We start from the raw sequence: 59,058 nt of genomic DNA, 5'->3' as shown, positions 1-59,058 counted from the left end.
CTCCCACCCCCCCATCCCACCCCTTTAGGTGGTCACAAAGCACCAACCTGATCTCCCTGAGCTATGTGGCTGCTTCACACTAGCTATCTATTTTACGTTTGATAGTGTATATATGTCCATGCCACTCTCAATTCATCCCAACTTACCCTTCCCCCTCCCTGTGTCCTCAAGTCCATTCTCTACATCTGCATCTTTATTCCTGTCCTGCACTTAGGTTCTTCAGAACCTTTTTTTTTTTTTCTTTTTAGATTCCATATATATGTGTTAGCATATGGTATTTGTTTTCTCTTTCTGACTTACTTCACTCTGTATGACAGACTCTAGGTCCATCCACCTCGCTACAAATAACTCAGTTTCGTTTCTTTTAATGACTGAGTAATATTCCATTGTATATGTGTGCCACATCTTCTTTATCCATTCATCTGTCGATGGACACTTAGGTTGCTTCCATGTTCTGGCTATTGTAAATAGAGGTGCAATGAACATTGTGGTACATGACTCTTTTTGAATTATGGTTTTCTCAGGGTTTATGTCCAGTAGTGGGATTGCTGGGTCATATGGTAGATCTGTTTTTAGTTTTCTAAGGAACCTCCATACTGTTCTCCATAGTGGCTGTATCAATATACATTCCAACCGACAGTGCAAGAGGGTTCCCTTTTCTCCACACCCTCACCAGCAATTATTGTTTGTAGATTTTTTGATGATGGCCATTCTGATTGGTGTGAGGTGATACCTCATTGTGGTTTTGATTTGCATTTCTCTAATGTTTAGTGATGTTGGGCATCCTTTCATGTGTTTGCTGGCAATCTGTATATCTTCTCTGGAGAAATCTCTATGTAGAGTTTTAGATTGGGTTGTTTGTTTTTTTTATATTGAGCTGCATGAACTGCTTGTAAATTTTGGAGATTAATCTTTTGTCAATTGCTTCATTTCCAAATATTTTCTCCCATTCTGAGGGTTGTCTTTTCGTCTTGTTTATGGTTTCCTTTGCTTTGCAAAAGCTTTTAAGTTTCAGTAGGTCCCATTTGTTTATTTTTGTTTTTATTTCCATTTCTCTAGGAGGTGGGTCAAAAAGGATCTTGCTGTGATTTATGTCATAGAGTGTTCTGCCTATGTTTTCCTCTAAGAGTTTTATGGTGTCTGGCCTTACATTTAAGTCTTTAATCCATTTTGACTTTATTTTTGTGTATGGTGTTAGGGAGTGTTCTAATTTCATTCTTTTACATGCAGCCATCCAGTTTTCCCAGCACCACTTATTGAAGAGGCTGTCTTTTCTCCATTGTATATTCTTGCCTCCTTTATCAAAAATAAGGTGACCATATGAGCGTGAGTTTATCTCTGGGCTTTCTATCCTGTTCCATTGATCTATATTTCTGGTTTTGTGCCAGTACCATACTGTCTTGATTACTGTAGCTTTGTAGTATAGTCTGAAGTCAGGGAGCCTGATTCCTCCAGCTCCATTTTTCTTTCTCAAGATTGCTTTGGCTATTCAGGGTCTTTTGTGTTTCCATACAAATTGTGAAATTTTTTGTTCTAGTTCTGTGAAAAATGCCATTGGTAGTTTGATAGGGATTGCATTAAATCTGTAGATTGCTTTGGGTAGTATAGTCATTTTCACAATGTTGATTCTTCCATTCCAAGAACATGATATATCTCTCCATCTGTTTGTTTCATCTTTAATTTCTTTCATCAGTGTCTTATAGTTTTCTGCATACAGGTCTTTTGTCTCCTTAGGTAGGTTTATACCTAGGTATTTTATTCTTTTTGTTGCAGTGGTAAATAGGAGTGTTTCCCTAATTTCTCTTTCCGTTTTTTCATCATTAGTGTATAGGAATGCAAGAGATTTCTGTGCATTAATTTTGTATCCTGCTACTTTACCAAATTCATTGATTAGCTCTAGTAGTTTTCTGGTGGCATCTTTAGGATTCTCTACATATAGTATCATGTCATCTGCAAACAGTGACAGCTTTACTTCTTCTTTTCTGATTTGGATTCCTTTATTTCTTTTTCTTGTCTGATTGTCATGGCTAGGACTTCCAAAACTATGTTGAATAATAGTGGTGAGAGTGGACAACCTTGTCTTGTTCCGGGTCTTAGTGAAAATGGTTTCAATTTTTCACTGTTGAGAATGATGTTGGCTGTGGGTTTGTCATATATGACCTTTATTATGTTGAGGTAAGTTCCCTTTATGCCTACTGTCTGGTGGGTTTTATCATAAATGGGTGTTGAATTTTGTCAAAAGCTTTTTCTGCAGCTATTGGGATGATTATATGGGTTTTTTTCTTCAATTTGTTAATATGGTTTACACATTGATTGATTTGCATATATTGAAGAATCCTTGCAACCCTGGGATAAATCCCACTTCATCAAGGTGTATGATCCTTTTAATATGTTGTTGGATTCTGTTTGCTAGTATTTTGTGAGGATTTTTGCATCTGTGTTCATCAGTGATATTGACCTGTAGTTTTCTTTCTCTGTGACATATTTCTCTGGTTTTGGTATCAGAGTGATGGTGGCCTCGTAGAATGAGTTTGGGAGTGTTCCTCCCTCTGCTATATTTTGGAAGAGTTTGAGAAAGATAGGTGTTACCTCTTCTCTAAATATTTGATAGAATTCACCTGTGAAGCTATCTGATCCTGGGCTTTTGTTTGTTGAAAGATTTTTTTTTAATTATTTATTTATTGGCTGCGTTAAGTCTTCGTTGCTGCTTGTGGGCTTTCTCTAGTTGCGGCGAGCGGGGGCTGCTCTTCGTTGCGGTGTGCGGGCTTCTCATTGTGGTGGCTTCTCCTGTTGCAGAGCACAGGCTCTAGGCATGCGGGCTTCAGTAGTTGTGGCACACATGCTCAGTAGTTGTAGCTTGTGGGCTCTAGAGTGCAGGATCAGTAGCTGTGCCACATGGGCTTAGCTGCTCCATGGCATGTGGGATCTTCCGGGACCAGGGCTCGAATCCATGTCCCCTGCATTGGTAGGCGGATTCTTAACCACTGCACCACCAGGGAAGTCCCTGTTGGAAGACTTTTAATCAGAGTTTCAATTTCAGTGCTTGTGATTGGTCTGTTTATATTTTCTGTTTCTTCCTGGTTCAATCTTGGAAGGTTGTGCTTTTCTAAGAATTTGTCCATTTCTTCCAGGTTTTCCATTTTATTGGCATATAGTTGCTTGTAGTAATATCTCATGATCCGTCATATTTCTGCAGTGTCAGTTGTTACTTCTCCTTTTTCATTTCTAATTCTATTGATTTGAGTCTTCTCCCTTTTTTTCATAAGTCTGGATAATGGTTTGTAAATTTTGTTTATCTTCTCAAAAAGCAAGCTTTTAGTTTTATTGATCTTTGCTATTGTTTCTTTCATTTCTTTTTCATCTATTTCTGATCTGATATTTATGATTTCTTTCCTTCTGCTAACTTTGGGGTTTTTTTGTTCTTCTTTCTCTAATTGCTTTAGGTGTAACGTTAGGTTGTTTATTTGAGATGTTTCTTGTTTCTTGAGGTAGGATTGTACTGCTATAAACTTCACCCTTAGAACTGCTTTTGCTGCATCCCACAGGTTTTGGGTTGTCGTGTTTTCATGATCATTTGTTTCTAGGTATGTTTTGATTTCCTCTTTGATTTCCTTAGGGACCTCTTGGTTATTGAATAGTGTATTGTTTAGCCTCCATGTGTTTGTATTTTTTACAGATTTTATCCTGTAATTGATATCTAGTCTCATAGACACTTTATACGATTTCAATTTTCCTAAACTTAACAAGGCTTGATTTGTGACCCAAGATATGATCTATCCAGGAGAATGTTCCATGAGCATTTGAGAAGAAAGTGTATTCTGTTGTTTCTGGATGGAATGCCCTATAAATATCAATTAAGTCCATCTTGTTTAATGTGTTATTTAAAGCTTGTGTTTCCTTATTTATTTTCACTTTGGATGATCTGTCCATTGGTGAAAGTGGGATGTTAAAGTCCCCTACTATGAATGTGTTACTGTCGATTTCCCCTTTCATGGCTGTTAGCAATTGCCTTATGTATTGAGGTGCTCCTATATTGGGTGCATAAATATTTACAATTGTAATATCTTCTTCCTGGATTGATCCCTTGATCATTAGGCAGTGTTATTCTTTGTCTCTTATAATAGTCTTTATTTTAAAGGCTATTTTGTCTGATATGAGAATTGCTACTCCAGCTTTCTTTTGATTTTCATTTGCATGGAATATCTTTTTCCATCTACTCACTTTCAGTCTGTATGTGTCCCTAGGTCTGAAGTGGGTCTCTTGTAGACAGCATATTTACAGGTCTTGTTTTTGTATCCATTCAGCTAGCTATGTCTTTTGTTTGGAGCATTTAATCCATTTACATTTAAGGTAATTATCGATATGTATGTTCCTATTACCATTTTCTTAGTTGTTTTGGGTTTGTTATTGCAGGCCTTTTCCTTTTCCTGTGTTTCTTTCCTAGAGAAGTTCCTTTAGCATTTGTTGTTAAGCTGGTTTGGTGGTGTTGAGTTTTCTTAGCTTTTGCTTGTCTGTAAAGGTTTTAATTTCTCCATTGAATCTGAACGAGATTCTTGCTGGGTAGAGTTATCTTGGTTGTAGGTTTTTCCCTTTCATCACTTTAAATATGTCTTGCCACACCCTTCTGGCTTGCAGAATTTCTGCTGATAGATCAACTGTTAACGTTATGGGGATTCCCTTGTATGTTATTTGTTGCTTTTCCCTTGCTGCTTTTAATATTTTTTCTTTGTATTTAATTTTTGATAGTTTGATTAATTTGTGTCTTGGTGTGTTTCTCCTTGGATTTATCCTGTATGGGACCCTCTGCACTTCCTGGACTTGATTAACTATTTCCTTTCCTATATTAGGGAAGTTTTCAACTATAATCTCTTCAAATAGTTTCTCAGTCTCTTTCTTTTACTCTTCTTCTTCTGGGACACCTATAATTCAAATGTTGGTGCGTTTAATGTTGTCCCAGAGGCCTCTGAGACTGTCCTCAATTCTTTTCATTCTTTTTACTTTATTCTGCTCTGTGGTAGTTGTTTCCACTATTTTGTCTTCCAGGTCACTTATCCATTCTTTTCCTCAGTTATTCTGCTACTGATTCCTTCTAGAGAATTTTAAATTTCATTTATTGTGTTGTTCATCATTGTTTGTTTGCTCTTTGGTTCTTCTAGGTCCTTGTTAAACATTTCTTGTATTTTCTCCATTGTATTTCCAAGATTTTGGATCATCTTTACTATCATTACGCTGAATTCCTTTTCAGGTAGACTGCCTGTTTCCTCTTCATTTGTTTGCTCTGGTGGGTTTTTACCTTGATCCTTCATCTGCTGTGTGTTTCTCTGTCTTCTCATTTTGCTTAACTTACTGTGTTTGGGGTCTCCTTTTTGCAGGCTGCAGGTTTGTAGTTCCCATTGCTTTTGGTGTCAGCCCCCAGTGGGTAATGTTGGTTCAGTGGGTTGTGTAGGCTTCCTGGTGGAGGGGACTGGTGCCTGTGTTCTGGTGGATGAGACTGGATCTTGTCTTCCTGGTGGGCAGGACTGCGTCTGGTGGTGTTTTTTGGGGTGTCTGTGACCTTATTATGATTTTAGGCAGCCTCTCTGCTAATGAGTGGGGTTATGTTCCTGTCTTGCTAGTTGTTTGGCATAGGGTGTCCAGCACTGTAGCTTGCTGGTCGTTGAGTGAAGCTGGGTCTTAGCATTCAGATGGAGATCTCTGGGAGAGCTTTCACCATTTGATATTATGTGGAGCCAGGAGGTCTCTGGTGGACCAATGTCCTGAACTCGGCTCTCCCACCTCAGAGGCACAGGCCTGACACCCGGCCGGAGCACCAAGACCCTGTCAGCCACACAGCTCAGAAGAAAAGGAAGGAAAAAAAGAAAAACAACAATAAAATAAAATAAAGTTATTAAAATAAAAAATAATTATTAAAAATAAAAAAATTAAAAAGCAATTAAAAAAAGAAGAAAAGAAAGAAAGAAAGACGAGAGCAACCAAACTAAAAAACAAATCCACCAATTATAACAAGCTCTAAAAACTGTACCAAAAAAAAAAAAAAGCAGACAGACAGAACCCTAGGACAAATGGTAAAAGCAAAGCTTTACAGACTAAAATCATACTCACAAAAAGAGAAATAGGAAAAATAAATATATATCGTTGCTCCCAAAGTCCACTGCCTTAATTTTGGGATGATTCGTTGTCTGTTCAGGTATTCCACAGATGCAAGTTGGTTGTGGAGCTTTAATCCAGTGCTCCTGAGGCTGCTGAGAGAGATTTCCCTTTCTCTTCTCTGTTCGCACAGCTCCTGGGGTTCAGCTTTGGATTTGGCCCCGCCTCTGCATGTAAGTCGCCTGAGGGCGTCTGTTCTTTGCTCAGAGAGGACGGGGCTAAAGGAGCCGCTGATTAGGGGGCTCTGGCTCACTCAGGCTGGGGGGAGGGAGGAGTATGGAGTGTGGGGCGAGCCTGTGGCGGCAGAGGCCAGCATGACCTTGCACCAGCCTGAGGTGCGCCGTGTGTTCTCCCGGGGAAGTTGTCCCTGGATCACGGGACCCTGGCAGTAGCAGGCTGCACAAGCTCCTGGGAGGGGAGGTGTGGATAGTGACCTGTGCTTGCACACAGGCTTCTTGATGGCTGCAGCAGCAGCCTTAGCGTTTCATGCCTATCTCTGCTGTCGGCACTGATAGCCGCAGCTCACACCCGTCTCTGGAGCTCGTTTAGGTGGTGCTCTGAATCCCCTCTCCTCTCACACCCCAAAATAATGGTCTCTTGACTCTTAGGCAGGTCCAGACTTTTTCCAGGACTCCCTCCCGGCTAGCTGTGGTGCAGTAGCCCCCTTCAGGCTGTGTTCACGCAGCCAACCCCAGTCCTCTCCCTGGGATCTGACCTCCGAAGCCAGAGCCTCAGCCCCCAGGCCCCACCCAACCTGGCGGGTGAGCAGACAAGCCTCTCAGGCTGGTGAGTGCTGGTCGGCACCTATCCTCTGTGTGGGAATCTCTCCGCTTTGCCCTCTGCACCCCTATTGCTGCGCTCTCCTCCGAGGCCCCGAAGCTTCCCCCGAGCCACCCCCCATCTCTGCCAGTGAAGGGGCTTACTAGTGTGTGGAAACTTTTCCTTCTTCACAGCTCCCTCCAGTGGTGCAGGTCCCATCCCTATTCTTTTTTTTTTTTTTTTTTTTTAGCTGTACGCAGGCCTCTCACTGTTGTGGCCTCTCCCGTTGCGGAGCACAGGCTCCGGACGTGCAGGCTCAGCAGCCATGGCTCACGGGCCCAGTCGCTCCGCGGCATGTGGGATCTTCCTGGACCGGGGCACGATCCCGTGTCCCCTGCATCGGCAGTCAGACTCTCAACCACTGCGCCACCAGGCAAGCCCCATCCCTATTCTTTTGTCTGTTTTTTCTTTTTTCTTTTGCCCTACCCAGGTACGTGGGGAGTTTCTTGCCTTTTGGGAAGTCTGAGGTCTTCTGCCAGCGTTCAGTAGGTGTTCTGTAGGAGTTGTTCCACATGTAAATGTGTTTCTGATGTATTTGTGGGGAGGAAGGTGATCTCCACGTCTTACTCTTCCACCATCTTGAAGGTCTCTCTCCTCGTCCCACCCTTTTAATAGTTTTTACTGTGGGTCTGATGGTGACAAATTCTCTCAGCTTTTATTTGTTGGAAAACAACTTTATTTCATTTTCCTTTTTGAAGCATATTTACACTGGGTATAGATGCTAGATTGGCAGGTGTTCCATTGTCTTATGGCATCCATTGTTTTGTTGAAGAGTCTGCTATCATTCTTAATGTTGCTTCTATGAAGGTAATGTGTTTTTCCCTCTCTAGCCATTTTAAAGGTATTTTCTGCCTTTGGTTTTCATCAGTTTGACTCTAATATGCCTGAGCATGGCTTTATTTGTATTTATCTTATTTAGAATCCTCAGAGCCTCTTGAATTTGTGGTTTTATGCCTGTCCCATTTGCTTCTGTCTCACTCTTCTCCTTCTGGAAACCTTACTATACATGTATTAGACTTTTCCATTGTATCTCATATTATCTCTTATGGGTTCTTTAAGATCCTTTGTGTCTCTCTTTTAAAATCTTTTTAAGAATCTCTCAGTGTTTCAATTTATGTATTGTTTTCTAGACTGTCTTCCAGTTTATAAATCATCTGTGTGTCTAGTCACCTGTTAAACCCACCTATTGAATTTCTGGGATTTAATTTAACCATTTTTTATAGATTCCAAGTTTCTGGTGAAATACACTCTGTATGTTGTTGACTATATTAATAAATTATTTTTGGGTCCCTGTCTAGTAACTCCAATATCTGAATCATGTATGGGTCTATTTTTCTCTTGATTTGTAAGCATTTGGTTCTGTTTCAGTCATGCTTCATAATTTTTATTGAATGCCAGTCATTGTGTATGAAAAATTGTTGAGGCTTTGATGATGTTGTCTTTCTACAATGAGGATTAAATTTTCTTCTAGAGGGTAGAGTATTGGCCAAATACCTCAATCCTGTCAAGGGTTGGATTTACCCCTGGAGCAGAGGCCTGTTCCCAGGTCAAGAAACTTACTCTTAATGTGTGGACCTTACCCCCAGGAATGGCTTTTCTGGAGTCACAACTAAAAGCCTAAGGCTTTTACTAAGACCCTTTCACCCTGGCAGGACTTGAACTCCAACTTCTGTCTTCTCAACATAATGCATTTGCTGAAATCCCTGCTCAACTTTTTACTCTATCAGCTATTCTTTTCTTCTAAGTTTCTTGGAGCCTTACTGTGTGCATGTCCATCTTAGGAGTTGGCCAAGATCTAAAGAGATATTAGGTGCAGAAAAATCCAACACAAGCTACTCTCCACTGTCTTTTATTACAGTTAGATGTTTATCTTTGTTAAATTATGAAATATATAATACATTAAAAAGAGTATGTATAACATATATGTAAATTTTCTAAAATAACAAAACATAAACCAATAGTGAGGTTAAGAAATAAAATAACAACAGAACCTTTGAAGTTTTTTATATGACCCTCTTCAAATGCAAAGGCATCCTCCTCCCTGAACCCAAAGGTAACCACCATCCCAAATTGGTCTTCATCATTTCGTTGCTTTTCTTTATAGTTTTATCACATATATATGTGCTATATATTGTTTAGTTTGGCTTGTAATTCTAATACAATATAAGTGAAAGCATATTGTTTTGATTCTTTTGTAATTTGCTTTCTATTCTAAACATTAATCTTTGAGATTCATTCTTGCTAATGTATGTTTCTAGCTCATTTTCATTGCTATATTATGTTGTATTAAGTAGTATTACATTGTATGGATGTATTGAAGTTTGCTTATTCACCAGTTGATGGATATTTGAGTTTCCAGTTTCGTGCAGTTATGAAAAGCTGCTATAAACATTTGTATACAGGTTTTAGTGAAAACATAAGCTTTCATTTCTCTTGGGTAAATACCTAGGAGTGTGATTACTGGCTCACATGTTGAGTGTATGTTTAACTTTATAAGGAACTTTCAAACTGTTTCCCAAAGTGGCTGTATCATTTTTGCATTCCCACCAGCAATGTGTGAGAGTTCCAGTTGCTCCATATCTTCTTCAGTGCATGGTTTTGTCAGTTTCTGTTTGTTTCTTTGTATGCTTAGCCATTCTAATAGACGTGTAGCAGTGTCATGTTGTAATTTTAATTTGCACTTCCCTAATATCAAATGATGTTGAGAATCTTTTCATGTGCTTTTTTCCTATCCATATATCTTTTGAGGTAAAGTGTCCATTAAAAATGTTTGCCTATTTTTAAATTGAGATATTTTCTTATTACTGAGTTTTGGGAATTTAAAAAACTTTATTCTGGATACATATTCTTTGACAGATATGTGTTTTGCAAATATTTTCTCACAGTCTGTGACTTATCTTTTCATTTTTCAACAGTGTCTTTCACAGAGCAGAAAATTTTAATTTTAATGAAGTCTAATTTATATTTTTTGTAATGGATCAAGGTTTTGGTGTCATATATAAAAAATCTTTGCCTCCCCCAAAGACACAGTGATTTTCCTTTATGTTTTCTTCAAGAAATTTTATCACTTTGGGTTTTACCTTTAGCCTATAATCCATTTTGAGTTAATTTTTGTATAAAGTGAAAAATATAGGTCAAGGTTCAGTTTTTATGTTGTTTTCTTAAAAAATTTATTTCATTGCACTGGGTCTTAGTTGCAGCAGGCAGGCTCCTTATTTGTGGCTTGCCAGCTCCTTAGTTGTGGCTCGCTGGCTCCTTACTTGTGGCATGTGAACTCTTAGTTGTGGCATGCATGTGGGATCTAGTTCCCTGACCAGGGATCGAACTCAGGCCCCCTGCATTGGGAGCACAGAGTCTTAACCACTGTGCCACCAAGGAAGTCCCCAAGGTTCAGTTTATGCACATGAACGTTCAGTAGTTCCAGCACTGAGCCAGGAAACAGGACCTCGGAGCCATAGCCACAAGAAACTGGATTCTGCCAACAACCTGAATGAATTTAGAAGGAGGTTCTTCCCAAGAGCCTCCAGTTTGCCAACCAGAGATCAAACCTGCGCCCTCGGGACTGAAAGCTCAGAGTCTTAACTGCTGTACCATCAGGGAATTCCCCAGAATCCCCCATTTCTTACCATCTCTGCCACCCTCATCCAAGCCACCATCATCTCAGGTTTATCCGCTGAGAGGGACTGGGGATGGCAACATCCCAAAGCAAGGAGCCCACTTAGCAACCGGATCTCAGATTCTGAGTGCTAAGGAATCTGGCAGAGACCATCTTCATCAAATGAATCAAGTAAACAAAGTTAACATCACAAGGAATGCAACAAATTGAAATTGTGCACCCCCCGATAGGATGCAGTAGGAAGAACACAGCATCACTTGAGTGATATTCCTGCCAAAGTGCATCACTTGAGACCTGTGACTTGCGCGAGTGGCAGCTCCGCTGGAATACTGTGGGACATAATTCATGTTCCATATGGATAGGAATTATCAAAGCAAAAACTGCACGGGACAGAGTTGTAGAGCCGTGTGGCAGACGGGGTATTTGGGCTCTGGCCGGGTGTCAGGGCTGACCCTCTGAGGTAGGAGAGCCGAGGTCAGGACATTGGTCCACCAGAGAACTCCCGGCCCCACATAATATCAATGGACCAGAGCTCCAGCAGAGATCTCCATCTCAATGCTAAGACCTAGCTCCACTCAACAACCAGCAAGCTCCAGTGCTGGACACCTCATGCCAAACAACTAGCAAGACAGGATCACAACCTTACCCATTAGCAGACAGGCTGCCTAAAATCATAAGTTCACAGACACCCCAAAACACACCACCGGATGCGGTCCTGCCCACCAGAAAGACAAGATCCAGCCTCATCCACCAGAACACAGGCACCAGTCCCCTCCACCAGGAAGCCTACACAACCCACTGAACCAACATTACCCACTGGGGGCTGACACCAAAAGCAATGGGAACTACAAACCTGCAGCCTGCAAAAAGGAGACCCCAAACACAGTAAGTTAAGCAAAATGAGAAGACAGAGAAACACACAGCAGATGAAGGATCAAGGTAAAAACCCACCAGAGCAAACAAATGAAGAGGAAACAGGCAGTCTACCTGAAAAGGAATTCAGCGTAATGATAGTAAAGATGATCCAAAATCTTGGAAATACAATGGAGAAAATACAAGAAATGTTTAACAAGGACCTAGAAGAACCAAAGAGCAAACAAACAATGATGAACAACACAATAAATGAAATTTAAGTATCTCTAAAAGGAGTCAATAGCAGATTAACTGAGGGAGAAGAATGGATAAGTGACCTGGAAGATAAAATAGTGGAAACAACTACCACAGAGCAGAATAAAGAAAAAAAGAATGAAAAGAATTGAGGACAGTCTCAGAGATCTCTGGGACAACATTAAACACACCAACATTCGAATTATAGGTGTCCCAGAAGAAGAAGAGTAAAAGAAAGAGACTGAGAAACTATTTGAAGAGATTATAGTTGAAAACTTCCCTAATATAGGAAAGGAAATAGTTAATCAAGTCCAGGAAGTGCAGAGGGTCCCATACAGGATAAATCCAAGGAGAAACACACCAAGACACAAATTAATCAAACTATCAAAAATTAAATACAAAGAAAAAATATTAAAAGCAGCAAGGGAAAAGCAACAAATAACATACAAGGGAATCCCCATAACGTTAACAGTTGATCTATCAGCAGAAATTCTGCAAGCCAGAAGGGTGTGGCAAGACATATTTAAAGTGATGAAAGGGAAAAACCTACAACCAAGATAACTCTACCCAGCAAGAATCTCGTTCAGATTCAATGGAGAAATTAAAACCTTTACAGACAAGCAAAAGCTAAGAAAACTCAACACCACCAAACCAGCTTAACAACAAATGCTAAAGGAACTTCTCTAGGAAAGAAACACAGGAAAAGGAAAAGGCCTGCAATAACAAACCCAAAACAACTAAGAAAATGGTAATAGGAATATACATATCGATAATTACCTTAAATGTAAATGGATTAAATGCTCCAAACAAAAGGCATAGCTGGCTGAATGGATACAAAAACAAGACCTGTAAATATGCTGTCTACAAGAGACCCACTTCAGACCTAGGGACACATACAGACTGAAAGTGAGTAGATGGAAAAAGATACTCCATGCAAATGGAAATCAAAAGAAAGCTGGAGTAGCAATTCTCATATCAGACAAAATAGCCTTTAAAATAAAGACTATTACAAGAGACAAAGAAGAACACTACATAATGATCAAGGGATCAATCCAAGAAGAAGAAATTACAATTGTAAATATTTATGCACCCAATATAGGAGCACCTCAATACATAAGGCAATTGCTAACAGCCATGAAAGGGGAAATCGACAGTAACACATTCATAGTAGGGGACTTTAACATCCCACTTTCACCAATGGACAGATCATCCAAAGTGAAAATAAATAAGGAAACACAAGCTTTAAATAACACATTAAACAAGATGGACTTAATTGATATTTATAGGGCATTCCACCCACAAACAACAGAATACACTTTCTTCTCAAGTGCTCGTGGAACATTCTCCTGGATAGATCATATCTTGGGTCACAAATCAAGCCTTGGTTAATTTAAGAAAATTGAAATCGTATAAAGTATCTTTTCCGACCACAATGCTATAAGACTAGATATCAATTACAGAAAAAATCTGGAAAAACTACAAACACATGGAGGCTAAACTACTGAACAACCAAGAGATCACTGAAGAAATGAAAGAGGAAATCCAAAAATACCTAGAACAAATGACAATGAAAACATGATGACCCAAAACTTATGGGATGCAACAAAAGCAGTTCTAAGAGGGAAGTTTATAGCAATACAATCCTACCTCAAGAATCAAGAAACATCTGAAATAAACAACCTAACCTTACACCTAAAGCAATTAGAGAAAGAGGAACAAAAAAATTCCAAAGTTAGCAGGAGGAAAGAAATAATAAAGATCATATCAAAAATAAATGAAAAAGAAATGAAGGAAACAATAGCAAAGATCAATAAAACTAAAAGCTGGCTCTTTGAGAAGATAAACAAAATTGATAAACCATTATCCAGACTCATCAAGAAAAAAAGGGAGAAGATAGAAATAGAAATGAAAAAGAAGTAACAACCGACACTGCAGAAATACGACAGATCCTGGGATGTTACTACAAGCAACTCTATGCCAATAAAATGGACAACCTGGAAGAAATGGACAAATTCTTTGAAAGATATAACCTTCCAAGACTGAACCAGGAAAAAATAGAAAATATTAACAGACCAATCACAAGCATTGAAATTGAAACTGTGTCTAAAAATCTTCAAACAAACAAAAGCCCAGGACCAGATGGCTTCACAGGTGAATTCTATCAAACATTTAGAGAAGAGCTAACACCTATCCTTCTCAAACTCTTCCAAAATGTAGCAGAGGGAAGAACACTCCCAAACTCATTCTATGAGACCACCATCACCCTGGTACCAAAACCAGACAAAGATGTCACAGAAAAAGAATACTACAGGCCCATATCACTGATGAACATACATGCAAAAATCCTCACAAAATACTAGCAAACAGAATCCAATAACACATTAAAAGAATCATACACCATCATGAAGTGGGGCTTATCCCAGGGATGCAAGAATTCTTCAATATATGCAAATCAATCAATGTGCAAACCATATTAACAAATTGAAGGATAAAAACCATATGATCATCTCATAGATGCAGAAAAAGCTTTTGACAAAATTCAACACCCATTTATGATAAAAACCCTCCAGAAAGTAGGCATAAAGGGAAATTACCTCAACACAATAAAGGCCATATATGAGAAACCCACAGCCAGCATCATTCTCAATGAAAAACTGTAACCATTTTCCACTAAGATCAGGAACAAGACACGGTTGCCCACTCTCGCCACTATTATTCAAAATAGTTTTGGAAGTTGAGACATGGCAATCAGAGGAGAAAAATAAAGGGAATACAGCTTGGAAAAGAGGAAGTAAAACTGTCACTGTTTGCAGATGACCTGATACTATACATAGAAAATCCTAAAGATGCTACCAGAAAACTACTAGAGCTAATCAATGAATTTGGTAAAGTAGCAGGATACAACGTTAATGAACAGAAATCTCTTGCATTCCTATATACTAATGAAGAAAAATCTGAAAGAGAAATTAAGGAAACACTCCTATTTAGCATTGCATCAAAAAGAATACAATACCTAGGAATAAACCTACCTAAGGAGACAAAAGACCTGTATGCAGAACACTGTAAGACAGTGATGAAAGAAATTAAAGATGATACAAACAGATGGAGAGATATACCATGATTGGAAGAATCAACATTGTGAAATGACTATACTACCCAAAGCAATCTACAGATTTAATGCAATCCCTATCAAACTACCAATGGTATTTTTCACAGACCTAGAACAAAAAATTTCACAATTTGTATGAAACACAAAAGACCCCGAATAGCAAAAGCAATCTTGGGAAAGAAAAACGGAGCTGGAGGAATCAAGCTCCCTGACTTAAGACTATACTAGAAAGCTACATTAATCAAGACAGTATGGTACTGGCACAAAACCAGAAATATAGATCAATGGAACAGGATAGAAAGCCCAGAGATAAACCCACACACATATGGTCATCTTATCTTTGATAAAGGAGGCAAGAATATACAATGGAGAAAAGACAGCCTCTTCAATAAGTGGTGCTGGGAGAACTGGGCAGCTACGTGTAAAAGAATGAAATGAGAACACTCCCTAACACCATACACAAAATTAAACTCAAAATGGATTAAAGACTTAAATGTAAGGCCAGACACTATAAACTCTTCGAGCAAAACATAGGCAGAACACTCTATGACATAAATCACAGCAAGATCCTTTTTGACCCACCTCCTAGAGAAACGGAAATAAAACAAAAATAAACAAACGGGACCTAATGAAACTTAAAACTTTTTGCACAGCAAAGGAAGCCATAAACAAGACGAAAATACAACCCTCAGAATGGGACAAAATATTTGCAAACGAAGCAAGTGACAAAGGATTAATCTCCAAAATATACAAGCAGCTCATGCAGCTCAGTATTAAAAAAAACAAACAACCCAATCAAAAAATGGGCAGAAGGCCTACATAGAGATTTCTCCAGAGAAGATATACAGATTGCCAGCAAACACATGAAAGGATGCTCAACATCACTAATCATTAGAGAAATGCAAATCAAAACTACAATGAGTTATCACCTCACACCAGTCAGAATGGCCATCATCAAAAAATCTACAAACAGTTAATGCTGAAGAGGGTGTGGAGAAAAGGGAACACCCTTGCACTGTTGGTGGGAATGTAAATTGATACAGCCGGGCTTCCCTGGTGACGCAGTGTTTGAGAGTCTGCCTGCTGATGCAGGGGACACGGGTTCATGACCCAGTCCGGGAAGATCCCACATGCCGCAGAGCGGCTGGACCCGTGAGCCATGGCCACTGAGCTGGCACGTCTGGAGCCTGTGCTCCACAACAAGAGAGGCCACAACAGTGAGAGGCCCGCGTACCGCAAAAAAAATAATAATAATAATAAAATAGAAATAAAAAATAAATACATTGATACAGCCACTATGGAGAACAGTATGAAGCTTCCTTAAAAAACTAAAAATAGGGGCTTCCCTGGTGGCGCAGTGGTTGAGAGTCTGCCTGCCAATGCAGGGTACACAGGTTCGTGTCCTGGTCTGGGAAGATCCCACATACCGCAGAGCGGCTGGGCCCATGAGCCATGGCCGCTGAGCCTGTGCTTCCGGAGCCTGTGCTCCACAACGGGAGAGGCCACAACAGTGAGAGGCCTGAGTACCACAAAAAAACCCACAAACAAACAAACAAAAAACTAAAAATAGAACTACCATACGACCCAGCAATCCCACTACTGGGCATAAACCCTGAGAAAACCATAATTCAAAAGGAGTCATGTACCCAATGTTCATTGCAGCTCTATTTACAATAGCCAGGACATGGAAGCAACCTAAGTGTCCATCGACAGATGAATGGATAAAGAAGATGTGGCACATATATACAATGGAATATTACTCAGCCATAAAAAGAAACGAAATTGAGTTATTTGTAGTGAGTTGGCTAGACCTAGAGACTGTCATACAGAGTGGTCTAAGTCGTAAAGAGAAAAATAAATACCGTATGCTAACACATATATATGGAATCTAAAAAAGAAAAAAAGAGGTTCTGAAGAACCTAGGGGCAGGACAGGAATAAAGACGCAGACATAGAGAATGGACTTGAGGACATGGGGAGGGGAAGGGTAAGCTGGGAGGAAGTGAGAGAGTGGCATGGACTTATATACACTACCAAATATAAAATAGATAGCTAGTGGGATATAGCTGCAGAGCACATGGAGATCAGCTCGGTGCTTTGTGACCACCTAGAGGGGTGGGAGGGAGGCACAAGAGGGAGGGGATATGGGGATATATGTGTACGTATAGCTGATTCACTTTGTTATATAGCAGAAACTAACACACCGTTGTAAAGCAATTATACTCCAGTGAAGATGTTAGAAAAAAAAACATAGTTCCAGCACTGTTTATTGAAAAGATTATCCTTTCTCCAAATTTGCATTTGCATCTTTACAAAATAAGTTTACCACGGTGTCAGTCAATTTCTGGACTCAATTCTGTTCCATTGATCTATATGCCTGTCCTTTTGCCATTACCACACAGACTTGATTACAGTATCTTTGAAGATCTTGAAATGAGGTAGTGGAGTTCTCCAACTTGCTTTTCATTATGGTTTTTAGTGAACAATATTTTGGCCTTCTTGATTTTCTCAGTTGTATCATTGTTTTCTATTTCAGCAACTTTGGCTCTTTTCCTTATTATTTCCTTCATTCTCCATTAGGCTTATTCTATTGTTCTTTTTTCTAATTTCTAAATTAGACGGTTAGCTCATTTACTTTTAGCTTTTCTTCTTTTCTTCTACAAGTTTCTGAATGAAATCTATAAATGTCCCTCCAAGTTTCTCTTTAGCAGCATCCTATAAGTTTTGATATGTTGTATTTATTTTGTATTTTTATCTAAGTATGTCCTTATTTACATTTTCATCTCTTCTTTGATCCAGCAATTATTTAGAAGTATGCATTTAAATTTTCAAATTTATGGGATTTTAAAACTTTTTATGTAATTGCATATGGTCAAAGAATGTGGTTTAAGTGGTGTTAATTCTTTTAAATTTATTGACTTAATATATGATTGAGCACATGATCAGTTTTATAAATGTCCAGTGTATGCTTCAAAATAGTTTATATATTTTTATTCTCCAGTTGTTGGGTGCAATGTTTTAATTGTGTTCATAAGATCAAACTATTAATTGTCTTATTTAAATCTTCTATATCTTTACTGATTTTCTGAATGTTCAATCTTTAAAATTTTAATAAGTTTCTGTTGAAAATCTTCCATATGAATAACAAATTAAGTAGTATTATATTATGGCCCAAAGTATAAAATAAATATACATGGGTCCATACTGATATAAATGATTGAATAAGTAAACAGATGGAAGAGAAGAGAGAAATCTCCCTTGCAGAATTCTAAATAATTTATGTAGATACTCTGCCCTCAGAAAAGGGAAGTATAATTCCTTATTCCTTTATTTTTTTTAAACATCTTTATTGGAGTATAATTGCTTTACAATGGTGTGTTAGTTTCTGCTTTATAACAAAGTGAATCAGCTATACATATACATATATCCCCATATCTCCTCCCTCTTGCGTCTCCCTCCCACCCTCCCTACCCCACCCCTCTAGGTGGTTACAAAGCACCGAGCTTATCTCCCTGTGCTGTGTGGCTTCTTCTCACTAGCTATGTATTTTACATTTGGTTGTATATATAAGTCTATGCCACGCTCTCACTTCGTCCCAACTTACCCTTCCCCCTCCCCATGTCCTCAAGTCCATTCTCTACGTCTGCGTCCTTATCCCTTTAGTTTGAGGTGCACATGGTGACTTAATTCCAAAGAGTAGAGAATTGACAGGAAGGAAAAAGAGTAACTTTACAGTGGAGAAACCTGATAAACATTAACTCAGCCAGGTGATCAAGGTCAACATCAACAGCTATATAAGTCACATTGATAGTATGTACCCTGGATATGATATGGTGAGAATGGTACTTTACCTCTGTGGGCTTCCTCTCAAATACATTACCAGTCTAATCATGAGAAAACATTACATCGTTTCCAATAAAGGAGTAACCTACAAAATACTTGACTGGTACTTCTCAAAATAGTCACGGTCATCAAAAACAGGGAAAGTCTGAGAAACTGTCACAACCAAGAAGAGCCTACCTAAGGAGACATGACAACTAAATGTAATGTGGTATCCTGGATGGGATTCTGGAACAGAAAAAGGACATTAGGTAAAAACTAAGGAAATTTGAATAAACTACTTTATTTAATAAAAATGTATCAATATTGGTTCATTAATTATAACAAATGTACCATACTAATATGTTAATAACAAGGGAAACTGGGTGAGGGGGTATATAAGAAATCTCCATACTATCTTTTTAAGTTTTGTGTAAAGATAAATCTGTTCTAAAAAATAAAGTCTATTTGGAAAAAAAAAAATCTTCCATAATTATAATGGATTTATCGATTCTTCCTTATAATTTTATTGATTTTTGCTTAATATAAAGTTATGTCATATATATATAATACATATATATTTAGAAATGTTATCTAAATCTATATATATATATTTAGAAATGTTATCTCTAGTGTGTTTAATATTCTATCATCTTTATCTGATGGTTTTTATTCTTGGTATGGTTTTTTTTGTTTTGTTTTGATTTTTTTTTTCTTGGTATGTTTTTTTGCCTTAAAGTCTGCTTTGTTTGATATTAATCTAGCTATGCCAGCTTTCTTTTGCTTAGTGTTTGTTACATGTTTTTCCATCTTATTACTTCCAACCTTTCTTTGTCCTTATGTTTTAGGTGTGTCTCTTGTGAATAACATGTAACTGGATTTTATTGGGTTTTCTTTGTTTCTTAATATAAGCTGACTAATCCTTTATTGTGATTATATAAATAGTTGAAATAATTTCTACTCTTATCTGTGCTTTCACTTTGTCTTCCTACCTGCACACACATATCTGCATATATCTACCCCTTCTTACAGTGGCATACTGGAAAAATTTTAACCACCAGCTCTCTAAATATAGTTCTGATATCAATGTTGGTTTATATTTTCATTGACATTAATAAGAACGTCTTCTTTGCTAAACTAGATAATAGTTTCAAATATGAAAAGGCTATTCCCTCAATATTTTGTGCTATTCCCAATATAATGGCTGCAGACACAACATACTTTTAGGTTTAACCTCTGTTAACATTTTTCTTCATCACTTTCTTGAGTCTGGATTATCAACAAAACAATAAACCAAGCCCTGATTTGTATTGTTTCCTGATTTCTGGGTGTAATCACTCCTATCATGGCTCCTTTCAAGCTACCAACATGACATCACTAAATATAGAGTTTGAAAAAAATGAGCAATGGCGTGCATAGTATTTCCACCAGACAGATGGAATAGATGTGAATAACTTCAAGAGCACAGGTAATAGTAAAATAATTATGAAGTGATGAATTTTGAGTATTTATTACCTCTGTTATTAATAAACTTTGTATATTTAATTGTAAGTTATCTATTTTAATATCTAATCATAGCTATGGTTAACAACTGGTTCACATTAATTCCTGAAAATTTAACAGTTGGCTCTCAGGAGCCAGTACAGGATGTCTCCAGCACACCGCTTCTTGCCTTCTTTTGGATTTTTTTTCCTCTACTAGTTTTGAAAGTATACACTTCATTTATATGCTTTTAGTAGTTACTCTAAACATTTTAACATTTATATTTAACTTTAAAAGTCTACAGTTAGGGCTTCCCTGGTGGCACAGTGGTTGAGAGTCCGCCTGCTGATGCAGGGAACATGGATTCGTGCCCCGGTCCGGGAGGATCCCACGTGCCGCGAAGCTGCTGGGCCTGTGAGCCATGGCCGCTGAGCCTGCGCGTCCGGAGCCTGTGCTCCGCAACGGGAGAGGCCACAACAGTGAGAGGCCCACGTACCGCAAAAAAAAAAAAAGTCTACAGTTAATATCTATATCATCCTCCCAATCAATTCATGGATCTTGTGATATTTGAACTCCAGTCACCCTATTTCAGACCTGTGTGCTCTTGTTGTCCTTGTTGTTCTGTATGTTAGATCTACCTCGTTATCTTTAACCCCATGAATTAGATATTAACAAATTTTTACAACGTTTTATTTTTAAATTTATTCACGTTTTTCATGTTCTTTGCTCACAATTTTTTTCTTGCATTCAAGGCATTTCTAGGATTGATTTCCTTCTGCCAATGTACATCCAGTGATAAGCAGTAAAGTGGGGGGGAGGGGATCCCTGATCTGTAGTCAATAAGTGTACTCCCACTACAGCCTATTTCAAGCTACCAATGTAATATCACTGAATGTGGACGCAGGAAGAGACAGTAGAATTTTGCAGGCTCCAGCACACCACTGAATTCAGTTTTTCTTTTCCCTTCTTTCCTACTTCCTTCCTTCCTTGCTCCCCCCATCCTTTCTTACCTTTTTTTACATTTTTATTGAGGTATAATTGGCATGCAATAAACTGTATAAATTTAAAGTGTACAGTTTGATAAGTTCTGACATCACCATCACCACAATCAAGATAGTGAACTACCCATCCCCCACAAACATTTCCTCATGACCCTTGGTGATCACTCCCTCCCACCCCTACTTACCCCTGCCTCATCCCTAGGCAAGCACTAATCTGTTTTTCTGTCACTAAAGATTATCTTGCATATTCTAGAGTTTCCACCAGCAGTGAATGAGCGTCTCGTTGCTCCATTTTCTCAACAACACTTGATGCAGTCAGTCTCTTTAAATTGTAGCCCTTCTGGTGGGTATGTAGTAGTATCATTGAGGCTTTAACTTACATTTCGCTCATGACTACTGAAGATGAGTATTTCATCTAAAGGTGCTTAACCTTTAGCATCTTCTTTAGTCAATTGAAGGTAAATTCCTCTGTTTTTATTTGTCCAGAAATACCTTTATTTTGCCCTCTCTTTTGAAAGAAAATTTTGCTGAGCATATAATTAAACAATTACTCTCTCCCAGCACTTTGCAGATTGTATCCTCCCATCTTCTGAGTTCCACTGTGGCTGTTGAAAAGACAGCTTTCAGTCTAATTCTTGTCCCCTTGTAATGATCAATTTTGCTCTTTCTTTATCTTATACAGATGTATATTTCTTTTTGTTTATCCTCTTTGAGAATTGTTTGTCTTTCTGAATCTCATACTGATAATTGACACCTCTCATCTGTTTTGGAAATTCTCAGTGACAATCTCTGAATACTGCAGCTCCCCTTCTTTCTGGAATTCCTATTACGTTTATGGTAGGCTTTTTCATTCACTCCTCCTGATCTCTTAATCCTTCACATTTTCGCTACCTTTGTCTTTTATTAATGCATTCTGGGTAGTTTCCTAGATGTATCTTCTCCTTCCACCTGAGTACAATTTCCCTCTTTTTATTTTTTCCCATTTTATTTTTAATTTCCAGAAGTTCTATTTGGTTTGTTTTCAACTCTGCATAATTCCTCTTGATGGTCACTTTCTCCTTTGCCAAACTTTTGATGTCTTTTGTATTTCCTTAAGCATATTAAATATGTCTTTTATATTCTGTACCTGATCATTCTAGTAGATATCATATGTACAGGTCTGATTCTGCTAGGTATTGTTTCTGCCGATTCACACAGGGAGTGTCTTATTAACTCCTATGTTTGAGGATTTTTTAAATGTGTGTGAACTCATATTCTTTGAAAATGTATCTGTGGGAATTGAGGCCTGGGTGAAAATGTGTTCCTCTGTGGAAAAATCTCGCATTGTTGCTTCTGCCAGGTAGTTTAGTGCACTGCAAACCCAGAATCACTTTAACTAAGTTTGGGGCTTGAGGGTTTTTTCTGATGCACACTTATGAGACATCACTTCCAAGTGAGCACAGCCCCAGGTTTGGAGACGGGTATCCACATTGCCTTTTTTCTGTTGGCAGCATTTTTTTTTTTTTTTTTCAGTTCAATCACTTTTCTAGTTCACACTCAGGGAATTCCAGTGTTATGTGTTTTCAATCCAAACTCCCTGCCCTCTTAGGCTTCAGCCCCTATCCTCTGCATTTTGCTAGGCCATCAGGGATTGGCAGATGTCACCAGGCAAGTACCAGCTCCAGCTGGAATTTTTCTGGAGTGGAGCTTTCTTCTTGTCTCTGACAATTTCCCTTTCTTTTCTGACATCGCTATGCCTTTAAAAAGAAAGATGCTTTTTTGTATTTCATCCAGCATTTTAAGTGCTCTATACTAGGAGGTTTCTCCAGACAGCTATTGCTAGAAATACACTATTTATATTTTTACCCATCTGGAATTTAATTTAATATGTGGTATGAGGCAGAGGTCTAAGAACTCTGCCACTATTTTTACTGTTCCTCCTTTTTCTTCAGAAATGGTATCTGTAAATCAACTTTTTAAACAATATTTCTTCCCTATTTTCTGTTGCTTATTGCCAGCTGGATATCTAAAAGAGTCATAGAAACCTACATTTAAGTGAAATATTCCTAAAATAAAAAACTGTAATACTATTGGCTCCTTTAGTGGCTCTGGGATTTTTACTCCTATGTATTTCTTTATGAATAAACCCAAAATCTATATAACAAAGTTTATTGGTTCTTTTCCCTTTTTTTAAAAAATTTTTTAGCATCTTTATTGGGGTATAATTGCTTTACAATGGTGTGTTAGTTTCTGCTTTATAGCAAAGTGAATCAGTTATACATTTACATATATCCCCATATCTCTTCCCTCTTGCTCCCTTTTTTAAATAAATTTATTTATTTTATTTTATCTATTTTTGGCTGCATTGGGTCTTCGCTGATGCGTGCAGGCATTCTCTAGTTGTGGCAGCGGGGGCTACTCTTCGTTGAGGTGCGTGGGCTTCTCATTGTGGTGGCTTCTCTTGTTGCAGAGCACAGGCTCTAGGCACGCGGGCTTCAGTAGTTGTGGCACATGGGCTCAATAGCTGTGGCTCACAGGCTCTAGAGTGCAGGCTCAGTAGTTGTGGTGCACGGGCTTAGTTGCTCCACGGCATGTGGGATCTTCCCGGATCAGAGCTCAAACCTGTGTGCCCTGCATTGGCAGGTGGATTCTTAACGACTGCGCCACCAGGGAAGCCCAACAAAGTTTTTTCTAACAATCCAATTTCATCATTTGATTAGAGGGAAAAGGGAGCTAGGTCTTCTGGTATACAGATAAGCAAATGCAGATTAACAACATTTTGCATTTTTAAAAAATCACAAATTTTAACAAAGAAAGAATTCATGACTTGGACTCTCAAAACTATAAATCATACTGGAATAAGATTATCATCAGTTTAAAGGCCAAGACAACCTGAGATTCGTTCACAAGGGGGAGTAGAAGGACGTGCGCTCACTCCCTCTTGCAAGAGCACCGGAATCACAACTAACTGCTGAACAATCATCAACAGGAAGACACTGGAACTCACCAAAAAAGGTACCCCACATCCAAAGACAAAGGAGAAGCCACAATGAGACGGGAGGAGGGGCGCAATCACAATAAAGTCAAATCCCATAACTGCTGGGTGGGTGACTCACAAACTGGAGAACAATTATACCACAGAAGTCCACCCAGCGGAGTGAAGTGCAAATCAAAACTACAATGAGGTATCGCCTCACACTGGTCAGAATAGCCATCTTCAGAAAATCTACAGACAACAAATGCCGGAGAGGGTGTGGAGAAAAGGGAACCCTCTTGCACTGTTGGTGGGAATGTAAATTGATACAGCCACTATGGAGAAGAGTATGGAGGTTCCTTAAAAAACTAAAAATAGAGCTACCATACGACCCAGCAATCCCACTACTGGGCATATACCCAGAGAAAACCATAATTCAAAAAGACACATGCACCCCAATGTTCATTGGAGCACTATTTACAACAGCCAGGACATGGAAGCAACCTAAATGCCCATCAACAGACGAATGCATAAAGAAGATGTGGTACATATATACAATGGAATATTACTCAGCCATAAAAGGGAATGAAATTGGGTCATTTGTAGAGACGTGGATGGACCTAGAGACTGTCATACAGAGTGAAGTAAGCCAGAAAGAGAAAAACAAATATTGTATATTAACACATATATGTGGAATCTAGAGAAATGATACAGATGAACCGGTTTGCAAGGCAGAAATAGAGACACAGATGTAGAGAACAAACGTATGGACACCAAGGGGGGAAAGCGGGGGTGGGGGGCGGTGGGGGGTGGGGGGATGAATTGGGAGATTGGTATTGACATATATACACTAATACGTATAAAATAGGTAACTAATATGAACCTGCTGTATTAAAAAATAAAATTCAAAAAAAAAAAAGTAAAGAAAAGAAAGACCAAGACAACTTTCTATCAGCTAAATTCATACCAATGGATGGAAAACAGAAGATGTTGCAAAATAATTTGCCGCATGTTTTTTCGTGTAAGTGGAGAGAATACACTGCTCAGCCCCAATCACATATAGACAGGCAAACATTAGAAAGAGAACGTCTGTTGCAGTTTTCACAGCATAAATTTATATTTTCATTTATGTTAAATTGTTATTTGGGAAGCATATTCCCAAGGGAACAATAACTTCTAAAGCTCTATAAACACTTTTTTTATTTGATTAACTCTCAGCCAAGCTAAAAATATCAAAGAAGACCTCTAGAACAAAACTCTTTATTCAGAATATCAATCCCACTTAGAAGGAAAGATATGAGGGGGGAAGTTAAATATATTTTTAAAGTTGCTTTTTTATTTTAATCAGTGAATGCAACTCGTGGGGGAAGAAGATCTCCTGGTTCTTCAAATAAGGTAAAAATTTATGTACAATAAAATGCTCAGATTTTAATGAGTTTTGACAAGAATATACATCCAAGTAATCATCACAATCAAAATAGTAAACATTTCCATTACACAAGAGCATTTGCTCGTGCCCTGTTCCAGTCATCCTCCCATCTTACCCAAAAGGTAAATACCACTCTCATTTCTATTGCCATAGCTTAGCTTGTCTCAATCAAACATTGGAAAACTTTTCTATAAAGGGACAGATAGTAAACATTTTAGGCTTTGCAGGGCACATACAATTTCTGTCACTACTGCTTCTCCTCCTTCTCCTTTACAGCCCTCTAAAAATGTAAAAGCCATTCTTAATTCAAGGTTATACAAAAGCGGGCACTGGGCTAGATTTGATCAATGGGCCACTGTCTAGAACCCCAGATATATGGAATCCTACTCTTTTGATCTGGCTTCTTTCACTTAACATACTTTTCAGTCAATCCATTTTATTGCATGTATCAATAATTTGTTCTTTTTATTGATTTTTTAATTTATTGATTTTCTGTATTTGTCTGTTTCTCTTTCATTTGTTTCCACTCTTATCTCTATTATCTCCTTTATCCTCCTTCCTTTGAGTTTAATTTGCTCTTCTTTTTTAGCATTTTAAGGTGGAAGCATACATAATTGATTCTAACACTTTGTTCTTTTCTAATATTAGCATTTAAAGCTATAATTTTCCTTCAAAGTGTTGTTTTAGCTGCATCCCCCAAATTTTGGTATAAGTTCATTATCATTCAGTTCAAAGTATTTTTGAATATCCCTTGTAATTTCTTATTGACTTCTGGATTTAAAGGGTGTTCTTTAATATCCAAATGTTTGGGGATTTTCTAGTTTTTTTAAATTTATTTTTATTTGTTTCTAATTTAATTCCATGGTGATCACAGAACATATTCTGTATGGTTTCAGTCCTTTGAAATTCATTGAGACTTGTCTTAATGCCCAGCATATGGTCTACCTTGATATATGTTCCTTGTGCGCTTGAAAAGAAAGTGTACTCTGGAGTTGTATCAATGTTATATAAATGTCAATTAGGTCAAATTTGTTGGCAACATTCAAATTTCCTGTATCCTTACTATTTTTACTGCACTTGTTTTATCAATTACTGAGAGGACACAACAATTTGAAATATGTATATGCACCTGTATCAGTCAACTTGGGCTGCCATAGCAAAATACCACAGACTGGGTGGCTTAAACAATAGACCTTTATTTCTCACAGTTCTGGTGGCTGGGAAGTTCAAGATCACAGTAATAGAGACCTCTTCCTGGCTAGTAGACAGCCAGCCTTCTCACTATATCCTCACATGGTAGAGAGAGAGTTCTAGTTTCTTCCTCTTGTTATAAAAACACGAGTCCCATCATGGGGGCCCCACACTCGTGATCTCATTTAAACCTAATTACCAAAATGCCCTACCTCCAAATACCAACATTTTGGGAATTAAGGCTTCAACACATAAATTTTGGGGAGACACAACATTTAGTCCATAATAGCACCTAACAATAGAGCTTCAAAATACATAAAGTAAAAATTGACAGAACTATCAGGAGAACTGGTCAAATTCACAATTATTGGAGATTTCAGCACCATCTCTCTTGAAAAGTAGATCCTCTTATCATTAAGAAATGACATCTTTATCTCTGATAATACTCCTTGTCTTAAAGTTTACATTTTCTTATATTAAAATGGCCACACCAACTTTCTTACACCTCCAGCCAAGATAGAGTACCAGGGATCAGATTTACCCCCTCACCTGAAACAGGCAAAATACATGAAACAAGTTTTCAATACACTGTACATCAGGCAAAAAAGAACGGTGATCCTGGACTTCCCTGGTTGTCCAGTGGCTAAGACTCCATACTCCCAATGCAGGGGGCCCGGGTTCGATCCCTGGTCAGGGAACTAGATCCCACATGCTGCAACTAAGAATTTGCATGCCACAACTAAAAATTCCACATGCCACAACTAAAAGATCCCACGTGCCACAACTAAGACCTAGTGCAGCCAAATAAAATAAATATTTTTTTTAAAAGACAAAAAAAAGTGATCCTTGAGAATGGGAAACAAATGAGGTAAATCCTATGATTTCCCAAACTTACTGCCTTGAAAGCGTTTCTAGGCCATAGGATAAGTAGGGGGAACTTTGGCAGAACCTAGAGATGTCCTGTGTTGAGAGGATGGAACTGAGAGTCTGGAGACAAGGCAGCTAGAGTTTATACGACAGACTACAAAAGAGTGGAGAGCTGCACAGAGAGAGAACCCTGAAGATTTACAGAGGATCCCACTCCAGTATTCAACAGATACACTGGTCAGTACATGTGTGTGAGGAAACTTCCTGAGGCTGGAGAAAGAACCATCCAAAAGGATTAGAGGGAGCAGTGCCTGGCACTCACACACAAGGCCAGACAGGAAAACTCTAAATTCACCAGGCATTGGGCAGAGTACTCAAGCATTGTGTAGAATGCCACAGGAGCAGGGGAAAATTAGCCTTGGACTGAGCATGGCTGCAGAGCCAGCCAATGAATCATAAAAGCAAGACCTGAAAGGACCAAACTGTTTAAAAGTAACTTAGTTGCATCCCAGAACAAAGTTCAAAAAGAATTAAAAGGTCCTGCTTTTTTATATCTAGTCTGTCAATTTCTACCTTTTAATAAGGATATTTAGTCCATTTAAAGTTAATATAATTATGATATGGTTGGGTTTTAGTTAAACATCCTGTTATTTGTTTTCTATGTATTCCCTGTGTTCTTTGTTCCTTTGTTCTTTCTTGTCTGCCTTCTTTTGGATTAATCAAGTATTTTTAGTATTCCATTTTTATCTTCTTCATTGGTATTTTTAAAAATAGAGTTTTATTGATATCTAATTCACATGTCATACAATTCACCTATTTAAAGTACAGTTGACCCTTGAATGACACGGGTTTGAACTTTGCAGGTCCACTTATATGCAGATTTTTCATGATCCCTGGTTGGCTGAATCCACGGGTGTGGAGCCATGGATACAGAGGACCAAATGTAAATCTGTGTGGATTTTTGACTGTGCAGGAATTAGTGTCCCTAACCCTTGTGTTGTTCAAGGGTCAATTGTATACAATTCAATGGTTTTTAGAATATTCACAGACTTGTGCAACCATCACCACAAAAAATTTTAGAACATTTTCATTATTCCCCCCCAAAAAACCCACATACCATTTAGCTCCCTTCCCTCTGCTGCCAGCCCTCTTCTAGCCCTAGTCAACATCTAAACTACTTTCTGTCTCTAGAATTGCCTGTACTGGACATTTCATATAAATGGAATCATACAGTTTGTGGCCCTGGGTGTCTGGCTTCTTTCACTTAGCATAATGTTTTCAAGATTCGTCCACGTTGTAGCAAGGATCAGTACTTCATTCTTTTTTTTTTTTTTTTAGTTCTGTCTTTTTTTAATATATATAATTTATGTTAACCCTCTTATTTATTTATTTATTTTTGGTTGTGTTGGATCTTCATTGCTACATGCGGGCTTTCTCTAGTTGCGGCGAGCAGGGGCTACTCTTCGTTGCAGTGCGCGGGCTTCTCATTGCGGTGGCTTCTCTTGTTGCATAGCATGGGCTCTAGGTGTGCGGGCTTCAGTAGTTGTGGCACACGGGCTCAGTAGTTGTGGCCTGTGGGCTCTAGAGCACAGGCTCAGTAGTTGTGGCACACAGGCTTAGTTGCTCCATGGCATGTGGGATCTTCCTGGACCACGACTCGAACCCGTGTCCCCTGCATTGGCAGGCGGATTCTTAACCACTGCGCCACCAGGGACGCCCAGTACCCCATTATTTTTTATGGTGAAATAATATTCCATTGTATGGATAAGCCAAATTTTATGTATCCATTTCTCAGTTGATGGACACTAAGTTGTTTCCACTTTGGGGCTATAATGAATAATACTGCTATGAACATTTGTGTATAAGTTTTTGTATGTATATATGTTTTCATTTCTCTTGGGCATATACCTAGGATTTTAAGTATTAGGTCATATGGTAACCCATTGTTTAAATTATTCAAAAACTGCCAGACTGTTTTCCAAAGTGACCCATTTTACTTTACCTGCAATGTATAAGGGTTCCAATTTTCCACATCCTCACCGATATTTCTTATTATCTGGGCTTTTTTTCTTATACCCTTCCTAGTGAGTGTGAAATGGTATCTCAATGCGGTTTTTTAAATTTTATTTTATTTTTTTACAGAGCAGGTTCTCATTACTTATTAATTTAATGCATATTAGTGTATATATGTCAATCCCAATCTCCCAATTCATCACAGCAACACCACCCCCCCTGCCGCTTTCCCCCCTTGGTGTCCATACGTTTGTTCTCTACATCTGTGTCTCTATTTCTGCCCTGCAAACCAGTTCATCTGTACCAGTTTTCTAGATTCCACATATATGCGTTAATATACGATATTTGTTTTTCTCTTTCTGGCTTACTTCACTCTGTATGACGGTCTCTAGATCCATCCACATCTCTACAAATGACCCAATTTCGTTCCATTCTATGGCTGAGTAATATTCCATTGTATATATGTACCACATCTTCTTTATCCATTCGTCTATTGCTGGGCATTTAGGTTGCTTCCATGACCTGGCTATTGTAAATAGTGCTGCAATGAACATTGGGGTGCATGTGTCTTTTTGAATTATGGTTTTCTCTGGGTATATGCCCAGTAGAGGGATTGCTAGGTCATATGGTAATTCTATTTTTAGTTTTTTAAGGAACCTCCATACTGTTCTCCATAGTGGCTGTGTCCATTTACATACCCACCAACAGTGCAAGAAGGTTCCCTTTTCTCCACACCCTCTCCAGCATTTGTTGTTTGTAGATTTTATGATGATGCCCATTCTAACTGGTGTGAGGTGATACCTCATTGTAGTTTTGATTTGCATTTCTCTAATAATTAGTGATGTTGAGCAGCTTTTCATGGGCTTGTTGGCCATCTGTATGTCTTCTTTGGAGAAATGTCTATTTAGGTATTCTGCCCATTTTTTGATTGGGTTGTTTGTTTTTTTAATATTGAGCTACATGAGCTCTTTATGTATTTTGGAGATTAATCCTTTGTCCATTGATTCATTGCAAATATTTTCTCTCTGAGGGTTGTCTTTTCGTCTTGTTTATGGTTTCCTTTGCTTTGCAAAAGCTTTTAAGTTTCAGTAGGTCCCATTTGTTTATTTTTGTTTTTATTTCCATTACTCTAGGAGGTGGATCAAAAAAGATCTTGCTGTGATTTATGTCAAAGAGTGTTCTTCCTATGTTTTCCTCTAAGAGTTTTAGAGTGTACGATCTTACATTTAGGTCTCTAATCCATTTTGAGTTTATTTTTGTGTATGGTGTTAGGGAGTGTTCTAATTTCATTCTTTTACATGTAGCTGTCCAGTTTTCCTAGCACCACTTATTGAAGAGACTGTCTTTTCTCGATTGTATATCCTTGCCTCCTTTGTCATAGATTAGTTGACCATACATGCGTGGATTTATTTCTGGGATTTCTATCCTGTTCCATTGATCTATATTTGTGTTTTTGTGCCAGTACTATATTGTCTTGATTACTGTAGCTTTGTAGTATAGTCTGAAGTCAGGGAGTCTGATTCCTCCAGCTCCGTTTTTTTCCCTCAAGACTGCTTTGGCTATTCGGGGTCTTTTGTGTCTCCATACAAATTTTAAGATTTTTTTTGTTCTAGTTCTGTAAAAATGCCATGGGTAATTTGATAGGGATTGCATGGAATCTGTAGATGGCTTTGGGTAATATAGTCATTTTCACAATATTGATTCTTCCAATCCAAGAGCATGGTATATCTCTCCATCTGTTGGTATCATCTTTAATTTCTTTCATTAGTGACTTATAGTTTTCTGCATACAGGTCTCCCTAGGTAGGTTTATTTATACAAACCTCCCTAGGTAGGTTTATCCCTTGGTATTTTATTCTTTTTATTGCAATGGTAAATGAGAGTGTTTCCTTAATTTCTCTTTTGATTTTTCATCATTAGTGTATAGGAATGCAAGAGACTTCTGTGCATTAATTTTGTGTCCTGCAACTTTACCAAATTCATTGATTAGCTCTAGTAGTTTTCTGATGTCATCTTTAGGATTCTATATGTATAGTATCATGTCATCTGCAAACAGTGACAGTTTTGCTTCTTCTTTTCCAGTTTGTATTCCCTTTATTTCTTTTTGTTCTCTGATTTCTGTTCCTAGGACTTACAAAACTATGTTGAATAAGAGTGGTGAGACTGGACATTCTTGTCTTGCTCCTGATCTTAGAGAAAGTGCTTTCAGTTTTTCGCCATTGAGAATGATGTTTGCTGTGCGTTTGTCGTATATGGCTGTTATTATGTTGAGGTAGGTTCCCTCTATGCCCACTTTCTGCACAGTTTTTGTCATAACTGGGTGTTGAATTTTGTCAAAAGCTTTCTCTGCATCTATTGAGATGATCATATGGTTTTTATTCTTCAACTGGTTAATATGGTGTATCACATTGATTGATTTGCATATATTGAAAAATCCTTGCATCCCTGGGATAAATCCCACTTGATTATGGTGTATCACCCTTTTAATGTGTTGTTGGATTCTGTTTGCTAGTATTTTGTTGAGGATTTTTGAGTCTATATTCATCAGTGATACTGTTCTGTAATTCTCTTTTTTTGTAGTATCTTTGTCTAGTTTTGGTATCAGGGTGATGGTGGCCTCAATAGAATGAGTTTGGGGGTGCTCCTTCCTCTGCAATTTTTTGGAAGAGTGTGAGAAGGATGAGTGTTAACTCTTCTCTCAATGTTTGAAAGAATGCACCTGTGAAGCCATCTGGTCCTGGACTTTTGTTTGTTGGAAGATTTTTAATCACAGTTTCAATTTCATTACTTGTGATTGGTCTGTTCACATTTTGTATTTCTTCCTGGTTCAGTCTTGGAAAATTATACCTTTCTAAGAATTTGTCCATTTCTTCCAGGTTGTCCATTTCATTGGCATAGAGTTGCTTGTAGTAGTCTCTTAGGATGCTTTGTATTTCTGCGGTGTCTGTTGCAACTTCTCCTTTTTCATTTCTAATTGTATTGATTTGGGTCCTCTCCGTCTTTTTCTTGATGAGTCTAGCTAATGGTTTTTCAATTTTGTTTATCTTCTCAAAGAGCCAGCTTTTAGTTGTATTGATCTTTGCTATTGTTTTCTTTATTTCTATTTCATTTATTTCTGCTCTGATCTTTATGATTTCTTTCCTTCTGCTAACTTTGGGTTTTGTTTGTTCTTCTTTCTCTAGCTCCTTTAGGTGTAAATTTAGATTGCTTATTTGAGATTTTTCTTGTTTCTTGCGGTAGGCTTGTATAGCTATACACTTCCCTCTTAGAACTCCTTTCACTGCATCCCATAGGTATTGGATCATCGTGTTTTCATTGTCATTTGGCTCTAGGTATTTTTTGATTTCCTCTTTGATTTCTTCAGTGATCACTTGGTTATTTAATAACGTTTTGTTTAGCCTCCATGTGTTTGTGTTTTTTACGTTTTTTTCCCTGTAATTCACTTCTAATCTCAAAGTGTTGTGGTCAGAAAAGATGCTTGATATGATTTCAATTTTCTTAAATTTACTGAGACTTGATTTGTGACCCAAGATGTGATCTATCCTGGAGAATGTTCCATGCGCACTTGAGAAGAAAGTGTAATCTGTTGTTTTTGGATGGAATGTCCTGTAAATATCAATTAAATCTATCTGGTCTATTGTGTCATTTAAAGCTTGTGTTTCCTTATTAATTTTCTGTTTGGATGATCTGTCAATTGGTGTAAATGAGGTGTTAAAGTTCCCCACTATTATCATGTTACTGTCGATTTCCTCTTTTATAGCTGTTAGCAGTTGCCTTATATATTGAGGTGCTCCTATGTTGGGTGCATATATATTTATAATTGTTATATCTTCTTCTTGGATTGATCCCTTGATCATTATGTAGTGTCCTTCCTTGTCTCTTATAATATTCTTTATTTGAAAGTCCATTTTATCTGATATGAGTATTGCTACTCCAGCTTTCTTTTGATTTCCATTTGCATGGAATATCTTTTTCCATCCCTTCACTTTCAGTTTGTATGTGTCCCTTGGTCTGAAGTGGGTCTCTTGTAGACAGCATATAGATGGGTCTTGTTTTTGTATCCATTCAGCAAGCCTGTGTCTTTTGGTTGGAGCATTTAATCCATTCACGTTTAAGGTAATTATCGATATGTATGTTCCTATGACCATTTTCTTAATTGTTTTTGGTTTGTTTTTATAGGTCCTTTTCTTCTCTTGTGTTTCCCACTTAGAGAAGTTCCTTTATCATTTGTTGTAGAGCTGGTTTGGTGATGCTGAATTCTCTTAGATTTTGCTTATCTGTAAAGCTTTTGATTTCTCCATCTAATCTGAATGAGATCCTGGTTGGGTAGAGTAATCTTGGTTGTAGGTTCTTCCCTTTCATCACTTTAAATATGTCATGCCACTCCCTTCTGGCTTGTAGAGTTTCTGCTGAGAAATCAGCTGTTAACTTTATGGGAGTTCCCTTGTATGTTATTTTTCTTTTTTCCCTTGTTGCTTTTAGTAATTTTTCTTTGCCTTTAATTTTTGTCAATTTGATTACTATGTGTCTTGGCGTGTTTCTCCTTGGGTTTATCCTGTATGGGACTCTCTGTGCTTCGTGGACTTGGGGTGCTCTTTCCTTTCCCATGTTAGGGAAGTTTTCGACTATAATCTCTTCAAATATTTTCTCGGGTCCTTTCTCTCTCTCTTATCCTTCTGGGACCCCTATAATGCGAGTGTTATTGTGTTTAATGTTTTCCCAGAGGTCTCTTAGGCTGTCTTCATTTCTTTTCATTCTTTTTTCTTTATTCTGTTCCACAGCAGGGAATTCCACCATTCTGTCTTCCAGGTCACTTATCCGTTCTTCTGCATCAGTTATTCTGCTATCGGTTCCTTCTAGTGTAGTTTTCATTTTAGTTATTGTATTGTTCATCTCTGTTTGTTTGTTCTTTAATTCTTCTAGGTCTTTGTTAAACATTTCTTGGATCTTCTCGATCTTTGCTTCCATTCTTTTTCCTAGGTCCTGGATCATCTTCACTATCATTATTCTGTATTCTTTTTCTGGAAGGTTGCCTATCTCCACTTCATTTAGTTGTTTTTCTGGGGTTTTATCTTGTTCCTTCATCTGGTACATAGCCCTCTGCCGTTTCATCTTGTCTGTCTTTCTGTGAATGTGGTTTTTGTTCCACAGGCTGCAAGATTGTAGGTCTTCTTGCTTTTGCTATCTGCCCTCTGGTGGATGAGGCTATCTAAAAGGCTTGAGCAAGTTTCCTCAGTGGGGTTTTGATTTGCCTTTTCCTGATGGTTAAGGATGTTGAGATCTTCTCATGTGCCTATTGGCCGTTCATATATCTTCTTTGGAGTCTTTTGGCTTTTTACCTATACTTCTTTATGTTATTATTCAGTGGTTTCTCTAGGGGTTACAGTATTCATCCATACCTTACCATAATCTATGCTGAATCAATATTACATCACATCATACATAGGATAGTATACAATGATATAATTCCATTTATACCTCATCCTATCTTCTGTGCTATATTTCATAAGAACAATATTTTATAAACCCCACAATACATTGTTACCATTTGCTTTAAACAGACAACTGAATTTTAAAGAATTTTTAAAATAAAAATATTTTTATTTTTAAAATTTAAAATATTTAAAAATATTTATTTTTAAACATATATATTCCCTTTCCAGTACTCTTTTTTTTTTTTTTGCGGTACGCGGGCCTCTCACTGTTGTGGCCTCTCCCGTTGCGGAGCACAGGCTCCAGACGCGCAGGCTCAGCGGCCGTGACTCACGGGCCCAGCCGCTCCGCGGCATGTGGGATCTTCCCGGACCGGGGCACGAACCCGCGTCCCCTGCATCGGCAGGCGGACTCTCAACCACTGTGCCACCAGGGAAGCCCTCCAGTACTCTTTATTCCTCCCTGGAGATCCAATTTTCCATCTGATAAAACGTTCTTTCCACCTGAAGATCTTCCGTTAGTATTTCTTGTAGTTAGTTTGTAGACAATGAATTCTTTCAACTTTTGCTTATCTGAAAGTGTCTTTATTTCACCTTCCTTTTAAATATATATTTCACTCAATATAAAATTCCACTTTGACAATCTTTTTTCTTCCAGCTTTTTACAAATATCATTTCATGTCTTCTGGACTTTTATTGTTTCTGATGAGAAGTCAGCTGACATTCTTATAATTGTTCCCCTGTGTCCTTTTTTTCTGGATGCTTTAAGATTTTTTTGTTCTTTATTTTTGTTTTTCAGCAGTTTGACTATGATATATGTAGGTGTGATTTTCTTTGTATTTATCCATTTTGGGAATTTGTGACCTTCCCAGATTGGGTGTTGCTATTTATTTTTAATCAAATTTAAGACATTTTAAGGCAAAACTTCCCTAATTAGAATTCAGGGACTTCCCTGGTGGTCCAGTGGTTAAGACTCCTCACTTCCACAGCAGGGGGCATGGGTTAGATCCCTGGTCAGGGAACTAAGATCTGGCATGCTGCTTCTGTGGCCACAAAAAAAAAAAAAAGAATTTAAATGTGTTTTCTCTTCCATTCTATTTCTCTTCTCATTATGAAACTCCAATTATATGGGTATTATCTTGTTGCTATCTCACATGTTATAGATAAGTTGTTCTTTCTCTCTTTTTTTAAAACCTTTTTTTCTCTCTGTGCTTCAGTCTAGATTATATATATTGACCTGTCTTCAAGTCCCCTAATATTTGATTCTGTTTTGTCCAGCCTTCTTATTTTTATTTGAGATGTATTTACATACCATAAAATTCACCTTTTTAGAGTGTACAGTTATTGGGTTGTTTTTTTTCAGTGTATTCAAAAAGTTGTGCGATCACCGTCATGATCTAATTCCAGAATGTTTTCATCACCTTAAGAAGAAATCCCATTGCTGTTAGCAGTCACTTTTTATTTTCCCTTTCCCCCATCTCTGGCAACTAATTTACTCTCTGTCTCTATAAATATGCCAATTTTTGACATTTTATATAAATAGAATTATAAAATATTTGGCTTTTTGTGCCTGGCTGCTTTTACTTAATCATATTTTTTCAAGGTTCATCCATGCTGTAATATGAATCAGTAATTCATTCCTTTTTTGTGCCTAAATAATATTACATTATGTGGATTTACCATATTTTGTTTATCCATTTATTAGTTGATGAACATTTGGGTTGTTCCCACTTTTTAGCTATTATGAATGATGCTGCTATGAACATTCATATATACATTTTTATGTGGACATATGTTTTCATTTCTCTTAGGTATTTACCTAGGAGTGGAATTGCTGGGTCATATGGTAACTCTGTTTAACTTTTTAATGAATTGCCAAACTGTTTTCCATGGCAGTTACACAATTTTATGTTCAGATCAGCATTGCATGAGGGTTCCAATTTCTCTGCAGCTGTGCCAACATTTGTTATTGTCCTTTAAAAATTATTATAGCCGTCCTAGGGACTCCCCTCGTGGTGCAGTGGTTAAGAATCTGCCTGCCAATGCAGGGAACATGGGTTTTATCCCTGCTCTGTGAAGATCCCACATGCCATGGAGCAACCAAGCCCATGAGCCACAACTACTGAGCCTGCATGCCCTAGAGCCTGCGCACTGCAGCTACTGAGCCCATGTGCTGCAACTACTGAAGCCGGTGTGCTCCAGGGCCCACATGCCACAACTACTGAGCCTGCATGCTGCAACAACTGAAACCCACACACCTAGAGCCTGTGGTCCGCAGTAAGAGAAGCCACTGCAATGAGAAGCCTGCGCACTGCAATGAAGAGTAGCCTCTGCTCGCTGCAACTAGAGAAAACCTCCACACAGCAATGAAGACCTAATGCAGCCAAAAATAAATAAAATTTTTTAAAAGATAAAAATAAAATTATTATAGCCATCCTAGTGACTGTAAAGTGATATGTCATTGTAGTCTTGATCTGCATTTCCCTGATGAGTAATGATATCAGGAGGCATCTTTTCATGTACTTATTGGCCATTTCTAGGTCTTCTTTGGAGAAATATCTATTCAGATCCTTTGGGTTGTTGGGTTAAAAAATAACCCAATTTTTAAGTTGGATTATTTGTCTTTTTTTTTATTATTGAGTTGTAAGAGTTTTTTTTATATATTCTAGCTAAAAGCCCTTTTTCAGATATATGATTTACAAATATTTTCTACTGTTCTGTAGGTTGTCTTTTCATTTTCTTGATAATGTTCTTTGTGCAAAAGTTTTTAATTTCAATGAAGTCCCATTTATCTATTTTTTCTTTGGTTGCTTGTGCTTTAGTTGTCATATTTAGCAAACCATTGCCTAATCCAAGGTCATAAAGATTTACTTCTATGTTTTCTTTTAAGAGTTTTATAATTTTAGCTGTTATATTAAGCTCTTAGATCCATTTTGAGTTAATTTTTTTATATGGTGTGAGGTATGAGTCCAATTCATTCTTTCACTTGTGGATAATCAACTGTCCCACCACCATTTGTTGAAAAGACTCTTCTTTCTCCCATTGAATGGTCTTGGCATCCTTGTTAAAAATCAACTGACCATGGGCTTCCCTGGTGGCGCAGTGGTTGAGAGTCCGCCTGCCGATGCAGGGGACACGGGTTCATGCCCTGGTCCGGGAAGATCCCACGTGCTGCAGAGCAGCTGGGCCCCTGAGCCATAGCTGCTGAGCCTGCGTGTCCGGAGCCTGTGCTCCACAACGGGAGGGGCCACAACAGTGAGAGGCCCACGTACAGCAAAAAAAAAAAAAAAAATCAACTAATCAGTGCTCGCTTTGGCAGCACATATACTAAAATTGGACTGATACAGAGAAGATTAGCATGGCCCCTGCGCAAGGGTGACACGCAAATTCATGAAGCATTCCATATTTTTGCCCTGCGTACTGCAAAAAAAAAAAAAAAAATCAACTGACCATAGACTCTTAATTCTATTCCATTGATCTATATGGCTATCTTCATGCCAGTACCACACTGTCTTGATGTCTTGATTACTGAAACTTTGTAGTAAGTTTTGAAATTGGGAAGTGTGAATCCTCCAACTTTGTTCTTCCTTTTCAAGATTGTTTTGGCTATTTGGGGTCTTTTACATATCCGTATTAATTTTAGGATCATCAGGACTTCCCTGGTGGCACAGTGGTTAAGAATCCACCTGACAAAATTTTAAGGCTGTAATGAGGAGTCACATTTAAAATAGTCAATATATTCTCTACAATGAATATGCTCCCTTAATTAAAACATGATGCTGAAAAAAAAAAAAAAGGAATCCGCCTGCTAATGCAGAGGACACTGTTTCGAGCCCTGGTCCAGGAAGACCCCACATGCTGCAGAGCAACTAAGCCTGTGTGCCACAACTACTGAGCCTGTGTTCTAGAGCCCGTGATCCACAACTACTGAAGCCCACGTGTCTAGAGCCCATGCTCCGCAACAAGAGAAGCCACCACAATGAGAAGCCTACGCAACACAATGAAGAGTAGCCCCTGCTCACTGCAGCTGGAGAAAGCCTGCACACAGCAATGAAGACCCAATGCAGCTAAAAATTAATTAATTAATTAATTTTAAAAAAATTTTAGGATCATCTTATCAATCACTACAAAAGAATAGTTGGAATTTTGATAGGGATTCCATTAAATCTCCAGACCAATTTGGAGACTATTGCCAGCTTAACAATATTGTCTTCCAAACCATGAAAATGGGATGTTTTTCTATTTATCTAGATCTCCTTTAATTTCTTTCAACAATGTTTTTCAGTCTTCAATGTAGAAGTCTCACACATATTTCAGTAAATTTATACCTAAATATTGCATTCATTTTGATGCTATCATGAATAAAATTGTTTTCTCAGTTTCATTTTTAAAGTTCATTGCTATACAGAAATACAGTTGATTTTGTCTCTGGATCTTGTATTTTGATCTTGAATCCCGCACACTCGCTTAACCCATTTATTAGTTCTAATAGTTTTTAGTGGATTCTTTAGGATTTTCTGTATATAATATTATTTCATCTACAAATAAAGATAGTTTTACTTTTACCTTAACAATCTTGATGGCTTTTATTTCTTTTCTTGCCCAACTGCCCTGGCTAGTATCTCTAGTACAATGTTGAATAAAGTAACAAGAGCAGACATCCTTGTCTTGTTTCTGATTTTAGAGGGAAAGCATCTAGTCTTTCATCATTATGTATTATGTTAACTGTAGGTTTTTCATAGATGCCTCATATAATGTTGAGGAAATTCTCTTATAGTCCTAGTTTGGTTAGTATCTATCATGAAAAAGAGTTGGAGTTTGTCAAATGTTTGTGTGTGTGTGTGTGTGTGTGTGTGTGTGTGTGTGTGTGTGCGTGTGTGTGTGTATGCCTATTGAGATGATCATGTAGTTTTTGGTTTTTATTCAATTTATATGGTGTATTACATCAATTGATTTTTTAGCTGTTAAATTAACCTTGCATTCCTGGGATAAATTCCCACTTGGTCAACTGTATAATTCTTTTTATATGTTGCTTGATCAGATTGTTATTATTTTGTTGAGGATTCTTGTATCTATCTTCATAAGACATATTAGTCTGTAGTTTTCTTGTGGTATTTTTGTCTGATTTTGGTATTAGTGTAGTACTTGTCTCATGGAATGAGTTGAAAACTGTTTCCTTTTATTTTTTGGAAGAGTTTGTGAAAAATTGGTATTAATTCTTTAAATGTTTGGTAGAATTCACTAATGAAGCCATCTGGGCCTGGGCTTTTACGCATGGACAGTTTTGTTTTTTTAAATTACTAATTCACTCTCTTTACTTATTATGTATCTATTGGGACTATTTCTTCTTGGGTCAGTTTCAGTAGTTTGAGCCTTTCTACAAATTTGCACACTTAATCTACATTATCTAATTGTTGACATAATTGTTTATAGTATTCCCTTATAATCCTTTTTATTTATATGTCAACAGTAATATCCCCACTTTTATTCCTAGTTTTAATAATCTGAGTCTTCTCTCCTTTTTTCTTGTCATGTCTAGCTAAAGGTTTGTAAATTTTTTTCTTCTTTTTAAAAAACCAATTTAATTTTTGGTTTTGTTGATTTTCTCTATTGATTTCTTTTTTATTATTTTTATTTTTTATTTTTTAGTTGTGCTGGGTCTTAGTTGCAGCATGTGTGTTCCTTAGTTGCAGCCAGCAAGCTTCTTAGTTGCGGCTCGCTGGCTCCTTAGTTGTGACACATATGATCCTTAGTTGTGGCATGTGAACTCTTAGTTGCAACATGCATGTGGGATCTAGTTCCCTGACCAGGGATCAAACCTGTGTCCCCTGGATTGGAAGGCAGATTCTTAACCACTGCACCACCAGGGAAGTCCCTCTATTGATTTCTTATTCTGTATTTTGTTTATTTCTGATTTAATCTTTATTATTTCTTTTATTCTATTTGCTTTGGGTTTAATTTTCTCTTCTTCTTCTAGTTTCTTAAGGTGAAAAGCTGGGTTATTGATTTGCAATCATTCTTTTTGAATGTACATCTTTACATTATTTCCCTCTGAGCACTGTTTTCCTGCATCCCATAAGTTTTGATATGTTGTGTTTTTGTTTTCATTCCTCTCAAAGTAATTTCTAATTTCCCTTGTGATTTCTTCTTTACCTCTTGCATGTTTTAGAGTGTGTTGTTTAACTTCCACATATTTGTGAATTCCCACATTTCCTTCAGTTATTTCTAATTTTATTTCATTGTGCCTGGAGAACACAATTTTATTTCATTGTGCCTGAACTCATACATTGTATGAGTTCAGTCCTTTTAAATTTATTAAGCCTTGTTTTATTGCCTAACATATGGTCTATTCTGGGGAATAATTCATGTGCACTTGAGAAGGGTGTGCATTTTGTTGTTGTTGAGTAGAATATTCTATAGATGTCTGTCAGGTCAACTTGGTTTATAGTGTTGTTTAATTCTCCCATTTCTTTTCTGATCTTCTAATTGTCAGTTTTTGCTTTTATAATTTGAAGCTATCTTTACATTCACTGATTATTTCCTCTGCCAGCTCAAATTTGCTGTTGAAGACCTCTAATGATTTTTCCATTTTAATTATATTTTTTTACTCCAGAATTTCTATTTGATTATTTTTTATTATTGTCTCTTTGTTGATATTCTTTAAATGGTGATACATCATTTTCATAATCTCCTTTAGTTCTTTAGACATGGTTTCCTTCAGTGCTTTGAATATATTTAAAATAGTCAATTTTAAGTCTTGGTCTAGAAGGTTCAACATCTGGGCTTCTTCAGGGGCAGTTTTTATTAATTCCCTTTTTCCTGTGAATACTTTTTTGTATTCACAGGAAAAAAACAATAATTTTTCACTAAAACTGGACATTTTAAATACTATTATGTGGTAACTTGGAAATCATTGCCCCCCCCCAGCAGTGTTTATTTTTATTGTTACTTGTAGCTGTGTGGGGTTTTGTTTGTTTGTTTATTTTTGTTTTTAGTGACTTCTCTGAACTAATTCTTTGAAGTGTATATTCTTTATTGTGTGTGGCCAATGAGGTTTTTGCTTGGTTAACTTGGTGGTCAGCAAATGATTGGACAGAGAGAGATTTCCTTAAAACCTGGAATGAATAAGTCATTGCCAAGGGGTTCTGTGTGTGTGTTGGGATGCACCTTCAACACTCAGTCAGGCAGTTTACTACTCCACCTAAGCCTTTACTTCCTATTTACACAGGCCCTCAAGGTCAGCCATAAGTGAGAGCTTGGGGCTTTCTCCAGTCTTCTGGCTTTCTGCACAGCTCTACACATGTATGTGGCCTTGTAGATCCCCAGGAATATGACAGAGCTTTTCAAGACCCCATGGTCATCTCATTCCCTAGATTTTCCTTTTAAGCTTTTTGGTTAGTCTCTTCTACCCCCAGCTGTTATTCATTGCTTCAGGTAGCCATGAAGTTAAAACATTTGCCTGTAATTATTTTCAACAAACACCCCCTCCTTCCCCTCAGGAGGAGGCTGTGTATATGAGCTTGCTTCAAACTAGCCTTGTAATTGGGGTCTTTTTAGGGACAGCCCAAACAATGACAATTCTTTGAGAACAAGTCTTTGGAAGAGATCCAGCTGGAGAGTGGGAGATGAGACTAGAGCAAGTTTAAATGTGACAAAACTTGCTGCTTTTACTGAGATTCAACCATTTTTCTTGAATACACACTTCCCAGGTTACTCCAAGCTCTTGGTTAATTTCCAGAGTTCTGCATATGTTAATCCTGTCAATCGTTTTCCAATTCTTTTGTTGTTTTTATGGAGGAATGAATTTTTGGAGGATCTTATTCTTCCATTTTCCCAATCTGCTTTTAATCTTATTCAATGGGTATTTTATTTCATTTAGTATATTTTTCAGTTCAAGGATTTCCATTGACCTTTTAAAATATATGTAACAGTTTTATTCAGATGTAGTATACATAACATACACTTCACCCAGTTAAAGTGTATAGTTTAATTCACATTCACAGAGTTGTGGTTTTTGTTTTGTTATTTTACAGTTTTTGTACCTCTACTGAAATTCTCCATTTACCACATTATTTTTACCTTTTCCTGTGAGTTCCTTAACATATTTATCAGTTATCTTGTCTGTTAATTCCAACATTGGGTTATCTGAGGGTTTGTTCCTATTGCCTTATTTTTTTTTCTCTACTAAGAGTCACATTTTCCTGTTTCTTCATATGTCTAATAATTTTTTATTGTATACTGGGTATCGTAGGTAAAACATTGTGGAGATTCTGGATTCTGTTATCTTCCTCAGAAGAAGGTTGAGTTTTGTTCTAGTGGGCAGTTAAATTACTGGTACATCACCTTGGGCTTGTGGAAGCTTGGTTTTATGCTTTATTATAAGTCTTTTTTTTTTTTTTTTGGCCTTATTCCTAGGGAGAATTCCTTGGTCCCAGTCATTGTCCTTCTGGAATTTCAGTGGAAAGCCTGTGGTGTTTACAAAGCTCCCCCAAACATGATGACACTCAAACTCCAAGCACTGCTTGCCTTGAAGTGGAGAGCTATGGAAGTCTCTGCTCAGCTGTTTCAGGCTTCTGGAAGGTATTTTCCCTTAATTTTTTTGAAGTCTCTCCACTCATGTAGTTTAGGAGTCAGCCAAGGATTTGAGGAAAATTTATGTACAGATTTGGTGTTCCACTTTCTGTAGTTCCCTCCTTCCTTGTTTTCCCTCCTCAAGTTCCTGCTGCTCTGACAGCCCTAAATCCTGTCCTCTGACTCATCAGGCTACAGCTTTCTATTTGTTCTCTATCCTCACACTTTGCAAGAACTGGGAAATACTCTCTGAGGAGAAACCATATAAACATGGATCTCACCTAGTATGTTCTATTCTTTCAAGTACTGAATTCTCTCAAGTTTCTTCCTGTTTTTTGGTCATTCTCCAGTAGCTTCAAGTCATTTAAAAAATATTTTGACCAGAGTTTATTATTTTTATCTTCAAGAGAACAAATCTGATGTAAATTATGCTGCCAACACCAAAAGTCTGGACCTTGTTCTTAAATTGTTACCGTCTTAATGTTAGCTATAAAAATTATTCATTTATTATCCATTTTATTATATAACTAATAAATACTCTTATGTAAAATAATACAAATAATACAGAGGTATACAAAGGAAAAATTAATTTTTAAGTAATTAAAAAATTAATCACGGGGCTTCCCTGGTGGCACAGTGGTTGAGAGTCCGCCTGCCAATGCAGGGGACATGGGTTCGTGTCCTGGTCCGGGAAGATCCCACATGCCGCGGAGCGGCTAGGCCCGTGAGCCATGGCCGCTGAGCCTGCGCGTCCGGAGCCTGTGCTCCACAACGGGAGAGGCCACAACAGTGAGGGGCCCGCATACCGAAAAAAAATTAATCACTTTAATTACCCCCATCCCATTTTCCTCTCCATATAGTTTGATATTTTTTCTTTATTCACACACACACACAGAAACACACATATATTATTTTTACATGAATGATATACTATACATGTTATTTGGCAATTTGCTTTTTTTTAACTTATGTATTTAAAGGTTTTTCTATGAGTACATATTTATTCTTTTATCAAATATTCATAGGGCACTTGCTATGTGTCAGGCACTATTCCAGGTCCTGGGGATAAATCAGTGAACCAAACATACAAAAGACTTGCTTTCATGAAACTTACATTCTAATGAGGGTAGGAGGAGGTGGATTAGAAATGAACAATAAAAAAAATAAATAAGTAAAGTGATAAGTGATGTGGAGAAAAATTAAGTGAGAAAGGGAATAGGGAGTGCTAGCATGTGGAAGGAAAAGAGGTTTGCCGTTTTTCAGACAGTGAACAAAGAAGACCTCACTCAAAAGGTAATGTTTGAAGAGACGTGCAAGAAGTGAGGCAATATGAGAAAAGAGCTTTCTAGGCAAAGTGAGAGCAAAGGCTTGGCAACAGCCTGCTAGCATGTTTGGAGAACAACAAAGAGGCTTCTGTGTCTGAAGCAGAGTGAGGAAGGGAGCAGTAATTGGAGATGAGGTCAGGTTGCTATAGAGGGCCATAAACACCAATGACATTCCATGGAAGGGGTCAACTTGACCCTCTTGAGCCACTAGTATTTTTTCTTCAGTTGACTCTACATGGTGTTCCTGCTGAACCTGGCCCCCACAACCCAGTGCATGCTCTTCTACTCTGATGCTGAGGCCTGGGTCTTTCTTAGTAGAGTTGCAACTTAACTCTAGTTTCCCCAAAACATTACCATGCCTAGGTGCTCTGACCTAAAAGCACAGCTTTCCCAATGATCTCTTAGATACTTGTTTTGAGCCCAGATTCCCCCTTCCTTCGTGGTGATTTCGCCACTGGAAACCACTGTGTTCTTCTTACCAGCAGACCTACATCAGGGCATTAGTGTTCTACCTGTCAGGTCTCCTTAACTTCCAATGTCAGAAGAGAGGCTACAACTGCCATCCCCTCCTCAGAGGACTTGTGCTTCTCATGTAAATCAGTTTACCTTCTCCTCAAAGACCAAACCTCCATAGCAAGGGCATCTGTAAGAATCCTGCTTTGATGAAGCCACAGAAAGCTTCATTTCACCATTCTCTCAGGGCAAGGGGTGCCTGTCTAACGTACACTGCCATAAATAATGGATACCACGAAAGCTATCCTTCCCTGAATGGAGAAGGTTTTTTTCAAGGTGAAATGTTAAAATCACCTAAGCAGAGAAGCAGGGCAGCTGCTTGGCCCTCTCTTACATATGGATGTATTATAATTTAATTGACCTTTCCTCTACTTTTAGATATTTGTTTCCCTCCTTTTTTATTATTATAAATAATTCTGCAATGAGTATCTTGGCATGAGTGTAGATATTTCTGTAAAATAGATTCTTGAAAGAAGAATTGCTGGGTCAAAAGACACATGCATTTAAATTTAAAGCACTCCCAAATTGCCCTACAAAAACATGTTACAGATTTTTATTCCTATGAGAATGTGTTTCCCCACTTCATCACCATCACTAAATATTAAGGATCATTTTTCACTTTTGATATTAATATTGTTTCAATTTCCATATCTCTGATTACTAGTGAGGTTGAACTTGTTTTTATGTCTACCAACCATTTTTATTTTTCTGTGAACTGACTGTTCATAACCTTTGCTTATTTTTCTATTGGATAGTTTGTCATTTTCTTATCTTGCACACATTGTTTTAAGTTTATTCCTAGATATTTCGAAGTTGTTGTCGTTAATTGATTACTACGGACAAATAGTAGAGCTATTGATTTTGGTGTCTTGGTCTTATTGCTGGCATCCTTCCTGAACATTTTTCTTGATTTTAATAGTTTTATAGTTGATTATCATTTCTTTCCTGGGGAACCCATCATATACGTGCAAATAAGGGTTTACTGTGACTACTGATGTATTTGGTCTTATGCCTACTATTTTGGTCTGTATTTTCTGTTGATCATTTTTTCTGATTTCCTTTTTCTCTTCATGCCTTTTGAGGCTTGATAGCATGTCTTTGTTCCTTTTGTGGTCTGGAAGATCTGCATTCTGTTTCTACACTTCTAGTGGTTGTCCTTGTATATTTTGTTAAATATTGAAACAAATTTTCCTATTAATGTCAAGAATCAGATCAGCTAATAAATTTCCTCCAAATAAGATAAGATCATTAACTGCACTCCACTCCTCACCCCTTTTTTATTGAAGCCATTTGAAATCTTAGTATCAGATTCTTTTTTACAATCGTTTTTCACATTGCATCTCTATTACTTAGGAATCCTTTACTTTCTGCTTTTTGCTATGTAGCATCTTCTATTTTCTTTTGTCACCTCCCACGATTTAAAAGGTAGTAATCCTGTTTTTCATTTTACTGGTGATTGACTTTTATATTTACCAACTATATTCCTAAACCTCTATTTCTCTGATTAGGAAAGTAAAGAACAATCAATATCTCCCACTCCCTTACTTTATGTCAGATGAAGATTTTAGTGTATCCTTACCTGTCTTGCCCTCTGTTCTCTCATTTCCCTGTCTTTTAAAATGTACTGTGTGTTTATAAATCCAGCTTGCATTTCAACCATATATATTTTGTTGTTTTTGTTCAAGTCTTATGATATATTTAGTTCATTTTAAATGCTTGCAACCAAACCTTTTATATTACAGTGTTCCCATTTTCAAGTTCTTAATTTTAATTCATCTCCTGAGCAGCTGAAATATGTCTTCAGGTTGTTTACTTAGGAAGAACACACACGTGATACATTTTCTACATCCTTCTCTGTATATCTAGAATGTATTTCTGTTGTTTTCGCACATGAATGACAATTTGTTGGGTATGGAATTCTTGTATCACCATCTTTTTCACCCAAAACTATAATCATTGCTCCCTATTGTCTAGCACTTAGAAATACTGAGGCAAAGCCTAAGACCAACCTAAAACTTCCCCCTTTGTAACCTGATTTAATCTGTGGATCTGTGCAATATTTTTCCTTCATGGAAGAAAAAGAATTTTTGCATGGCTAGGATATGTCCTGGTATATCATTCTTTTGTTAATTTTCCATGGAACTCATTGATTTATTTACCCAATCATTTTTCAGCTCAGGTCATTTCCCGTTGAGTATGTGAATATTACTTCTGTTCATTTGACGGTAATGATTGTAAATATCTCTTGGCTGTGCCCTCTTTTCCATCATCTCTCATCTCTCACCAGGGTGAAGGCAACACCCTGCTTTCACTCGGCCCCTACTCACTTTTCATTCTCTACTTCCATTTAAGACCCTTGCGCTGAGGACCCTGACTGCCCTGTTCGCTGCTCTGAACACGAGCTTCCCACTGCCCTGGGACTGTGACCCAGATCCTGAATGTAGCTACTGCAGCCTCTGGTGAGGCACCCCCATCCCCAGCCTCGTCTCCCACTACATACCTACCGTGTACCCTACACACCAGCCACGCTGCTTCCTCTTACTCCTTCAGTTAGGCCGGCTCCCTCCGCGCCCGCCACTCTCACCATTGGCCACCCAGGCCTGGCCAATCAGAATGCCCCATTCCCTAGGCCACAGAGATCAGGCCAGAGGAGGCATCTGATCTACGCTGGACCAATCACCAGTTGTCTGGGCCCTGATTTCTGCCCCTCTGCTCTTATAGCCTGGCCAACTCCTCCCTGTTCTTTTTTTTTTTTTTTTTAATTTTTATTAGAGTAATAGTTGCTTTACAATGTTGTGTTAGTTTCTGCTGTACAGCAAAGTGAATCAGTTATACGTATACATATATCCCCTCTTTTTTAGATTTTCTTCCCATTTAGGTCTCCCTGTTCTTTAGATCTCAGCTTAAATATTGCTTCCTAGAAAAACTCTCCCTGACCCTCGCACCTCCCCTCTGTTATGTCTGGAACTTCGTCTTTTGTTCATTTTTTTCAATAAGTATTTTTGAGCATCCCCTATGTGCCTGGGGATACATCAATGAGCAATAGAGATGACCCTGCCCTCACAGAGCTTCATTCTACAGGTGTTTCTTCATGGTGCTTCTTAGAATTAGTATATAAAATAATTGATTGTGGGATTCTTTTTTTTTTTTTTTTTTTTTGCGGTACGCGGGCCTCTCACTGTTGTGGCCTCTCCCGTTGAGGAGCAGAGGCTCCGGACGCACAGGCTCAGCGGCCATGGCTCACGGGCACAGCCGCTCCGCGGCATGTGGGGTCTTCCCGGACCGGGGCACGAACCTGTGTTCGCTGCATCGGCAGGCAGACTCTCAACCACTGCGCCACCAGGGAAGCCCTGTGGGATTCTTTTCATTCTGCCTCTTTCAGAAAACAGTAAGCTCTCTGAGGGCAGGGATCAAATCCACTTGTTTATACTTGTAGCTCTGGGATATAAGTCACTTCTTGGTATATGATAGGCACTCAATAAATGTTTGATGAATGAATTAATGAATTCATGCTATTTGTAGAAGTCAGGACTCTTTCAGTTACAATCCATCTCAAACTAGCTTCAGCAAAAAGGTAAAGAAAAGAAAAAAAAAAGAAGAAGTAAAAGGAAACGAAAAAAGAGAAAGAAGTGAAAAGAAAAAAGCAAGGGGAGGGCTTCCCTGGTGGCGCAGTGGTTGAGAGTCCGCCTGCCGATGCAGGGGACACGGGTTCGTGTCCCGGTCCGGGAAGATCCCACATGCCGTGGAGCGGCTGTGCCCGTGAGCCATGGCCGCTGAGCCTGCGCGTCCGGAGCCTGTGCTCTTCAATGGGAGAGGCCACAACAGTGAGAGGCCCGCATACCGCAAAAAAAAAAAAAAAAAAAAAAGCAAAGGGAGATGTGGATTCATAGGCTCACTCCAGGGGAAAGGCCACGGGCAGCTCTAGCATCGTGCCTAGTGGACCCAGCGCCCCCCTCAATGCCACCAGGGCTCCCTCTGCTTCCCTCTGTGTATTGATCTCCTCTCCGGCTCTAGATGGATTTCCTCCATGTTGCCAGGGGAGATAGGTGCCGACAGTTCCAAATTCACATATTCTCAGTTTAGCAACACCAAAGAAAAAGCCTTTGTTTCTCTCAGCATCTGTATGTTTGCAGGGCCCAGACAACTGGTGATTGGTCCAGCGTAGGTCAGATGCCTCCTCTGGCCTGATCTCTGTGTCCTAGGGAATGGGGCGTTGTGACTGGCCAGGCCTGGGTGGCACACCTCTCCCTGAGGGTCTGGGGGAAGTCAGGTGGGCAGGACACCGTGACCTTCACACCAAGAAGTCTCGCAGTTCAGGAGATATCCCCCGAAGGAATAACAGGTGTCACCAACAGGAAGAAAGAAACATGCTACTAGGACAAATGCAACAATTGCCCCCGTATCACAGGATGGCTTTTCTTGCATTATTTTATTTTTTGCAGCCAGTGCTTTTGCATCTCTCTCCCTTAGTCTATTCATTCTGTCTTCTGGTTAGCAGCTGTTTCCTGGGGTGCTGTCTGCGTGCTCAGCACAGGCAGTAGAGGGGTCCCGGGAACCTTGCACCTGCTATACACAAAGCTACCTTTTGAAGACAGTAGCTTCAGATGGCTCTTTCATACTCGGGGAACCCTTGTCCCAGAGTAATGCTCCACTGGAGAAGGGCCAAACGGCCCCAATCAAATCATTTTGCATCTCTGTGATCCAGACCGGAAGACCAGTAGAACTGCTAGTTCGATTTCGTGTGTTGAGGAGCTAGCTCTTCATCTGGAGCCCTCCCAGGCCCACACTGCACAGTTTGCTGTCCTGTAACACAGAGTTAGGGTCCAGGTTCAGATCAGCATAAACAGGTTATTCACTTACATGAAAGTCCAGTGGGCTATACCCAAGTCAGGCAAGATATAAGAGGACTTTGCCCTGGGGTCCCAACAGCAGCTATAATTCAGATTTCTCCACCTGCTCCCCTCACAAGCATCACATCTAGACATTCCTGCTTCCTGAAAGGCCAGCCCTGGAGATGAGAGTCCTGGCAGTGATAGACTCACATAACCTTGGAGAGAGGGCGCCTCCTCCACTCCACATGGCCTGTATCATCTGCTCAAGCCCACTGCTCTTCCCGGGGTCTCACTGAGTCCCTCAGTTTTTTTCTGAAGGCCCTATAGCTCTGAAGGGCTCACACTTCATGAGCCTAGGATCAAATTCAAGGCAGACACTATGGGCTCCCCAGCCCCCTTTTCCCCAGGCACATGTGCCCTGAAATATCCCCCAGGCAGGGCAGGTTCAGTTCCAGGACCCAGCAGGCAGGATCGGTCTCCAAAGCAGCAAAGCCCTCCCTCTTCCTCCTGCTGGAGGGAGCCTTCTGAGTCCTGAAGCCATTCTTCCCACTAACCACACTCTCTAGGGCTGCATGGAGTCATGTTTGTCCTGGAGAAGGGAGGAGCCGAAACAGGAGGTCTTCATTTGGAATCCGAGCACAGAGGCCTCTCTCACGCCTTCATTTGAACCTTCTCTGGATTTCACTGGCTTATCATGTCGCTTGCATATGAGTGGGCCACCCAGGGCTGTGCTGGCTCTCCCCTGACACCCTTGAGGCCAGTCCCTGCATGCGGCTGCATCCCAGATAAACAGAATTGCAGCTCCAAAGGCAGCAATAGATAACGTCGATTTTTCTGAGGCTCTGCGAGATGACAGGGGAGTCCAGCGCTCCCCTCAGGCTCCTTCCACCAAGTCCTTCTGCGCACAGCAGCTACACATCCCTCCCGTCTCCCCAACCTTTCTTCCTTGCTCTCTCTCCCTCTCTCCGTGGTGGCTCCAGCCTCCCCTCTCCTCTCTCTCAAAAGCAGCATGTAAACACCGCCCCCCACCCCCTGCATCCTTAGCCAGATGGAGGCCACCACCTGCTGGCCGTTCCCCTAGCACCCCCAGAAAGGCCTCGGTTCATCTCCTGCCCTCTCCTGCTCAACAGATGCCTCTGGTCTTTAGCAGAGAAATGGGTGTGCTATTTGCTTGTGCCCAGGAGTTTCTTCCGGCTCAAGCCCAGACCACTTCCCCCTCCTCCCTTCCCACCCCATCCTTGCCTTCATCCCTGAAGCTTTGCTCACAGACGTGCCTGCCAGTCCCATCCTGTCTCTTCAGGACAGTCTCCTCCAGGACCTCTCCCCCGACCCCCGCTGGCCCGAAGAGTACCCTTGGTGGTTACCAAAACCTGTGGTGATGCCCTGGAGCTGAGGAATGTGTGACTGCTACGGAGGCAAACCCACGGGTCCTGGGATTCACTAGGAGCTGAGCTGGAAGCTGGTCCTTCAGCCGGGGGCTGCTGTCCTATGTCTCCCACTCCCTCGTTTTCCTGGGCACCACTCTGTCCACTTTGGTCTCCCTTCCCCAGGAGAAATGCCATGTTTGCCAAGCTCTTTTCCCATGGGCACGGTCTGCTATAACAAACCCTTCATTGCCACAATCTGTACACATTTTCCGGACAGGAGAGGGTGGAGAGTTTCATGCCACAAAGCCCTGGACTGTCCTGGGTTGGCCCCAAGGCTGTCTGCCCATTGCTGGACCCTATGGGGAGCCACGAGAGCCAGGAATCTCCATGCACCAAACTTGGGCACGGTATCTAGACAGGTCTGGAGCCCATCTGAGGGACCCTCAGATTGGGGCTTATCTCCCGGCTCCCCAGGGCTCATCTATCGAGAATTTGACCTACATCACCTCCAGCTTCCTGTGTCATCCTCTCTGATCCCAACCTCCCTCTCTTCCTCCCTCACTAAGAGCTGGAATGCAGGTGGCCCCTCCAGATTCTAGAGGGTCTAAAATTGTTCAGGAAAACCTGGCCAAATCATCCCCACACTGTCTGGCTTCGACCATTCTAGATTCTCAAAGCTGGGCTTGTACACCGTGCAAACAGCTCGCTCTAAACGTTTCTGCAGCCCATACACACGTGTGAGAGTGCCTCCCCATTCCCGGTGACCTGGGGTCACTACCTCAACACTGGAAACAGGCACCTCACCTCCTTGCTCTGTGCTGTCACAGCTGTCAGCTCATAGGACCACTTGGTTCCCCAGAAGCAAACCCTGAAAGGAGAATTTGTACGCAGGAGATTTAAGAGTTCCTGGGAATAAACACTGGGGAGTCAGCGGGGGGGGCGGCCATCAGGCAGGGAGGGGGTCAAGTGAGGGTGGGATATTGAGCAAAGTCCCATGGTGGGTAACCTTGGCTTGATCCCACACGGGGACTTTGAGGACCACCCCGCAGGGTCATCCTGACCAGGGAGCAGGGGAGCCCCACAGTCACTGGTAAAGGCTGCCCCTGCCCTGTGTCAGTTCCCAGGCCCCTGCCTGAGCTCAGTCTCTGACAAAGATGGAGAGCAGGCTCTTGGGTGTGAAAGAGCTCGGGAGCTGATATGCAAGAAACATCCAGGGGAATATGGGCAGAGCACTGACAGCATCAGCGAGTCTCTCTGCAGTAACTTCTTTTTTTTTTTAATTTATTTATCTTTGGCTGCATTGGGTCTTCATTGCTGCATGCAGCCTTTCTCTCTAGTTGCGGAGAGCGGGGGCGACTCTTCATTGCAGTGCGCGGGCTTCTCATTGCGCTGGCTTCTCTTGTTGCGGAGCACGGGCTCTAGGCATGCGGGCTTCAGTAGTTGTGGCACGTGGGCTCAGTAGTTGTGGTGCACGGGCTTAGTTGCTCCACGGCGTGTGGGATCTTCCCTGACCAGGGCTCGAACCCGTGTCCTTTGCCTTGGCAGGCAGATTCTTAACCACTGCGCCACCAGGGAAGCCCTGCAATCACTTCTTAATGCAAACTCTTCATATCTGAAATCTGCCACTCTAAGTCATCTCCCATCCTGTGCAGAGTGCCTTTTTGCCCCATCCTATCCCTTGGCATCTGCTCAGCCAGCAGGTGAAGTAAGAGTGGACCCCAAACTAATCCAGTTATATGGGCTCCCAACTCCTCTCCCCTCCAGGAAAAGATTGACCCCCTTAAGGAACTGAAAGTCTGTTGATGCTGGAGTTTCCTATTTCCTCACAGAGAGGGACTCACACATGAAGGGTAGCAAGGATTTGGAGCATCCGCATGCCCCACAGAGGAGGCAGCCCCTGGACAGGTGGGGGTGTCCATCTTGGGCAAAACCACCCTCTAATCCATCAACTGAGTGACTGGTAGGTTTCCCCTTGCCCATCTGCTCCAGCTCCCAAGCTCTCCACCCACCACCCCTCCCTTCGTGATACTCTTTTCTTCTTCCTTATCGTCTGCTATCTCCAGATTAAGTGTTGTGAAGAGGGCTTCCCGCATCCCCGTGGAGAGGAGTAGGTGTCCGGGATCAAGGCGTCACTAGGATCCCCTGCCAAATGGTCATCAGGCGTCCTTCCCGTCCTCGTCATCCTCCTCACATTCGTCTCCTACCCACTCCTCACCAAGAGAGAGGGCTGACTTCCCCTCAGCCTCATTAGGGCCTTTCCTGCTCCACTGATCATGGGGTTATGGTCAGAGTCCTCAGGCAAGTAGACTGCCACCCTTCCAGGTCTCCCTTGGGTGGGAGTTTGCTTGGATGCACAATGTTAACAGCCCTGCCCGTCTCCAGTCTGCAACCCTGGCTCTGTACCTGGGTAAATTAGTAAGAAACCTCGCCATCGTGTCGACAAGAATACCAGCTCAAATTGCTTTAAATAAAAGGGGAATGTATTGGTTCATTAACTGAAAAATCACAAGGGCAGTTAGCTTCAGGCTCAGCTGGATCCAGGTACTTAAAGTGTTGATAAACTACTGCCTGTAAGCCACATCTGGCCTGGCCTGCCACCTGTTTTATAAATACCTTGGTACTGAAACACAGCCATGCTTATTTGTTTACATGTTATCTATGGTGGCTTTCAGTCTACAACCAAAGAGCTGAGTAGTCGCAACAGAGACCTATGGCCCACAAAACTGAAAATATTTACTACTGGCTTTTTGTAGATAACTTTGCCAACCCCTGACTTAAACAATATCATCAGGAATCTACCTTTATCTCTTGGCTGATGGTTGTGGTGAGTTCCCCTAGTCCCTGATCCCTAAACTACACAGACTGAGAGTGGCTGAGGTGTGGTTCCCTAAGTGAAAAGTGGAGTGCGATCCCTGGAAGAAGGATAAGTGGCTTCTGAGCAGGCCAAAACAACAGATGTCTGCTCTGCAGGCTCCGATCTTGTTTTCTGTGCTGTGTTCCACCAAGCCACCGTGGTGACAAACCACTAGCCACCTGGAGCTTATCCTTCAGATTGGTGGCATACTGAGTGGGACTGTCCCTGTGTGGCCCCTTGTTGTCAAGCCCCAAATGAGATCCATCAGTGGCCATGGCTCCAGCGCAACTATCACGATGGAGTGCCACCAGCAGCAGTGTTCCCAGGGCTTGGCATGGATTAGAGCATCTGCACCCCAGCACCACTGCCACTGTTGATCTGGATAGAACCTTCCATGCATGTTTAGTAAAGTTCTGTGGAACCCCTTTGGGTTGGGGTCCATTTCAGGGAGTGGCCCTAGCCTTGCCAATTACAATTCTGCTAGTAAAAGGATTCCCCAAAATCTCACAATTTCTTGGTGAGGGTGTAAAAAGACAGGAAATGCACAAACTGAGAACTTCTCCCACCACACCCCTGCCTAGAGGATGCTTCTGGATCCCTGGTGGGATGCCCGGGCATGGAAGGAACTGTGCCATCCCAATTTTGACTCTCCAGTTTCAGAAGACAACTGTCAAAGTACACTATTTCTAAGAGCGTGCCACTCTGAGTCCTCTCCAGATAGGCTGGTCGGGAAGCAATGTTGTACACGTAATGCACTGGGCGCATCTGTCCCACTTTATCTGGATGTCCTCTGCCGTCATGGGCCAGAGGAGCATGCCCTAATTAGCCCCAGCATCTGTTCCCTCCCCAAGGCCCAGTGTCATCACGCATGGACCTCAGTGCTGTGGGGCAGCCTTTTTGAAACTGTACCAACTGCTTCCACGGTCCATTTACGAGGCACACAGGATTCTATGTGATACCTGATAATCGGGGCGATGTCCTAGAGTAGGACATTTGGGCCATAAGAGGAGCTTCATACCCTCCCTGCTAGAAGGATCCACTTCTTCCCCTTCACTGTCAACCACAGCTCACTTCCTGGCAGAGCTCTTTGCTGACTCCCCACCTCCATCTGGGGAGGCACAGTTGGGTTATGTAATTCAAGGTTGTAAGTACAGCTTCTGAGGGTTGCCCCAGGCCGTCAGCCAAGCCTCTTTTCCAGACCCCTTTGCCATTCCAAATGGCCTGCACTCCCTCATTAAAGATGGTCTCAGCGACCTGAGAACATGACCTTTGCAATGTAGCAGCTGCACCTTCACAGCAGATAACAATGCTGGAATTACAGGCCCCTGGAGCTTCCGTCCAGCTTACCTCTTCATACCCAATTCAGTACTGGAAAATGAGGCAGGTAGCAACCCATGCCAGGAAGGGTACACCATACGCATATTCCTTAAATGTATTCTTGGTGATCCACTTCAGCATTAAAAACTCTATAGTCTGTTAATGGGGTCTTGGGCCTCACTGCCAGGTGGGCTTTGATGAGCAGTGTCACAGTTTTATTATTCCCATAGACCCAATATTACATCATCTTCCATCTTCTTGTCCTAGACCAAGGTTGTCTGTCTGCCTGGCATACTTTCCTGTAGGGAACCATCCCCCCTCTAATTCCATGTGGTTTAGGTGGCACTGAGCCCCACTCAGTCCCCAGTCCCAGAGCCCAGAGATGGGTATGTGACACAGGCCTGCAGATCATTCCATTTCACTAGCCTTAGTGATTAGTTCAGGGATGGGCACATAGCCAAGCTGGGCCAACCTGACACTTCCCTGAGAGTTTTCTGTCAGCTCCATCAAGAAAATGCTCCCTCCTTTTCTGAGAGTTCAAGCTGGAGCCACCTGTGGCCATTTCACTGTCCCCATGGAGGAAAAATTCTACAGTAGAAGAGAATGAAGCCAACAAGTCAGCTGAACCAGAGATCAAGTAGAGATGAGAGATGAAGAGAGACACAGACAGAGACAGAGAAAGAGAGCACTTTGATGACCATATTTGAGCCCCTGGACCCAACCATGTCTGAGTATCAATCCTTTGAGGAAATAAAATATTATAAGCCCCCAATCTCTTAGTTCATGTATGTTTAGAAATGTAGTTGAAACAACAAATAAGGAATCTTGAGAGAATGAGAAGTTATTGCCATGAGGGCTTTTGAGAAGGCAAAGCATTGGGCTGGATATAATTTTTGTGTGGCAAAGATTAGGAGTAAGTTGAAAGGTACAAGGAATACATAGAGAGAAAGAGAGAGGGGGGAAGAGGGAGGGAGGGAGAGAGAATATTAACCATATGGAGTTAAGATCTTATTTCAAATTACATTTATTCTTATTTTATATCTTGTCATGGTGATATTGAGTAGTTTGTATGCAAGAAGTTCTCCTATAAAATTCTATTCTAACTACAATCGTTTATTGTTTTATAACCCTTAACCTTGAGACTATGATGCTTGTTTATTGTAGGAAATTGTACTTACTCATTGTAAGTTTGTCATAGGAAATTGAACTTTCCATCAACCTTGTAATATTTAACCTGCTGAGTAGGACTTCAGTGCTTTTGTTTTATTTCAACCAACCAGCAGTGTAAGTATGGTAGAGTTTCTTGTCATTTGGAAAAACAATTTGTAAGTTTTTTCCCCCTTGCAGAAATTATGTAAGAAAAACAAGTACTAATTATAGCCAACTCACATTAAAAACACAATGCAGAATTTAAACTTTTTCTTCCACACCCTGGACTTTTCAGTTACACAGACCAATGCATTGTACTTTCTCTGCCATGTGCAATGGAAAGAATCCTGACTAATGTACCTTCCAAGGAGGAGTGGTGAGGGAGGCCGGTCAGGCGGGTCAGCAGGGTCATCCAGGAGCACAGAGTAGCTGATCCCTGGGGTTCTGAGTACCCTGCCCTCTTTCAGGGCCTGTGGCTACCCCAGATATTTTAGAGATCGCTGGGCATCAGCACTGACCTAACATTGATTCCCAGAGCTCCTGATACCAGTAGGTCCACTGGTTAGAGTGGGAGTGTGTGGGGCTGGGGGCAAATGGAGATCTGAACCTGACTCCACCTCACAGAAGCCCCAGTGAGGCCCCGACGCTATCCGCAGTCATTCCCCGCAGGTGTAGCCGGGACCCAGAGCTCCAGCAGCTCCTGACCCCCACCCAGATCCCTGCCCTGGATGGATGAAGAGCTTTTTTCACAGGAGGGACCTAGTGTGAGCTCCTGGATTCTCCCTCTCCATCTAAACAAAATAAAAGGTATCCTAGGGGGCTTCCCTGGTGGCGCAGTGGTTGAGAGTCCGCCTGCCGATGCAGGGGACACGGGTTCGTGCCCCGGTCCGGGAAGATCCCACACGCCGCGGAGCGGCTGGGCCCGTGAGCCATGGCCGCTGAGCCTGCGCGTCCGGAGCCTGTGCTCCGCAACGGGAGAGGCCACAACAGTGAGAGGCCCGCGTACCGCAAAAAAAAAAAAAAAGGAATCCTATATCCCTGGGACAATTATGTATGTTGGTGAAACCACTAATAACTTGAAATATACAGGATTCGTGATTTCCATCACATACCAATGCTTCCTCATTTCTTTTGGCCCTAGCCTTGGAGAATGGCAGTGGATCATCACGCGCTTCCTTAGTGACACTGTTTGCATCTGTTGCTCCAGATGTGCTCAGATCATACATGTGCACACAGCTCCCTGCACGGCTGCCTCCCCTGGACGTTGTCTGGGGCTGCCTGGTTGAACCATCCGTGCTCAACAATTACACCCTCCAGCCACTCCGGAGCCAGATGTGACTGTAACCTCTCGCTCCCCCCTACCCCGCCGCTGGCCCCACCCCGGGTCTCTCTTCTTCTTCCTTCCATTGCTGGATGCCCTTTTTTCCTCAGTACATTCCTTACCGTTCCTGGGATACCACAGTGGGGAACATTGGGATGAACAGTAGCATGGTGAGGTTGCCAGCCTCGGTCGATACTCCTGGGTGCTTTTCACTGACACTACTCAACACGACCCTGTAAGCGTGCAAGTGAGGGAGAAGTAGAGTTTACTGTAAGCAACTGTACTGTTAGAAAAGGGCACACACCTAAAGCACTAAAATCATTGCTGACTTCCGACTTGAGTTTTTCTTCCAATCTGTACAGTGTATCCAGAGAACTTTCAAGAATGGCTGGACCCTAATAGCGGCACAGTCGGCAAGGGCCTTCTCGTGCAGGCTCTCAGCGCACCCCAAACCACCACCCTCTTGACACTGGGAGGAAGAGAACCCTCTCCTGAACCCTGTCTCTCTCTTCTCTGGCTTCACCCGTTTGTGTCTTGTCTTTCCTTCCCCGGTGCAGGAGCCTGCCTCCTTGAGCTCTGGTTCAAGCTGTCAGTGGTTCAGTTCTGTGGTTTTACTCCAGATGACTAGGAGTGGGGTGCAGATGCGGGCCGTTGGTTGGGAGAATATCAAGAAAGAAAGACTTTTCCTACCACCACTGCAATCTCCTCTTGGCACCTGGCCTGCGTGTTGTTATGTACAAAGAGCTCTTGTCTCTTTGGTCAGGAGTCACACGGCCACACGCCCTTTTGGTCACTCAGGCCTTTATATGTCTCATGCTTCAGGAAG

At 40.2% G+C, this 59,058-nt stretch overlaps 1 non-coding gene across 1 annotated transcript; it reads left to right on the top strand.

Moving 5' to 3' along the window:
• Nucleotides 1–38,286: 38,286 nt before the first annotated feature.
• LOC115801881 (U6 spliceosomal RNA) lies at nt 38,287–38,393 on the top strand. The gene has a single exon (XR_004022239.1). It is a non-coding gene; the product is annotated as a U6 spliceosomal RNA (small nuclear RNA).
• The last annotated feature ends 20,665 nt before the right edge of the window (nt 38,394–59,058 follow it).

Source organism: Delphinapterus leucas, chromosome 1 (assembly GCF_059928025.1).
Source record: "Delphinapterus leucas isolate spDelLeu-1000000601 "Yukka" chromosome 1, BTC_Dleu_Yukka2, whole genome shotgun sequence".
Lineage (NCBI taxonomy): Eukaryota > Metazoa > Chordata > Mammalia > Artiodactyla > Monodontidae > Delphinapterus > Delphinapterus leucas.
Note: the sequence above shows the minus strand (reverse complement) of the source record. Positions and strands in the feature narration are given on the sequence as shown.